At 37.3% G+C, this 72,089-nt stretch overlaps 1 protein-coding gene across 1 annotated transcript; it reads right to left on the bottom strand.

Moving 5' to 3' along the window:
• Positions 1–47,620: 47,620 nt before the first annotated feature.
• On the bottom strand, positions 47,621–49,016 carry Tmem229a (transmembrane protein 229A). The gene has a single exon (XM_020187813.2). The coding sequence runs from the start codon at positions 48,908–48,910 to the stop codon at positions 47,777–47,779; it is 1,134 nt and encodes a 377-aa protein (XP_020043402.2). The 5' UTR covers positions 48,911–49,016; the 3' UTR covers positions 47,621–47,776.
• Between the last annotated feature and the right edge of the window lie 23,073 nt (positions 49,017–72,089).

Genomic DNA, 72,089 nt, shown 5'->3' with positions numbered 1-72,089 from the left:
GAAGATGAAGGTCATTTCACGCTCATTGATTGGCAAAATGAATATTGTATAAATGACTATACTACCAAAAGCACTATATATTTTCAAAGTAATCCCTATCAAAATTCTAAAGACATTCTTCACCATAACAGAAAAGTCAATCCTAAAGCACAAAAGATCTCGAATAACCAAAGCAATCCTGAGCCAAAAGAGCAAAGCTAGAGATATCACAAGACCTGACTTCAAACTATACTACAGAGCTACAGTAATAAAAACAGCATGGTACTGACATAAAAACAGACATGAAGACCAATGGAATAGAATAGAAGAACCTGACATAAATTGATACAACTACAGCCATATGATTTTTGGCAAAGGTGTCCAAAATATGTGTTGGAAAAAAGCCTCTTCAACAAATGGTGTTTTGAAAGCTGAATTTTCACCTGTAGAAGACTGAAACTAGATATTCTAGTCTCTCACCTTGTACTAGCATCAATTCAAAATGGATTAAAGATCCTAATGTAGGATCTGAAACAGTGAAATTAATCCAGAAAAAATACAGAACACACTGGACCACACAGGCGTAGGTAATAACTTTGTGAATGGAACTCCAATAGCTCAGCAATTAAGAGAAAATATTGACAAATGAGACTGCATGAAACTAAAAAGCTTCCACACAGAAAAGGAAACAGTCACCAGACTTGAAACCGCCAAGAGAATGGGCGAAAATCTTTGCTATCTATACATCTGACAGGGGATTAATAGCCAGAATTATACCAGGAGCTCAAAAAACTAAACTCTCCAAGAATCAGAAAACCCACTCAATAAATGGGCAAATGAGCTGAACAAACAATTCTCAAAAAGAAGAAGTAAAAATGGCCAATAAACACATGAAGAAATGTTCAAATCCTTGGCCATAAAACAAATGCAAATCAAAACTACACTGAGATCCAACCTCACGCCAGTCAAAATGGCTATCATCAAAAACACATAAATGCTGGTGAGAATGTGGAGGGAAAAGAAAACTTCTACATTTTTAGTGGGAATGTGAATTAGTACAGCTGCTATGGAAAGCAATATGGAGGTCCCTCAAAAAACTAAAAATAGAACTACAATATGATCCAGCAATACCACACCTAGGCATATATCCGAAGGAATGTGCTCCAGGATATGATAGAGCCACTTGCACACCATGTTTATTGCAGCACTATTTACAAATAGACAAACTTTGGAAGCAGCCCACATTACTCATGACTAATGAATGGATTAGGAAAATGTGGTATAGGTACACAAAGGAGTTTTATTCAGCCAAAAGGAGAATGAAATTATGTTGTTTGCAGTAAGTGGATGCAAATGGAGAACCGTGTTAAGCAAAGTAAGTCAGGCTCAAAAGGTCAAAGGTTGCATGTTTTCCCTCATATGTGGAAGCTAGACCTATAAGTTAGGTATATTATTGAAACATATATGATCACACACACACACTTATATATAGTCAAAGAACAAAATTATACTAGTGAGTCTGTCTGAGGGAGATACATGAAATATGAGAGACAAAATGTTAGAGAATGAAGAATATTGAAACAACTCATCTATATGAATATAATACAATGCACTGTACAGTAAGCTAGTGAATATTAGGAGAGCATGGTGATAGAGAATAAGCAAGTAACCGGAGGATGGGGAGGAAGGAGTTAATTTGATTAATGTGTGCAATATACAGACCTGAAGTACCAAGGCGAAACCTTCTTGGGTTATCAATATACACTTAGCAAAAAAAAGTGAAGGGTAAAAGGGAAAAATGAGTCTTTTCTGGGGGAAAGGTGGGAGGAGGGTGGGCAGTAAGAAAGGGGAAATTGTATTTTGTATCCTATATGAAAATAGAAGAAAACCTGTTGAAATTGTTCTAAGAATTGGGGGAAGAAGGAAGAGGAACAGCGACTGAGGGGGTAAATCCAACTAAGACATATTGTAAGTACATATGTAAATATCACAATTTCTCACCCTGCACAGGTAGTTGAAAAGCTAAAACTGTTAGCATGCTACAACGGCGAGGAAATTCACCAGCACAGTTAATATTTCTTCAAGCATGGCAATGGTCACAGACTTCTACGAGAAGGTCTTTTGTAAGTCTACACATTGCTAACACTTTTATCCAATATGTATTTATTGATTTCCAATATGGACCAGTTACTGCTCTACACAGTGCACACACTCTGTGAAGAAAGAGATAAAGTTGTCTTCTTATGTAGACCTTAATAGAGAGTTAAACAATAAATTATAGTAGCTAAACAAATAAAATGCAATGTAAAAAGGCAGTAAGTGCAATGGACAATGGAAAAATGGAGTAGGAAGAAGGAAGGCAAGCATTTTTGGAGCAGGTCATAATTATAGATAAATGTGGAACTTAGAGTGGATGTGTTTCATTGACAAATGTTGAGTAAAGACTTGAAATGGTGAAGAAATCTTTATTTAAAAACAATTCATTTTCATTTAAACAACACTTTTCAGAATATTAACAGAACATCAGAAATGTCCCTTGCACATAATTTCTTATATTAATTCAAAATCTGTGGTTTAGTAGTTTTTACATTGTGCTGTCTTCATGTAGATGGTGCTTAAATGCGAAATTGAGTTTATCATTGTGAGTTTTTCTGAATACTTTCATAAATTTTTACTAAATGAAGGTAAAAGAAAATGTTGAAGAAATGATGATATATTCTAATTTAGGAAAGCTATTTTTAATCACTTTTCTTTTGCTTTGTCTTAAGACTTTTAATGCAGCTTATCATGGAAAACAGTCTAATGGTAAAAATTGGGTAGCTGGTAACCTATGTAGCTCTTGACAGTATGAACAACCTCATGTACAGTCATCCAAGCCAGTAGTATTGCTGCATGATCTGTGTTTAGCTATGGAACTTGGATTTTGCCTGTACTCTTGAATAAAATTTCATGAGACTCTGTCAATGAAGAAAAAACAACAAACAGGTTTTCCTGATCCACAGAATTTCTTTTTATCCTTCAGTGAAAATAAAGTAGCATGTATTTTATGTTAATAAAACTAATAGAAATAATTTAGTGTTTATTATGTGTTAGTAAGATCTTGGACTGAAAATTTACTGTAAATTATTATTGGAATAAAATCCTTCGAATAGTACTATGAAGTAGCTCTTTATTGATTTTTTTTAAGTATTGAATTTATACTCTTAATATATGTCAGCATGTAATGGTGGGAAGTGCATTGGGAAGCTCATGAAATGAGTGTGTGGCAGAGCAAAGCTTCTCACCTCATTGCAAAGATGAAAAGAGAGGAAGTGGAAGGAGGTTGGGTGCTATTGTCCACTTCAAGGCACAACTCCAGTGACAGGAAGACCTTCCATTAGACACCACCTCTTAAAATGTCTATCATCACCACTTGGCAGAACAAGCCTTTGACACATGGACCTTTTGGAAACATGTGATACATTGCAAGAACTTTTATAAATGTCACATTGTACTCTCAGTACAACAATAATAAAAGAAAAGTGAGTTGAAAAAAGAAAAAAATATATCCAAACTATAGTACTATTATAAGGCATTGGTTTGGTTTCTGATTCCTTGATTTCAAGGACAATGTTGAAAAGGAGGGAAGTTAGAAAAGAATCCAATATTAAATAGCATTAGTCACTGATACTTCCAAGCACTTGCCTGGAGGCCTATGAACAGTATAATAAAAATGTCTGATGTGATTTGGGGGAACACTTCCCTGATAAGTTAGCACTAACTCAGTAGAAAGTCAGGGGCAAGCTTTCCAAGCAGGCTGAGTATCATGTGCACATGTGTGATGACAGGAGTGATAACAGTGTTGTGGGGAGGACCTAAAATAAACTTGCACAGATACATTGGAGAAAACAGTGTGTAGTGTGTACTACATGGACTAGCTTTGTTAAGGAGCTTTGCCTTCAGCACTAAATCTTCTTCAAATTTCAAATAGCATATTAATTGCATGAATTTAAAAAATCATATTTATTTTCTAAGGCAATTTTTTTTGAGACAGAATGTCATTATGTTGCTCAGGCTGGCCTTGAACTCTGGCTCCAATGATTCTCCTACTGGTATCTTGTTTTTGAAAATAATATCAGTTTTAATATTAATTTTTAGTTGAAATCAATTTCTTTAAAAATAAATTTTAGTGATTTTATAATAAATATGATTACAAATGTGCATAGATTTGCAAAACCCGTGAGGGTGATAAGACGTGGTGCAAGTCTGAGAAACATTACAGTAGGACAGTGTTTGGCAAATTATGGAGGCCCAATAGCCTAAATATTTATTATCTGCTCTTTCCAAAAATTTGCTGACCTTTCTACTGGGCTATAACATTAAGGCATTAAAAAAAGTATGTTAGTAATATAATCAAGGCTCTGTAAGGTACAAATACATTTATTGGCCAAACTTGTCCTATAATGGTCCCTTTTTACATTGAGGAGAATTTAGTGCCTCTCCTCAGACTGGGAGGATTCCAGGTCACTGTAGGCTTGAAGCTCTGTGAGAACACTGGGGTTATTATGAGTTTCCTTGTTCAGTGTTTGACAGGATAGAGTCTATCTTCTCAAGTTCTGTTTGATCACGAACACTGTGCCACAACAACAGGGGGAGATGAATTACTGAGGCCCTGAAGCTCCGATAAAGAGTAAACTTTCACTTCAAAAGATCCTGGTGAAGGAGGAATAGTAATAGCTTTCCATTCTGAAGGAGGATGAGACAAGGGGAGACTGGGAACTATCTCCTAATCAGCGTTTGCAAAGCACTGTGGAGATCACCTTATTGAAAGGTTTTTGCCTTGCTCTGGCTTAATTTTCTTCTTTAATTTAAAGAACATATTCTGAGTACATTCTCCATATTAGTTATTCTTGTGAGAGAACAGAGCTCCTGATTACCTGTGTGTATCCTTTGAACAGAGGGCAGTACTTTCTATTATAGCTGTTTTAACATTATCAGTCCTTGCTATGTCAAATGTAGCATCCAGGTGTTTGACACTTTTGATCTCACCTTCATAGCAACAATAACCCCATGAAGTAGTTTGTGTTACTACCTGTACTTTACAAAAGAGGATAGTGGGCACAGAGAGCTTCAGTAACATGCCAAAGGTCGCATAAGATAAAGATTTTAACCAAGGATTTTACTCCATAGCTTGTACTTTAATCACTACTTAAGTTTGCATTTTTTGCAACCTGGATGCCCTGGTGAATGCACACTGTAAAGCCACACTCTTGTGCTTCACGTGTGGAGTCTTCCTTGAGAGAGGTGAACATTCTTGGCATCAGCCACTGAAAAAGAAACAGTGGCTTAGGCAGAAACTCAAGCTAGAAAGACTGGGCATGGACAGGCTACAGAAGGGATTCCTGCCTCACACTTTGCCTTTGTTTCTTCAGGCTAGACTTTTAGCAAGAAAGAAGTTCAGACATTAGTACTTGGATGTGAGCTGCCACAGTCAGCCCCTCTACATGGAAACAAGGCCTGGAGCACAAAGACCATGGTACCTTCTATCCCAAATTACATGGTTCCACATGCTACTTTGTAGATTTAACCTTAGCAGTCTAATTTAAATATCCTGGCTACTTGTGTGAAGGGTATCAAAGGAAATTTTAGAGTTTCTAAAGGGAAACAATATACCCTAACTCTAATGTTAATGTGTTAATGGCACCAAAAAGACTAAAAATCGAAAGGGGAATGATTCAGTAGCACAAAGCTGTAACATACAACACCACTGGGGATGAGGGGGTGCTCACAATTTGCTAGAAAAGCAAATATGAATATATTGAGCATATATGTGTTAGCCACAATACACATGTTTTATAATAGCAGTTTAACAAAAGATGGAAGGATGCTATCGGTTTATACCTGAGTAGGAAGGGAGTGGGTAGCTGGATGAAGTTGAGTGAAAGTAGTTCATATGGGAATATGACGCAAGAGATACTGAGATCGGACTGATTTTGTAATGCAATTTTAGGTGAAACATTGAAAATGTCTAAGTAAAAGAATATGTCTTCCATAAAGAAAAGAACCTTGAAAACTTGTTGAGGTCACACTGGAGAGAAAAAACATTTGTAAAACTCTTGGAGAACAAAGTACAAACTGTTACAAATGCCACAATTGAGAAATGTGGGAGAGTACAGTGCTGGCAAGCACAGTTGCCGACCTTGATGCAGGGAAGTCAGGAAAAATGAGACTAGGTGACCCTTGATTTGGCAACTTGGAGGACATTTGGTGACCTTGACAAGAGAAATTCCCATAAGTGGTAGAAACAAAACACAGAGTGGGTTCAAGAAAGAATGAGCATCAAAGAAATGGAGATGGCAAGTGTAGAATCTTCTCCAGAGTTTTCCTGTAAAGGAGAGCAAAGAAAGGAGGCTATAAATAGGTGTGTGAAATCATGGGAGGTTTTACTTTGTTTTGCCTTATTTATTTTTTAAAGAAATGGGCCATTAAAGTATGTTTACTAGCTGTTATGGTTTGGATAAGTTCCCTAAAAGCCTATTTTTAAAAGGCTTTGTCCCTACCCATGACACTATTAGGAAGTGATGGAGACTTTAGGAGGTGGAACCTAGTGGACAGTATTGTGTCATTACGGGTGTGGCTTCTAAGAGACTTGTGGATGCTGGTCTTTTCCTCTGTCTCCTTTGCGTCACAGCCATGGAGAGCTTATTCTACCACGCCCTCCTGTCATGATAGTCTGACTACAGGCCTGGAAACAGGGACAATTGACCATTGACTGAAAATTCTAAAACTGTGAGCCAAAACCAAACTTTTCTCTGTTTAAGTTGATTATCCCAGGTATTTTGTTACAGTAATGGAAAGCTATCTAAAACACTTGCTGCTGAGAATGATCCAGTAGTAAAATAAAATTTGATGATTCAGGATATAATGGGATTGATACTAGTAAAACCTTCTTGAGTATATTAGTGATTAGATGCAGTGTACATAAATAGGAGTTGATCTTACACTGTAATACAGATGTTTAGTCTTCAGAATAGGAATAAAGTCATACCATATGGATTTGTAAATGTAATGAGGTTATTTGTTGGTAGGAAGATGAAGACATTTTCTGCCCTCATTCCTCTATTTTTTATATGCTCCTGAGTGCTCATATTTTCTCAGTGCATATGTTTGAGAAGGATATGAGAATAGCAGAGATCTGAAAGAAGAGAAGCTATGCACTACTAAAAGAGCTGCTTGACTAGGAAAGACTATTTGTATTGCCTTCTGGCACTGAGATCCAGGTTAGTTTTGAATTCTAAACTTAACATAAGCTCTCTTAGTTCCTTTATATCCATCATTATCTGCTTAACTGAAAGCACAGAGTAGGCAGAGAGTGTATTTATCCAGGTTTGGAACTTTGAAAAGGACATACAACAAAAAGACATGTGGAGATAGTGAGGATACATACCCAAGTGACTATCTATAATGATGGCTCATGCCTTTGAAGTTGAGTGGAGAAGGTGGAAAATGAGAGGCGATGGTTGTGATACTTGAATATATCTAGAACTGGTCACCTAATTTGTGGGACTCAGTGCAAAATGAAAATGTAGGAACACTTGTCAAAAATATATAACAATTTTAAGGTTGTGACAACTGAACATTAAGCAAAGCTCAGGAACCATCTAATTATAGGATTCTGTGCAGTTACACATGTTAAACACCTGTGAAGCTGGTATTGCATAAATGTACACACATATACAAGTCTGCTTTTGGAAACCCATTCTTATTCTCTCAGCCGCCTGATAAAAAGAAATTGTTTGATGGACTTGTAAATTCAGTGATATTGTTTAATTAGATTAGTTATTTAATTAACTGTTAATGATAAAGAAAAATGTAGATGTGGTGGCCAGAGAGAAGGGATTATTAAAATTAAAGTTAGGTGGGACTAGCCAGTCTAGATGTGATCATGCTAATAAATGACCAGGACCACTGTCATTAAAGGGCCCAAGGACAGGGAGGCTAGGGCCTTGGTTGTATTGCTACCTGACTGTTACAATCACCATGATTTATAGCATGGGTAGTGTTGAGGATGGTTGCTGGGAGACCTGGCAAAACACAAAATGGGAAGGGAATGGAGACTGCTCTGGTGGCATAATCATTGAGATTGTTGGCAAAAAGGGAGAAGAAGGAAAAACAGTTGTCTAGAAACATTAGTGAGGGGCCAGGAGCTCATTACCACACTTCTAGGCAAAAAGACATATGGTATGCTTCAAAAAAGCAGCCACCACCTGAGACAGCCATAGAGGAAGCTGTATCCTTGGAGCAGAGCCAAGTGTCAGTTGAGCAAAAATGCATATAGAAGAGTTTGGGAACACTGGGGGAAAGGATTTAGTGATAGATTATGAGTTCTAAAGGGTACAGGAAAGGGCTTTGGAAGGTAAGGAGGGATGGAACTTAAGTCAGATCAACTTTCTGAGTTTAAGAGTCTTCATAGGTGAAAAGTGATGTTGGATTTTTTTATGAGTCACTGCTATGGTTTGGATATGTTTTAAGTGTGTCCCCCCACACAAAGTTTTATGTGTTGGAAACTCAGTCTCCAAGGTGTATAATGGTGTTAGAACTTTTAACAGTGGAGGATTGGACTAATCATAATTTGGATTCATAATTTGATGGCATTATTGGGAAGTGGAAACAAGGAATTTGACCTGGTTAGTAGAAGTGGATCATTTGAAGTATGCTCTAGAAAAATATATATCTCATCCTGGGCATAGTTTCTCTTTCTCTCTTTCTCCCTCTTAGTCTCTCTCTCAGTCTGTCTCTCTCAGGCCCAAAGCAAGGAAGCCTGATGACCATAGACTGAAACCATAAGTGAATCTTTCCTCCTTTAAGTTGTTTTCTTAGGTATTTTCTCGCAAGGATGGGAACTATCTTAACACAGGGGTACCGACCAGAGAAGAGATTGGTAGCAACCTAGTTCGTTCTTGAGAGGGTGGGTTGTTATAAAAGAGCAAGACTGGCCACTCTCTGCTCTTTGGCTTCCTGTTCTCAGTGTGATCTACCCCTCTTTCACAGGCTTGCACCATGATGGCATTTTCCCAGCTGTGACACAGCCACATGGCTCTCAGTGTCACTGAACTGAGGAGTTACTTGATAATGGACTTAGAGTCTCCAAAACCAGGAGCTGGATAGATGTTTATTTACACACTCCCTAGCCTCAGGAATTTTGTTAAAGCAATAGAAAGTAGACTAACACAGTTGTCAAGGAAGAGGGTAACTTGGAGCACCATGGGATTTCTCACCAAAGATCCATTTAGGACTTGAATTGCAGTGGCAGTGCAGGGAGTGCTAAGGTGGGTGACAGGGTAGACTCACCAGGCACACACCGGGTCCTATAAACTCATTTCCAATTTACAGTGCCATGTCTAAGAACAGGAAAAATTCCTGAGTGGCAAGTGTAAATAATGATAGCAGTAACAACACTAGAACTTATATAAGCCATGCTACATGCCAGAAATTTAAAACTTCTTATACATTAACAGATTTAATATTCATTATGACACTATTAATCAAGGAATATTATTATTATTATGCTACAAATGGAGAAATCAAGGCACAAAGACAAGGTGATTTCACAACCTGATGCATTTATTAAGATTATTTGGACTTTAATCTAGTAATTATGGTGGCTTTTTAAAATCAGTACAGGAATTTGAACTCAGGGCTTTACATTTGCTAGGCAGGCATTCTACTGCTTGAGTCATGCCACCAGCCCTTTTTGCTCTGGTTATTTTGGAGATAGGATCTCATTTTTTCCCCAAGTTTGCCTAGATTGTGATCCTCCGGTTTTAAGCTTTCTGGCATTGGTGGGATGACGGGTTCATGCCCCCACATCCAGCTTTTCTCCGTTAAGGTGGGGTCTCCTTAATTTTTTTTGCTCATGCTGGCCTCTAACCATGTCCTCTAGATCTCAGACTCCTGAGATTATAGGCATGAGGCACCAGCACCCAGATAATTATTATGATGGTTTAAATACTGTTCCCCTCCAAATTTACATCTACTTGGAAGTTAAAAATGAGAGTCTATGTGGAGATAGAGTTTTTGCAGATATATTTAATATAAAATGAGGTCATACTGGATTAGGGTGAGCTCTAATTCCAGTGACTGGCTTTGCTAGAGGAAGAGGAGAAAACACACAGAGGCACTTGGTGGGAAGAATTCCATACGAAGACCAAGGCAAAAAATTGGAGTGATGCTCTACTAGCCAGGCAGTACCTGAGGTCATCAGGATTGAAGAGACAGGACACATTCTTCCCTGGAGCCTTTAGATACAGTACAGTCCTGCCGACACATTGGTGTCAGACTTACAGACTCCAGAACTGTGTGAAATACATTTCTATTTTTTGAAACCAGGAAATTTATGGTGTTTTTTCATGGTAGCCCTAGGAAACTAATGCAGTAGTATTATTATTTGAGAGTTCTTTGTAAATCTAATTCAATAAAAAGTGAGTGTAAATTTTATTAGAGGGCATAGTTAAATGTGGTGTCTTTTGTGCCCCAGGGTTCAACAGAATGCATTGTCAGGAGAGAATGGACTTGTGGAACGAGGAACAGATAGTGCAAAGTCAATGAAGTTGAAACACACTTTTGATTTCAAAAAAGAAATCAGCAGATTAAATATTATATATCTTTTCTTTATTAGTGCAGGTCAATAGTTTAAAATGTCTTTTTCAGTTCTCTCTTATTGATCAATACAAGTCAAATGATTTCTCCCTCATTCCTTTTGAATTTAGAAATAACATGATTTTTATTTATATCAAGATGCAGCATTTACACATCAAGACTATTTGTACCTGAACCAAATAATGTCTTTTTAGGGGTGGGCAGCACTGTGTTTTGAACTCATGGACTTACCTTTGCTAGGTTCTACCAATTGAGCTATCCTTCTAGCCCTCTTTGTTTTAGTTATTTTTCAGACAGGGTCTCATGCTTTTGCCTTGGGTCAGCCTCAGACCACAATCCTCCTAGATCTGCCTCCCAAGTAGCTGTGATTATAGGTACAGGCCACTGTGCCTGGCTAGGAAACAATTGTTTATCATTTCTCACATATATGGAGTTCACTGGGGCTGGCTGGTGCAGCTCATGAGAAACAGATCTGATCCTTTCATCTCCAGGACAGCACAAGCCTGTTCTCCTGGGCACAGCAGAACTGCAGGAAAGAAAGCTCAATAGTGCAAAGCTTTCCAGTCTTTATGATCCCATTCTGCCATGTCCCATTGATCAACAGAAGTCACATGGCCAAGCCCAAAGTCGAAGTACAGAAAAGTTCAGTCTACCTATATAGAAGGGGACGAGAAGGGAGTCGATACTCATTAATAGTAATTGAATCTACTACACTGACTAACTAGCAGAGTAATATGAACAGCATGATACTCCATTGAAATATCTATTTCTTTCTTTGATGGTAGTGCAGTTTGAACTCAGAGCTCACTAGGCAGGTGCTCTACTACTTGAACCATGCTTCCAGCTCAGTTATTTTTCCATTAGAGTTTTCTGCTTTTGCGGGGGAAGGGGGTGGCCTTGTACGACCATCCTTCTCCTTCCTCCTCCCCTGTAGCTGAGATTACAGAAATGAACCTTCATGCCTGGATTGCTCTTTAACAAACAGTCTTGTAATTTTTTTCCCCAGCGCCTCAAACTAAGATCCTCCTCTGTCCAACTGCTAAGAGTTGGAATAACAGGTGTGAGCTACTATGCTCAGCCTAAAATGTCTGATCAATAAGAAAGTAACTAAGCTTGAGATTACAAGCATATCTTTAGTTGTAACCATAAGTTCATATAGAAAATATGTAACCACTAAAATTCTATTTCAATACAGACAGTGTTGAATATATAAAAATATTTCCATTTGATTTGTTCTTTTCCTTTGGCTTTCTTTGCAGTGTCTTTTGCACTTTTTGAATTCTGAATATGTATACTCATTTGAAAACTAAAATACAAAAATAAGATGTAACCAACTTATTTGAATCTTAAAATATGTTGCTGTAAGATTATATATTCCATGATTAAAATATATAAACCAATTTTATTCCTAATTAATAGTCTTAGAATTAGATCATATCTATACTTTTCAAATTAATAACAGCACATATTTTTTAAAACATACTAATGTAATAATTCCTTAGGTGTCACTGAGCAATAAATATATTTAAGAAGAAAGCAAGGACAATTTAAAGGATGAAAGACTTGTGAATTTCTGTTTGAAAACTTTAAGCAAATTACTGTAAGATATGCTTGTCTGTGAAAACTTGTAAAACAGTTCAGCGTATAAATCACTCAGTGTACTATGCAAAGTAATCAAAGAAACTCAGGCTAATATAAGAAAGAGTTATTATTATACATTTGCATGTATTATGTTTATATTTATCATTTATTAGGTAATATAATAACTATGTGGCTGTGTTTTTATTTATAATAAGGATGTCTTTTAACTTTGAGATCACAGAATAGAAAGACAAGTCAAAAAAGAAAACATTTGTATGCAACTGTAAATAGTATATTCACATGGTAGGAATATTCTACTATGAAATCCTTCCCTCTGTCTTATTTGCACTTCTATTGCCTATGACTAACTGGATTTTTCACTTTCTGTTTGGAAAATATAGAAGTAGGTCAGGTACCAGGACCTGAGCTTGTCAGAACGTCCATGTAGGTGGGTGAGTTGCAGCCTGGGAGAAGTCTTAGCTCTAGAACCAAGCACATACAAGCTCTCTGGAGCAGAAAAATGGCATTGACTGGAGGATTCCCAGCCATTAAACTTGGGTCTTCACCCAGCAGACTTGTGTCCTTCTAGAAGTGTCCTTAACTTAGCTCTGATGCCAGTGCTTTCCTACAAGCTGCAACTAGGAGTGATGTCTTACCTGCCTTGCTAAAGATACAAATTTTGAATGTGAGCCCTCATCAGCCTAAGGGAGAATAATGAAGGTGGAGCAGTCTCTGTACCTTGCTTAGGGGTGTGCTTGTGCTTTTTCTGACCCAGGTCCTGGAACTTGCCAGCACTAATCTTTAGATTCTGTCATTGCCTCCTGAGGGAAGATTAAAATTGCCCAGATCTGCTTTTGTTTAGATTACTTCTAAAGCCATTTAATTTGTGATTGCCAATAGTTGCTTTGTGCCTCTCCATTAGGCTCTAAATTGGTGTGAAAACATTAGAATCTCTCTGGTAATTAGGATATCCTTCAGGCAGCAGCTCTTTCCTGGGAGTGGGTCAGGGAACACCTCTCCCCCACCCCAGGGAACAATCCAGAACCCCACCAGGGAGCAGGTTTGTGACCTCTGATAGTCTAGGGGTCACTCAGTTTCCATTCATAGATTCCTTAAGGGGCTTTCCAACCCTGAACCACTTCCTTACCCAGCTTTAAATGCCACACACAGATATTTTAAATACACAAAACACTTTATTTTTTAATGTTATTTTTATTATTATTCTTTTATTCACATGTGCATACATTGTTTGGGTCATTTCTCTCCTCTGCCCCTCTCCCCCACCCTCTCCCCCCTTCCCCTCTCAGTTCCAGACAGGTCCTGTTCTGCCTTTATCACTAGTTTTGTTGAAGAAAATTGCTTTCATGTACACATGTTATGACCCATGTTGATTCATCTCTAACTGATCTTTACCCTGGTTACTGATCCCCTTCTCATGATAACTTCTGTTGCTTTAAGGTTTCTGTATTAGCTTCTCTGGAGTGGGGACATCAAACACTTTCACGTTTTGGGTTTTCTACCTATTTTTTTCTATATCACCCAAATGTGCTCTCCCCTTATCATGTCATCTAAATCCAACCACATTGCTGCATTTGCCCTAGATCTAAAGTCCACATATGAGGGACAACATACAATTATTGGTCTTCTGAACTTAGCTAACCTCACTCAGAATGATGTTCTCTAGTTCCATCTATTTACCTGCAAATGATAAGATTTTATTCTTCTTCATGGCCCAGTACAATTCCATTGTGTACAAGTACCACATTTTCTTGATCCATTCATCAATAGTGGGGCATCTTGGTTGTTTCCATAACTTGGCTATTGTGAATAGTGCTGCAATAAACAGGGGTGTGCAGGTGCCTCTGGAGTAATCTGTGTTGTATTTCTTTGGGTATATTCCCAGGAGTGGGATTGCTGGATCATTTGGCAGGGCTATGTTTAGATTTTTAAGAAGTCTCCAAATTTTTTTCCAGAGTGGTTGCACCAGCTTGCATTCCCACCAGCAGTGGATTAGGGTTCCTTTTTCCCTGCATCCTTGCCAACACATGTTGTTGGTGGTGTTTTTGATGATGGCTATTCTAATGGGTGAGATGGAATCTTAGTGTGGTTTTGATTTGCATTTCCTTTATAGCTAGAGATGGTGAGCATTTTTTCATGTGTTTTTTTGTCATTTGAATTTCTTCTTTTGAGAAAGTTCTATTAATTTCAATTGCCCATTTTTTAATTGGTTCATTGATTTTAGGAGAGTTTAGCTTCTTAAGTTCCCTATATATTCTGGTTATCAGTCCCTTGTCTGATGTATAGCTGGCAAATATTTTCTCCCACTGTGTGGGTGGTCTCTTCACTTTAGAGACCATTTCTTTTGTTGTGCATAAGCTTTTTAATTTTATGAAGTCCCATTTGTCCATCCTTTCTCTTAGTTGCTGGGCTGCTGGAGTTGTATGGAGGAAGTCCTTGCCTATACCTATTTCTTCCAGAGTGTTTCCTGCTCCTTCCTTTAGTAACTTCAGAGCTTCAGGTCTGATAAAAAGGTCCTTGATCCATTTTGAGTTGATACTAGTACAGGGTGATAGACATGGATCTAGTTTCAGTTTCTTGCAGATGGATAGCTACTTTTTCCAGCAACATTTGTTGAAGAGGCTGTCTTTTCTCCATCAAATGTTTTTGGCCCCTTTGTAAAAAATGAGGTGGATATAGTTGTGTGGATTTGTATCTGGATCTTCTATTCTGTTCCACTGGTCTTCATGTCTGTTTTTGTGCCAGTCCCATGCTGTTTTTATTGCTATTGCTTTGTAATATCATTTGAGGTCGGGTATTGTGGTATCTCCACATTGCTTTTTTGCTGAGTATTGCCTTGGCTATTTGTGGTCTCTTGTGTTTCCAAATGAACTTTAGAGTAGATTTTTCAATCTCTGTGATGAAAGTCATTGGGATTTTGATGGGAATTGCATTAAACATGTAGATTGCGTTCAGTAGTATAGCCAGTTTTACTATGTTGATTCTACCGAACTTCCTCTATCTCTTTCTTCAGGAATTTGTAATATTCCTTGTAGAGTTCATTTTGTTAAATTTATTCCTAGGTATTTGATTTTTTTTTTGAGGCTATTGTGAATAGAATTGTTTCCATATATTACTTCTCAGTTTGTTTGTTGTTGGTATATAGAAAGCTAATGATTTGTTGATTTTTGTATTCTGCCACCTTACTGTAGCTGTTTATGCTGTCTAAGAGTTTTTGGGTGGAGTTTTTTGGGTCTTTAAGGTATAGAATCATATCATCTGCACATAAGGATATTTTGACAGTTTCTTTACCTATTTGTATTTCTTTTATTTCTTCTTCTTGCCTAATTGCTCTGGCTAGGAATTCCAGTACTATGTTGAATAGGAGTGGGGATAGTGGGCACCCTTGTCTCATTTCTGATTTTAGAGGGAATGGTTTCAGTTTTTCACCATTAAGTATGATGTTGGCTGTAGGTTTGTCATAAATACCCTTTACAATGTTGAGGTACATTCCTTCTATTCCTAGTTTTCTTAGAGATTTTATCATGAAGTGGTGTTGGATCTTGTTGAAGGCTTTTTCTGCATCTATTGAGATGATCAAGTGGTTTTTGTCTTTGCTTCTATTGATGTGCTGTATTACATTTATAGATTTGCGTATGTTGAACCACTCTTCCATCCCTGGGATGAAGCCGACTTGGTCATGGTGTATGATCTTTCTAATGTGTTGTTGGATTCAGTTTGCCATTATTTTATTAAAGATTTTTGCATCGATATTCATTAAGGAAATTGGCCTATAATTCTCCTTTTTGGAGGTGTCTTTGTCTGGTTTTTGGATGAGAGTTATATTGGCTTCATAGAATGAGTTAGGCAGTGTTCCTTTCCTTTCTATTTCATGGAACAGTTTAAGGAGGGTTGGTATCAGTTCTTCTTTAAACGTCTGATAGAATTCAGCAGTGAATCCATCGGGTCCTGGACTTTCTTTTTTGGGAAACTCTTGATTGCTGCTTCAATTTCTTTTTGTGTTATAGATCTATTCAGGTGATTAATATCTTCTTGGTTCAGTTTGGGTGGTTGTAAATTTCTAGAAATCTGTCCATTTCTTCAAGATTTTCAAATTTACTAGAGTATAGGCTCTCAAAGTAGTTTCTGATGATTTCTTGGATTTCCGTGGTGTTTGTTGTTATCTCCCTTTTGCGTTTCTGATTTTACTTATTTGGGTTTTTTTCTCTCCTCATTTTAGTCAGTTTTGCCAGGGGTCTGTCAATCTTGTTTATTTTTTCAAAGAACCAGCTTTTTGTTTCATTGATTCCTTGTATGGTTTTTTTGGTTTCTACTTCATTGATTTCGGACCTTATTTTAATTATTTCTTTCCTTCTGCTTGTTTTGGGATTTGCTTTTTCTTGTTTTTCTAGGCATTTGAGCTGTAGTATTACGCCATTGATTTGAGATCTTTCTGTCCTTTTAATATATGCACTCATGGCTGTAAATTTTCCTCTTAGGACTGCCTTTGCTGTATCCCATAGGTTCTGGTAGGTCATGTTTTCATTGTCATTAACTTCCAGGAAATTTTTAATTTCCTCTTTTATTTCACCAATGACCCATTCGTCATTGAGCAATGTGTTGTTCAGCTTCCAATTGTTTACATATTTTTTATTGCTGTTTTTGTTGTTGATTTCTAGTTTTAATGCATTGTGGTCAGATAGGATGCATGGGATTATTTCTATTTTCTTATATTTGCTGAGGCTTGCTTTGTGCCCCTAAGATACGATCAACTTTGGAGAAGTTTCCGTGGGCTGCTGAGAAGAATGTGAATTGTGCAGAAGTTGGATGAGATATTCTGTAGACATCAGCTAGGTCCATTTGATCTATGGTGTAGTTTAGTTCTAGAATTTCTTTATTTTTTTGTTTGGATGACCTATCTATTGGTGATAGGGAAGTATTAAGGTCTCCTACTATCACTGTGTTGGAGTTTATATATGTTTTCAGGTCCTTCAGAGTATGTTTGATGAAATTGGGTGCATTGACATTGGGTGCATATAGGTTGATAATTGTTATTTCATTTTGGTGTATTTCCCCTTTTATTAGTATGGAATGTCCTTCTTTATCTCATTTGATCAATGTATGTTTGAAGTTTACTTTGTCCGAGATAAGTATGGCTACTCCTGCCTCTTTTTGGGGACAATTGGCTTGGTAAATCTTCTTCCAGCCTTTCACTTTCAGCTGGTGCTTATTTCTGTCAATGAGGTGGGTCTCCTGTAGACAGCAGATTGTTGGATCTTCTTTTTTAATCCAGTTTGCCAATCGGTGTCTTTTGATGGGGGAATTTTGTCCATTAACATTCAGTGTTAGTATTGATAAGTACATGGTGATCCCTCTCTTGTAGTTGTCTTTGTTGATTAACAGTTTGATTATGTGTAGCTGAAACAGTGTTACTCTTTACTTTCTTGCCTTTTCTTGTCCTGTGGTTTGGTATTGCCTGCCCTTCCATGGTTATGCTTGCTTTCACTTTCTGTGTGCAGAATTCTTTTGTAGTGGTGGCTTGGTGGTCATATATTGTTTTAATTTCTCTTATCATGGAAGACTTTTATTGTTCCATCTATTTTGAATGATAGTTTTGCTGGGTAAAGTATCCTAGGATTGCACTTATTTTCATTCAATGCTTGGAAGATCTCACCCCATGCTCTTCTTGCTTTTACTGTTTCTGTTGAGAAGTCTGCTGTGATTTTGATGGGTTTACCTTTGTATGTTACTTGTTTTTTTCTCTCTTACAGCCTTCAATATTCTTTCTCTGGTCTCTGTATTTATTGTTTTAATGATGATATGTCATGGGGTAGCTCTATTTTGGTCAAGTCTGTTTGGTGTTTTGGAGGCTTCCTGTATCTAAATGGGCATAGTTTTCTCTAGATTTGGGAAATTTTCTGTTATTATTTTGTTGAATATATTGCACATTCCTTTTGCTTGAACCTCTTCTCCTTCTTCAATGCCCATGATTGTCAGGTTTGGTCTTTTGATGGACTCAGTGAGTTCTTGCATTTTCTTTTCACAGGTCTTGAGTTGTTTAATAGTTCTTCAGTTTTTCCTTTAATTGCCATTTCATCTTCAAGTTCTGAGATTCTGTCTTCTGTTTGTTCTATTCTGCTGGAATGGCCTTCCATTTTGTTTTGCAGTTCTGTTTCATTCTTTTTTCTGAGGTTTTCCATATCATGGGTTATTTCTTCTTTAATATTGTCAATTGTTGCCCTTAATTCATTTATCTCTCTGCTTATGGTGACCTTTATTTCAGTTTGGTGTTTGTTTAGGGCTCCTATGATTTCATTTATTTGTTTCTGTGATTTCTATATTCTTGAATTTTGTTGTCTTGGAATTTTTTGAGTGCCTCCTGTACCTTTTGGTTGACCATGTCTAGTAGCATCACTATGAAATTATCATTAATTACTTGTAGAATTTCTTCTTTCAGGATGTTCTTGTGGTCTTCATTGGCTTCCTTGGTATACTTTATCTTTGTTTTGTTGGAGTCTGGGTCTGGGTGTCCTTTTTCTTCATTTTGCTCTAAATCTTGTTCTACTTTATTTTTTGGGGAAGAATGGTTTCCATCCCTTTTTCTTCTTCTCATATTTCCACTAGGTACTGTTTTGTCCCTGGACTATGTATAATATGGTATTAGCTGGGTTACAATATTATTAATAACAAAATATTATTAATAATAAATTAATAACAAGAGAAGGATAAAAAAGAGAAAGAGAAGGAAAGAAAAAAGGAAGACAGAAGAGAGAAAAACAGAAAGGAAGACAGAAGAGAGAAAAAAGGAAAGAAAGAAATAAAACATTTTTAAAAAAATGGGAGATATGGTAGGTGATCAAACAGCAAACCAGCTGCCAAACCCTTAAAGAAGGGATTAAAAAAAAATCACCAGTTCTGGGGTAGTACGATTGCAGGCTTAGCTGTTTTTAGTTCTTTGGTGTCCAGTTCTGTCTGTGAGTGTCTCTTAGGCATGCTTGGAGCCCTCTAGTGGCTGCAGAGTGGGAGCCTGGTGGAGTTGTTATCTGGGAAGCCTGTAGAGCTGGGGCCAGCTCCGCACAGGGAGCGGGGTTCCTGGCAGGCTGGTGAGTGTGGCTGTCTTGCACCAGGATGGTGCCTGTCCCAGCAGGGCGGGGCTCCAGTCTTCAACACTCAGCTGGAGCCAGGCAGGGCCTGATGGGCGGGGTGTGGGTCTGATCATCCTATGTGTTGCCTGGGCTCAGCAGGCTCTGAAGGGCAGTGGGCTGTGGTGGTGGTGGTGGGGGGCGGGTATCCTGGCAAGCTGTGGGACCAGTTCTGGGCTGGGGTCTGGTGCAGACTGGTGGCGGGGATCCCAGTGGTCATGGATCTGGTGCTGGGCCAGGAATTAAAGTATGGTGTGGGTCTGGGGGCTGGAGGCCAGCAGCTGAGGGATGGGTATCCCTCCATGTGTGGGTCTGGCACAGCCTGAGGGGCGGAGAGCCCAGCAGAATGGAGCAGCGGCTCTGCAGACATATGGAGCGAGGATTTGGCAGGTCAGCTGTTCTTTTATTAGATCATGGTGTGGAGAAGCCTTCCACGATCTAAGTCTTTAGAGTGCCGTGTTTTTGGCTCTCCCTGGTGTTTTAGCTCAGTCAGGTGTATCTCCAGCTTCTCCGCAGGATCTCTGCGTCAGGAGCTCAGGAGGTCTGTGGCTCTGTCTCCGTCACCATCTTGGGTCTCCCAAACACTTTAAAATAGTAGTTAAACCAACATTTGGTAAAGCAAGTGCTTATTATTGAATACAGAACAGTCATGAGAAGTTTTTACCTGTGCAGTTCTGAAAGTCTTGACACTATTGTGTTTAAAAACAAAAAAAGTAGCCAACAATTTATACAATTATAATAAAAACAAGAGGCTGGGAAATATAGCCTAGTGTAGTGTGCACACTGGGAATGTACAAGCCCCTGGATTCAACCCCCAGCACTCTGACCCCCAAAAGTGAAATAGTAACAGAAAAGGAATGCAGAGATACCCAAAGAAAAGGGTTGAGGATGCAGCAATGTTTTCATCAGTCATGTACTTGAAACCAACTCTCCTTTTGTAAGAAGAAATTTTTATTGTGATAAAAAACACAAACCATGAAATTTTAACCATCTTAACCCTGTTACACTTGTAGTTCAGTAGTGTTAATTATATTTACATTGGTGTGACTCAGATTTCCACAGATTTTTCAACTTGCACACATGAAACTCAGTATTCATTAAACAATAATCCCCCACACACTTTTCTCCCTCCCCTCAGCCTTTGGTAACCACCATTATACTTTGCCTTTCTATGAGCTTGGTACCTCACAAGAGTGGCATAGTTAGTGTTTGTCTTTTGGAGACTGCTTACCTCAGAAACAAAATATCTTGAAGCCACAGTCCTTTTTATGCCTCTTTTGCCACAACCAGTAAGTTTCCAGAGCCTACTTTTCTCCTTAGTATTTCTTTCTTGGATTATCACAGTGACTTTACAGATTCCCTTTCATTTACTCTCTTCCCCTAAAAATCAAAGTAACCTTTCTAAAATCTATATCTACTTACAGATGGTTCACTTTCCTGTTTCAATGAACGCCAAATATTCAGAGAGTAAATCCACGTTTAGCCAAGGTCAGTCTCTTCATAGACTGACCTCTATTACAGTCTAACCATGCAGCCACTCCTACCTTGATTTCCTGTGTCCCAGACTCTGAATGGAATGTTTCCATCTCCACATCAGTTAAATGGCTATCCGCATTCTGGGAAAATTACAGAATTTACTTGTGAAGGATGTAGTTACCTATTTCATTGTGGGAATGGAAATAGTACGCAATATCTCCTCTTATCAGCTAACTTGGAGTTATGGCAAAATCCTGTACTGACTTTTAAGACTTGTGAGTTTGGAATGTTGAGATAAATAAATGTATTATTTGTGTAAATTTTAAAAAAGAAACCTAACCCCAGTAGGTAAAAAAGTACTTTAAAGTATTTATTAAAAAGTGACACCTGGTATTTAAATTAAGTTAGATCTGACCTATGAGAAGAAAGGAGGAAAGCACAGCCTTCTAACACAATAGAGAAATCAAGAAAACATACTGATAAAGACTAACATCATTGCTTAGTGTGGTTTGTGGATAATTTTCATCCCTGGTAAATCTACATTTCCTCTAAATTGACTGCAAATTTTAATGGGAACTGAATTAGAGTCAATTTATACATTTACATACTCAATTTTAAGTTGACCTTCAAACTTTCTATGAAATTTTTATATTACCATTTTATTAGTCAATAAGAAAAGAATTCAAAGATGGCTGAGCACAAAAAGATAAAATTTAAACCTGAGTTTTTCTGGATATCAACAGACGCTGATTCAATGAATAGGTCATTCATTAATCAAAGAGTAACTGATCACCTTGGAGTCCAACTGGTTGGTAACATATCCAGATGAGTGAATTCCACACAAAGGATATAAGAGAGGTCAGGGAAAGTTAAAAGAACACCTAACAGGAAAGAGATGAGAAAGGTCATGGAACTCAGATAAGGGAAGGCACCTTCTGCTGTTTCTGAATTGTGGTAGACTTTCTTCATGCATGCCTTTAATTCCCGGTTCACATATCCATGGAGATGCAAAACCCTCACTGTCACTCTTTCCCCTCAGATTCACAAAACCTTTTACAATGAATTTCAAAGCTGTGGTCTTCTAAGAGCTTTACTTTTCCCTAATACAGAGGATTCCAACAGAGCAGGACTTCTTTAATTTCAAACTTACATAGTCAATTTAAACTTTTTCATTATTTTGGTCTCTACTTTTCTAATTTCCTCTCCATCTTATAGAGACAATGAGAAAAGCAGTGATGTTAAAAGAATATTCAATAGTGCCCTGTGAAGGCCAGACACAAAAGTGTATCTCACTTTGAAAATATTTTAATTTTTATTAAAAGTTTTGTTCTGATAAAGCCACAGCTTGAGGTACCAAACTCTTCTACAAAGCAGGTTATATAAAAAATGGAAAGTTGAGGAACTGTGTTTCTGAAACTTGTATGATATAAACCAATTAAAGAGAAAAAAACTATCATACATATAATTTTTATTATTTAACTGTTGAAATAATGAACAAAACCAGGGAAAGACCTAGTGTTTTTAGCTTTTACCCAAACTCCCCCTCAAAAAAAAATCCTTAAATAAATTTATACATAAATGTCAAGCAAACCATAAAGTAATTCTGTTAACTTAATATGATGGATGGTATTGCTTCCTGAAAATCACTTACAGGTATTGGGTTTAGAACAGGAAACTATAGTCTTTAATATTGTCCTCTATCGATCTGTTTCTCTTCATCTGTTCATGTAAGTGTTGTATTTCTGACTTCATTAACATTAAATATTCTTGAGGTGCGCTATTATTGTAAGTGTTATGTTGGGATAACCAAATCTGAGTTAGTACAAAATTCAGCTTTAGTTATATGTTACTAGATAAGTCTGTAAAACTATCCTTTTGTTACATTGAAGATAAATTTAGCACAAGAGTGTCAATTAATTGTTACTGTGTTTGGGGACTAAATGTTTTTTGAGCTAATAAAGTGAAGCAATTTTGCAATTCAATCTGTAGGATGAGTATGGTATAATTCATCTGGGTTCAATTTCTATGTACATTATGATAACTGAATTTCTCTGTCACTTTTCTTTTGAAAACTACAATGAAAGCTAGTTCATTTGGTACATTTAAGTCAATGGCCTTTCATTTGGTACATCCACAGCAGAAACCACCACAGTAACCAGAACTGTAAATATGGGCAATAATGTTGCAATACAGGACTACAATCTATAGGATTTAGTTATATCATTAAAATATGAAGCCCCCAACAAAAATGTGATCTTAGAAACAAGTGAATCCTCAAAAACATGTATGCATAGTGGGGAGAAAATACTGCTGGGGGGACAGAAGGACTGTTAAAGTTACATTTTTGTGATTCACATTTGTGCATTATAACAATATATGAATGCATTATTTTCCCCATGAGAGGTAAGTCTGCCATAACTTTGCCCTGAAAATACTTGTTCTTATGAAAAAGCAAGGACTTTATTTAATGGTGACAATCTCACTTTTTTTTTGTCCTAGAGGAGAGAAACACAACTATGAAGAAAAGACAACTAAAATCCTTTGGAGAATTATTTAATTGATGAGTTGTAAAAGAGGACATTTAGAACAATGAATCCAAGTGCAGTTGATTGTCATAGAACACTAGTTCCAGAGGGGCCTGACTTAAAGGAAATAAAAAGATGAGAGAAGAAAGGGTGGGTCCATAGTTTCAGGTGATAACCACTGATGGGAAGCAAAAGTCAAAATTAGAGAAATCCACATGGACCTCTAGGAGCTTTCCTAGAATATCAGATTATAAACCACAAGATTAGGCTGTCTTTGGTTCTACTCTAATTTGAAGATAAATCATGGATTGGTGGGAAAATAGTAATAATTTTAGATATTCAGTGAGAAGCTGAATAATTATTATTGTATAAGACAAAGTTTAATAAATTCTTCTTTAATTTCTCCTTCAGTGTGATGAGAGTGGTTTTGAAGATTACAAAGACTGATTGTCTAGACATTGGTGTTAAAGAAATAATCTATAATGCCATTGTCTTAGATTTCTGTTCCTTCTGAAGGCTGAGGAACAGAAAGAAATGAACATAAACCATCATTTAAAAGATGCAATAAGACTTATTGACCACACTTAATATATGCAAGAAGCAAGAGTTCTTTTTTCACTCTTAAATTTTGATACTTTTAAAATAAGTTTTAATCCTTGGGCAAAAGTAGTGCTTCTGTTGTAGAGTTACCAAAAGTAAGAGTATTAAAGTGAATGGAATAAACTGGATGTTAGTTGAACATGTAAGGTGGTATTTCCTCAAGTACATGGTGTGAGAGGGCAAAACAGAAAATGCAAAAAAGGTCAAGAAATCTGTTCTGAAAACAAAAATCAAGAAACAGCACATACTCTTCCAAACTGTTGGAAGCTCCAGATTAGTATTAGCTGATACTAATAAGACTGATATTAATAAGACTGATAAATTGTACACTATAATGGATAATTTTGGTTATGAACTTTACTGGACTGAAAGATGCTATAATTCTGTCTGCATGTTTCCAGAAAAGATTGACTTATGAGTCAGTGAACTGAGAGGGAAAAGAGCATGTTTGAATGTGGGCAGCCTCACCCAACAGGCTGGGGGCCAAAACAGACTGAAAAAGTAGAAGAGGAAAGCTCACACTGCACATGCTTGACCCTTCTTGAGCAGGTGCTTTAATTCATGCTACTGTTGCCATAGACATTACTCCAGATTCTTCAGCCTATGAACACAAATTTGCACCAATATCTCCCCAGGTAGTTGTATGACTGGCCATTTTTAACTATGAAATTTCCAGCTTCTTGAACTAAGCAATTACAGGTTTTCCTGGTTCTCCAGAGAGCATACAGCTATTATGCTACTAGTCAGCATCTGATAATTTAAGTCAATCTACTAGATCTTTCCTTATAAAACATACATATTCTATTGATTCTGTTTTTCTTTATATGTAGTAAAGCAACTTCTTTTTTTCTTTTTTTTATTGTTTTATTATTCATATGTGCACACAACGCCTGGGTCATTTCTCCCCCCTGCCCCACCCCCTCCCTTACCACCCACTCTGCCCCCTTCCTCTCCCCTCCACCCCCTCAATACCCAGCAGAAACTATTCTGCCCTTATCTCTAATTTTGTTGAAGAGAGAGTATAAGCAATAATAGGAAGGAACAAGTGTTTTTGCTAGTTGAGATAAGGATAGCTATACAGGGCAACTTCTTGAATGTTGTTTAATTTAGAGGTCCTCAAACTTATTTTCATAAGGATATGTTTTATTCTCAAGTGTTGATTTGGTGGGGGCAGAAATGAGCAACAGGTTCAGGAAGCTCCAGGGAAACCAAGAGTGGAGGAATTAAACACATCAGTTCCCAATCTAAAAGTTTTAAAAGTTAAAAATAACCTTACATAACCACTTACTTTGTTCCTTACATGCCAAAACACTTCATCTAATAAATTAAACTATCAGAATATTTATAATATCTTTAGTCCTGGATTTTTTTCTGAATTAAGATCTAATTTTACTTCAACTTGATGCAACTAAAATATTTTAAATATATATGAAGGTTCATAAGAAAATCACAGGATTAATTAAAATGAAGACCCTTAGTAGTCTTAAATAAAATAAATTGGCCAGGATTATAAGGCCAAAGTTCTCATGTTTTCTCTCATATGTGGAATACAGACCTAATAGAAACACAAACAATATTATGAAAAACAGGTCACACCAAGGGAAGGTCACATACAAGAGAAGGAGGGTAAAAGAAAGAAGTTAAGTAGGTGAATATGGTTGATTTCCTATACAAGAATAAATTCAGAAATTTCAAACCTGTTGAAATCACAATATGAAGGGGACTAAGGTAGAAAGAAGAAAAAAATAGAAGAGATGAAACAATTTGTGTTATAATGCATATATACATGGAAATGTCACAAGGAAACTCTATGTATAGGTATTTTAAACAAACAAAAATGTCATTTTAAAAATTTTACATAATTGGAGAACAGGAGGGCAGAATAGGTCCTATAAATGCCCAGCATAATAATTTAAAAAAATGCAAACCCCATACTCCAAAAAGAAAAAATCTTTTCAACTTTTAATCAAAAAATATGATTTTATGAGTTCAATTATGTCATGCTCCACCCCCCAAAAGATATTGAAGTACTAACACCCAGTACCCCCAATACAGTCTTGAGAATGTGGTTGTTGCAGGTATAATTGGTTAAGATGAAGTCATACTGGACTAAAGTGGACTCTTAATCTAGTATAACTGGTATGCTTATAAAATGGAAAGTGTGTCTGGATCCATTTCAGCTCATACAGCAAAATACCATGAACTGAGTAGCTCATAAGCAGAAATTTATTTCTTATTGTTCTGGAGGCTAGTAAGTCCTATACTTGATAAAGGTGAATGTGGTTTCTTTTGACTTCTCCTTCGGTCCCCATATAGTCGATGACACAAACAGCTCTCTGGGTGTTTTTTTATAATCCTACTCATGAGCATTCCATTCTCATGATCTAATTACTTCCCAAAGTCTCCCCCTTCCTAAAATAACAGTTTGAGGGTAAGAATTTTGACATATGAATTTCTTTTATAGAGGGAGGACACAAACATTCAGACCATAGCACAGAGAAATGCAGACAGAAGATGGCTATGTGATGATTCAGGCAAAGACTGGAGTAATGTGTATACAAACAATGGAATACCAAACATTGCTAGCAAATGCCAGAAGCTAGAAAAGCAAAGAAGAAATCTTTGCAGGTTTTAGAGGGAGTGTGGCACTGCTGACTCTTTGATTTCAGATTTCCATCCTATGGAATCATGGGACAATAAATATTTATTGTTTAAAGCCATCGAGTTTGTGGCCCTTGTTATATATAGTAGCTATATCCATCAATGGACTAATTCATTGATGAGGTCAGAGCCCTCATGACCCAATCACCTTAAAAAAGCCCCACTTCTGAATACTGTTACTTTGGGGACCAAGACTTTACCACAAAAGCCTTTGTGGGACATTTCAGATCTAAACCATAACAGTGGCTACTCAGGAAAGTTTGTTATTTGAAAGCCAGGTGGTTTTTAGAGGCCATTTCAAATATCTAATTTTAGTCATAGACCTTTTTCATTTTTAGTTTTTGCTGGCCTTCTTAAACTATTTGAACATAGCAGGTTGACCCCTAACAAGTTCCTTATAATTAAAATACACCCATATTGCCCCAAAGATATAATTTGTGTGGTTAAGTTTTAAAATCTGGAATTTATTTATCCTCATGAAATTAATTCCTTCAACAGAAAGTCTTCATTCAGATTATCTTTTAGTGTTTTATAGAAGCTAATGGTGTCTAACACAAAAGATGGTATATAAGAAATACATCCCTTTATAGGGTGTTAACTGTAAAAGGAACACAATGAACATACCATCTTCAAACAGTGGTTTCCTCCAGAACACAATTTCCTGCTGACATAGTATCTAAATTATTTAGTGTATAGAAAGCTTCTAAAGTAATGTAAGATCAACTGGATTTAAAAAATCTTCTGTTTGGCTAAGAAAGTCAAATACTATGTAATCTATCTTATGCCTCTGAAAGCAAAATATCACATTGATTAGCATTTTTGGAATTATTTATAGATCATTTAGTAATATAATTAGGAATTCATGTTTCTGAAGTTGGAATAACTATCCTATAAACTGAATGGAAATATAGTAGTAACTTATTTATAAAATTGATTTTTTTCCTCTTGAATACTGCTGGTGAAATATTTTAAACCTCATTTCAAAGTATATTTCATGAAATTAAGCAGATTGTCTTTGAAACTATAGTTGCCCTCCAAGATCTTGCATTCAGAAAGATTCAGAGAAAAGTCCCCTGATCACGTTTCCAGAGAGCGCTTCTCTAAAGAGAACAAAAAACCAATGACAAATGAATTATGTAATATTATGGCAGTCTGAGATAACTAGTAGCATGAGGTAAGGTAGGGTCCATGTTGACTTGTCATTTTTTAATCCAAGAGCACTACCAGGGTCTGTTACCTATTAGTGCTGAATAAACCTTTACTGAATTAATTATTGAATAAAAATACAAACATTAGTCATTCCTTAGAAATTGAAGGCTCTTACAGTAGAGCTCACTTCAGAAGCTTTCTCTGGTTTCATTAGAATGCATGAAATGGGTAGCATGCAAATTAAATGCAGTGCCAGTCCCAAGTCTTTTTTCCTACCTACTCTACTCCTTTTTGACCCTTCATTTTCCTTCCATTTGTCAATGGAGATGTTTAGAGAATGCAGTTTGTGATGCAGACTGCCTGAGTACAACTTCTGACTCTGTCATTGTGATCTTGGGAAAGATTAGGCATTCTTCTGTGTCCCAGTTATGATGTATATAAAAATGGAGACAACAATGCTGTGATAATTAAATGAACTGGCACACATCACACATAGAAGAAAAATAGTGATCTCTCAATAAAGTTCATAGTTATCAGTTAGTGCTAAACATGCTTTAACCATGGGACTTCATATCCTCTTTTGTACCCTAAAACTGTAGGCTGGCTGGCATTCTTTCCCACCAGAATGTGTATTTGCACAATTCTCCCAATTTGGGATATAACAATTCTTTTTTTCAAATCCACACCCATCTTTAGTTTTGCTATAGGCCAATTTGTGCTTTCCCCACCACATAGTAGAGGTCACTTATTTCATTCATTATACTCTCAGGTTTTACTCCTCATACTAGTTCAGTCTAACATTCTCTCATCTGTTATGGTGTGGATACACAATGTCGCTAAAGGCTCATGCATTAAGGACTTGATTTTTGGCCAATTGACTATTGAGAGGTGATTTGATCACGAAGGCTATAACTTTAGTGGATTAACCCAGTGATGAATTCATAGATGAATGGACTATTGGGATGTAGGGCCTGGTTGGAAGAAGTAGATCACTGGGGAGTATGACTTTCAAGGATATATCTTGTCCCCACAACCTATCTTTTTTTTGGCTTGCTCCTTACTGGCTGTCATGAGGTGAGAAGCCTTCTGCAACACACGCTCCTACTACCATGATATTCTGCCTCACACAGACCAATAGCAATGGAGCAAGCCAATCATGGGCTGAGACCTCTGAAACTGAGCCAAAATGAATATTCCCACCCTTTAATTTGTTTTCCCTAGTACAGTAACAGGAAACTTTTTACACTCTTCCTTTCTGAATACCTTAAACTACACTGATCATTAATTCTGTTTTTATTTTCATTGTAAGCTGAATGTGACTACACATATATTCCTCCTCCTCTCTTCTTGCTGTGTTCTCAAGGTTTGTGTCCCCCCAATGTTCATCGTAACCCCCAATGTGATGGTATTAAGAGGTGGGCCTTTGGGCAGTGATTAGATCATGAAGAAGTTACCCTCATAAATTGGATTAGTGCCCTTATAAAGGAAGCCTGAAGGAGTTCATTTGTCCCTTGCACCATGTGAGGACACAGTGAGAAAATGTTATCTATGAATCATAAAATAAGCTATCATCAAACACCAAATCTTTGGGCACCTTGATGTTACATTTCCCAGCCTCCAGAACTGCTGTTATCTCAAGCTATTCCATTTGTGATATTTTGTTATATTAGTCCAAATGTATTAAGGCACTTCTGTTAATAATGCTTATCTGGTTGCATTTATTTTGTGTCCCTTATTGGCCTCTTTTTTGCACTTGCCATGGGAAGTCCTGAAGACTCTGAATTTGCATTCACTGACATTTGGTTCCAAGAGACCCAAAATGTCACTGTGTTTTTCCCGTTTAAATAGGTTTATAGAAATCAGATGATAAATAGAGATTTAGCTCAGATTTATCTAACAATGGTTCAGTGGGCTCCTGAGCCAATTTTGTGTTTTCCCCCAGTTTCAAAATACACAATTATACTCATTTACCTATACAAAAGTACACATTGACTTAGAAGGTGGCAGAATCCATACATTAGTTCTATGACTTGTAGAGTGAAAGCTATTATGGCTACTATGCCATTGCCTAGGAAAATAGTGTATCAAAAACAATACCATAACTCTTAAAGGATTGCAGAGATTAGTGACACTATCAAGGACCTGAAAGATGCCCTGGTGATGATTGTCACCACATCCCCATTCAATTCTCTTATTTGACTTGTACAAAAGACAAATAGAGCTTAGAGAATGAGTGTATTATATTAAGTTTAGCCAAACAGTGACTCCGGTTGCTACTACTGTACCAGCTGTGGCATCACTGCTTGAGCAAATTAAAATAGCTATGCCGCTAAGCAGATGAATGCCTTTTTCTCCACACTTACTGATAACACTTATCAGAGTAGTTTTTTTCAGCTGGAAAAACTACCAATGTACCCTCTCTGTAATATTTCAGGGGCTCTGCTGCCCTATGTCATAATTTAGTTTGCAGGAATCTTGATTGACTTTCCCTGTCACTAGATGTGGTTCATCACATGGGTGATGTTATTCTGATTGGACCTAGTAAGAAGTAGAAAGTACTCTTGATTTTTGGTAAGCCCATAAGGTGGTATCAACAGATTTTATGTTGCTGTACTAAAGTATCTGATGGTACACTATGAAGAAAAGAGATTTGTATAGTTAACAGCGGCAGCCTCATCAGTTTGAGCTCTGGTGAGGATCCTCCCTGACTATGTGATAACATGATGGAGAAGTGGAAAGGGAAATATACACATGCAGAAAGGACCAAGTGCATGAGATAACCTCATTATATGAAAACCTTCTAGTTAATACTGTCTAAGAGTGGTGGCCCCATGACCTATCTTCTACTGGGTGCCACTTCTTAAGGGATCTATCAACTCAACAATGCCACACTGTTTTTCTAGCAAGTAGAAAATAAATCTGAAAAAAATTCTGAGATCTTCCATTTCAGTAATTTTTCTAGGGGTCCAGTGGTATGAGAAATGTTGAGATTTTACTTTTAAAGTGAGGGATCACTTGTTGCATCTGACACCTCTACAACCAAAATGATGAACCTAGTGTTTCTCTTTGGATTTGTGAGGTAACACATTTCTCATTTTTTTGTTTGGTTGTTCTGGTCCATTTACTAAATAGCGTAAAAAACTGCTAGTTTTGAGTGGGACCCAGAACAGGAGACTGTTCAACAGGTAAAAGTTTGCTATGCAAACTGCTCTGACACTTGAGCCATGGAATGCAGCAGAGGTGCTTGAAGTGTCAAAGAAGATAGGTATGCCATTTGGAGCCTTTGACAGGCCTCTAGGGATGATTTGCAATGCAAGCCCTGAGGGCTTTGGAGCAAAGCTCCTGCCAGCCTCTGCACAACCATTCTTCTCTTAGCACACAACTCTTGATCTGCTAATGGGTCTTAGTAGAGACTGAGTGCTTGATCATGGACCACCAAGTTACGATGTCACTTGAGTTGCCCAGCACAGACTGGGTATTATCTGAGCATCAAGGCATAAAGTTGAGCATGCACAGCAACTCTCCATCATCCAATAGAAGAGGTGTATGTGACTGTTTCTGAGTAGTTCAGAAGCACACAAATAAGTTACATGAAGAAGTGGCTTAAATGTCCATCCTGCCCACTTCGCCTACTGCCTTATTTCTCCCTGAGTGCAGCTGTGGATTCATGGGGAGTTCCTATAATTAGTTGACAGAGGATGAGAAGACTCAGACTTGCTTTATAGATATTCTGCCTGGTGTGCTGGCATTACTTGAAAGAGCCCTACAGCTCCTCACTGGGATGTGCCTGAAGGACAGTGGTAAAGGAAAATCCTCAATCCTCCCAGGGATCAGAACTTTGAGGAGTGAATTTGGTTGCTTACTTTGAGGAGTGCACTTGGTTGTTCACTTTGGTTAGAGGAAAAAAAATATTCAGGTATGTGATTATATACCAGTTCAGGTCTGTTTTCAATCAACCAGCTGAATGGTCAGAGGCATGGAGAGAATATGATAGGAAAATGGGTTACAAAGGTATTTGAGGAAGAAGTATATTATGTGTACGGATAAAACATTCTATGTGTCTAAAAAGTGTGAAGATATTTGTGTTCCACATAAAGACTCACCAATGGGTCACTACAGCAGAGGAAAATTTTAATAATTAAGTTACTAGGTTGATGTCAGCCTCTTTCCTGAGCTACCTGTGTCATTTATCACTGGGCTTATATACAAGTGGCTATGGTAGTAGAGATAGAGGGTACACATGAGCTCAGAAATATGGACTTCTCACCAAGCCTGACCTGGTTATGGTCACTGCTTAGTGCCCAATCTGGCAGCAGCAGAAACTAACACTGAATTCCTGGTACAGCAGCATTCCCTGGTGTGATCACCCAGGAACCTGGTGGCAGGTGGATTACATTGAACTATTTCCATCATGGAAGGTGTATTGTTTGGTTCTTAGTGGGATAAATACTCTAGACAGGGATTTATTTTCTCTGTACTCAATGCTTCTATCACAAGTACCATTTATGGACTTACAGAATGTCTTATCCACTGTCATGATAATCCATGTGGCATTGTTTTTCATCAAGGAATTCACTTCACAGTAAATGAAGTATGACAATGGTCCCACACTCATGCAATTCACTGGGTTTGCCATGTCTCATGCTCATTTGAAACAACTGACTTGATAGAGTGATTGAATGACCTTTTGAAGACTCAGCTATGGCACCACATATGTAGCGATAGCCTTTAAGGGATGGGGCAAGGTTCAGCATCATACCAACGATAAGGCTTTTTCTTCCATAGCCAGAATTCATAGGTATAGGAATTAAGGGGTGGAACTGAGAGTTTTACCATTCACTATTGTTCCTACTGACACACTAGCAAAATGTGATTCTTGTTCCCATGTCCTTATGTTCTGCTAGCTTAACAGTTTTAGTTGTAATGGGAAGAATGCTTCCATCAGGAGACAGAACAATGATTCCATTGAATTAGAGTGAAGATTGCTGCCTAGACACTTTGCACTCATGCTTCTGAATCAACAGGCAAAGAAGGGAGTCACTGTGTTGGTTGAAATGATTAGTCTGACCAGTGAGGGGATGGTGGGATACTTCTTCATGGTGAGGCAAGGAAGAGTGTGTCAGGAACACAAGAGCTCCCTTAGGGAGTCTCTAGTATTCCCATGCCCTGTGGTTAAGGTCAGTGTAAAATCCGATCCAGGAGGGACTACTAATGAAGGAATGCATGCAATCACAGCCAACTGAGGTGTTTGCTGAAAACAAAGAGAATACAATATAGGTAGTGAGGTAAACCTCACCTAATCAGTTGAAGAACAGAAATAAAAAGGTTGATATACTCGATCAGAGGGAGTTCCTTTCATTTGCCTTGAACTAAGACTTTTTTTTCCTCCCATCTTCAGACTCATGTAGAAACATCAGTAATTCGTGGTTTTCAAGCTTACTGGTCTGTGGACTGGAACTATACCATTGGTTATGCTGATTTTGGGCTTTGGATTTGAACTGGAGTTACATCATCAGTTCTTCTGGTCTCCAGCTTGCTGATTACATAACTTGGGCACATAATTCAATTTTTTATAATAAATCCCTCCTCTTCTCTCTTTCTCTCCACATGCACACATGAATAACTTCCCCAGTTTCTTCTTTCTTCCCTTTTCTTTCTTTGGAAGTACTGGGGTTTGAACTTGGGGCTCTCCCACTTGAGCCACATCCCTTGCCCCCTACTTTCTATTGTTTCTGTTTGTCTGGAGAGCCTCGTCAAATACAATCTACATTTAGAGTTTAAATAGTGAGAAATGAATCAGATTCATAAATAAAAGCAAATATTTACCATCTGGGACTCCCAGCAATTTTAAAAATTTAACTACTTTTTAAATTTTACTTACATTTCTAGAGTGTCATTAGCAAAAACAATGATGAAAATTAAGAGGCTCAAACAAGTAGCAAATGCTTAAATCAGTCTTTGGGCAAGACTCAGTAAAACACACGTCAACTACAGCATTCATGTGCACCTCAGTTTCTCTTTTTAAATTCGCATTTCAGAAGTAATGTTTTGAATGATAATTAGGTTCTATAGCTACAAACTGAAAATCCCACAATGTAGTTAAACTCTCTTGGAAAACTCACCAAGTTTTGTGTCTGGAGAAAAAAGTTCCTGAGCAGATAAAGGAAGAATACGAGAAATTTAAAAATTTCTTTTTTTAGGCCCCAGGTGATTCATGCATATATTGCATAAATAAATGTTGTATTGAAATTACATGTCATAATTTGGAGGCATTCCTAATCCCTACTTTCATTATTAAATTATGTCTGACACAAAATGTTAGGTAATTCCCTCAACAAAAATATTTTTTGAGCATCACTTTTTGGCTAGATTCTTCCTTAAGTTTTGAGAAGACAGAGAAAATGATACTATACATATTCCATAAAGAGAGAGAAAAAAACAGGAGAAATGAAAGAGAGGACAACTGAATTCAATGGCACTGTCTGTTCTTCACTGTACTGGAGTCATGTCTCTTTGACTTTCTCTCATTGTCTGTTCCTAGTCGTGGAGTGTGGAAACAACAAAGAACCACATGCATTATCTGCGCATGAATATCCAAGTGCTTGAGGAGGACAGCTGGCTTTGTGGCAGTCCACAGGAAAGTGACATAGGGTGTTGAGAAAAATAAAACTTCAACTGAATTGATGTGACTGAGCTGCAAAAAACAAAAACAACAACAAAAACCATCATGTGATGTTGTTTTCTTTTTGCAGAAATAAAATATCTAGATCAAGGTAGATCATAGTTTTATTTTTGCATACTTATTATGTGTTGCTGAAAGATTTTGTGATATTTAACCTGGAATAAAACAATTTAAGACACACCTGAAAACTTTCTTCAAACTTTGGATTCTCTCTCTGTGGGTGAAAAACTTGGAAATAAAAAACAATAACACTATTATGAAAAAAAACTGATTTCATTGAATGAATATCAACACAATCAAGTGTTCATTCTGATAGTCAACCAAACAGGGTGTGCAGTGTTTCATGAACATAAAAACTTTCTTTGGAATGCAAAGTTTGCATGCTGTAACAACCTATAATGGCTTCTATTATTATAGAATAATATTTCAGCAGAAAAAAAACATATGGGTTCTCTAAGGCTTTTCAATAACATCATTTTCCCTATACTTTTAATTCTGCTATTTTTATTCTGTTGCTCCTATTTCATGTTTCCTGGGGGAAGTCATCATTATAAGCCAGTTCATTGATAACTTTTGTTATATTCTTGCTTTTAATTACTTGGAATCTGAATGCTTATTCTGCATTACCAGAATCTTATTGGTAATTTCCAATTCTGATTATTTTCCTGCAAATGACCTAGTTTCATTCTTTCTTTTCTTTTTCCTAAGTGAAGCAAATATTTTATTTAAATCAGCTGTCAAATCACAACTTATCCATGTGAACAGAGTGAAGCATATGTGACACAGACACAATTCAGTATCTACCAAAATACCATTTGTAAAGAATGGTACTTATTTTGTTCTGGATGTGAATTCATGTGCTACATTTTCTTTATCCATTCATTGATTGTTGTACATTCAGGCTGATTCCATAGCTGGTTTATAAATACAGGCATAGAGATTGAACATTCCTTCATGTATGTATTTGCATTTGTACTTCTTTTGAGAACTCTGTTCAATTTATTTGCCCATGTATTAATTGGATTATTTGTTTTTTCAAAGTTTAATTTTTGAGTCCTTTATGTATTTGTATATTAGCCCTTTGATGAATAGCTGGCAAAGATTTTCTCCTATTCTGTGGGTTCATCCTGGTAATTGTTTCCTTTGCTGTGCAGAAGTTTTTTAACTTAATGCAATTCCATTGGTCAATTTTTGCTCTTATTTCCTGGACAGTTGGAGTACTATGCAGGATGTCATTGTTTATGTTGATATTGAAGTGTTTCCCTATGCTTTGCTGTAGCCCAGGTCTTACATTAAGATCTTTGATCCATTTCGAATTGATTTTTGTACAAGATGAGAGATACGGATGTAGTTTCAGCCTTCAACATGTTTTTTTAAAATTATTTTATTCATAAGTGCATACATTGTTTGGGCCATTTCTTCCCCTGCCCCCCACCCACTCCCTCTCCCACCAACACCCCTTGCTTTCCAGCAGAACCTGTTCTGCCATATTCTCCAATTTTGTTGAAGAGAAGACCTAAGCAATAATAAGACAGTGTTTTTGCTAGTTTGAGATAAGGATAGCTATATGAGAGATTCCTAGCATTGCTTCCAGGCACATGTGTATTACAACCCAAATTGATTCATTTCTACCAGACCTCTTCACTACTTCCCAATCACCTTCCCATAGTGTCTATTCAAGTTTTCCTAACACCAATCGTTGAAGAAGCTGTGTTTTCTTGAAAGGAAGTTTTTACCTTCTCTGTCAAAAATCAGAAGACTGTAGCTCTTTGGGGTTATTTCTGGATCTTCTGTTCTAGTTCATTGGTCTTTATATCTGTTTTTGTGTCAGTACCATGCTGTTTCTGTTACTATGGCTTTGTAGTGTAGTTTGAAGTTAAGTATTGTGATAACTCTAGCATTTTTACTCTTTTTGCCTAGGATTTCTTTGATTATTCAAAGTCTTTTATGCCTCCAATGAATGTTAGGATTGATTTTTCTATGTCTGTGAAAAATGATATTGACATTTTGATGGGGATTACATTGAATCTGTACGTTGCTTTCTGTAGTATAGCCATTTTCACTATACTATTTCTGCTAATCCATGAATACGGTCTTTCCATCTTTTGGTGTCTTCAATTTCTTTTTTTAATGTTTTATAGTTTTATTGTCGAGGTTTTCATCTCCTTAGTTAAGTATATTCCTAATTATTTTATTTTTAAGGCTATCTTGAATGAGATTTTTAAAATTTTCTTTCTTACCTGTTTGTGGTTGGTATATAGAAAAGTATTGGTATTTGTACATTGATTTTGCATCCTGCTACTTTTCCAAAAGTATTTATCAGATCTAAGAGTTTTCTGGTGAAATCTTTGAGTATTTTAAATATAAGATCGTGTCATTTGCAAATAAGGATGATTTGACTTCTTCCTTTCTATTTGTATCCATTTTATCTGTTGTCTTATTGCTCTGGTTAGGAATTTAAGCACTATATTGAATAAGAGTGGAGAGAGTAGACATCCTTGTTTGATTTCTGGCTTTAGGGGAAATGATTTCAGTTTTTCCCCATCTAGTACAATTCGATCACTATAGGTATATTATATATAACCTTTTTTATGTTGACATACATTCCTTCTATTCCTGGTTTCCTTAGAGTTTTTATCATGATGGGATGTTGGATTTTGTCAAGTGATTTTTTTGCATCTATTGAGATAATCACGTGATTTTTGTCCTTTATTCTGTTTATATGCTGATATGTTGAACAATTCTTACATGCATAGAATTAAAACAACTTGATCATGCTGCATGATGTTTCTAATGTGTCGAATATGGCTTGCAAGTATTTTATTATGTTTTTTTGTGTCTATGTTCATCAAAGAAATTGGTTGATATTTTTCTTTTTATGTTATGACTTTATTCAGTTTTGGTATCAGGTAATATTGGCTTCATAGAATGAGTTTGTTTTCCTCCCTCCCTTCCTCTTTCCCTCTCCTTTTCTCTCTTACTTGTTGGTGGTACTTGGGCTTGAACTTAGGGCATTGTACTTGCTAGGCAAGCTTTCTACCACTTGAATCTTGCCTCCAGTCTATTTTTGCTTTAGTTATTTTTCGGATAGGGTATGTTTTTTGTCTGAGTCAACCTCAGTCCATGATTCCCCTACTTATACTCCCTGTGTATTACACATGTAATCATGAACTGAACATGAACATGCCACCATGTTCACTGTGTCTTTTGAGATGGGTGTCTCACTAACATTTTGTCTGGGCTGTCCTTGAACTATGATCCTCCACATCACTGCCTTCTGAGTAGTTGGCATTGCTGACATGAGTCATCCTGCCCAGCTTGGTGTCAGTTCTTCCTTAAAGGACTGATACAATTCAGCAGTGAGTGAGTCCATCTGGTCCTGGGCTCTTTGGGGACTGCTTTAATCTTATTGCTCCTTACAGATCTGTTTAAGTCATTGATATCCTCTTGAGTCAACTCAGGTATCTAGATTTTTCTAGATTTTCTGCGTTTTTTTGGAATATAAATTTTTGAAGTATCCCCTAATGATCCAAATACCAATTTTAATTCATATCCTCTTTTTAATTGGTATTTGCTATCCCCTTTTTCATCTTCAATTTTATCAACTTGGCTTCTCATTCTTTTGGGTAGTTTTGCTAAGCATTTGTCAATCACATTTATCTTTTCGAAGAACTCCCTTTTTGTTTTATTTCAGTCATTCTTCATATTGTTATTTGAGCCTCTATTTCTTTAATTTCTGCCCTGATATTTATTATTTCCTCTTTCCTGCTGATTGGGTTTGGCTTCTTGTTTTTCTAAGAATATGAGGTATGTTATTTGGTTATTTATTTGAGATCACTCTGATTTTTTAAATGTAGCCATTCATAGCTATAAACTGCTCTTAGCACTGCCTTTTCTGTGTTCCAAAAGTTCTGGTGAGTTGTATTTTCATTAGATCACAGGAGTTTTTAACATTTCTTCCTTATTTCTTCAATGTCCCACTAATCATTCAGCAATGTATTATTCAGTCTCTATGTGTTTGACTATATTCTGTAGTTTCATCCTTGGTTGATGTCATTGTGTCTAATACAGGAGGTTATTTCTATTTTCTTATATTTTTTAATACTTGTATTACTTCCTAAAATATGATATATTCTGGACAAAGTTCTATGGGCTTCAGAGAAAATGTGTATTCTGTGTCTGTTGAGTGGAATATTCTGTATATTTCCATGGTCTATGGTGTTGTTTAATTCTGAAGTTTATTTTGCTTGTTTTTGTCTGTGTAACCTATCTATTGGTGAAAGTGGGATGTTTTTGGGGGGGTCTACCTATGGTTTTATGTCCAGTAATACTTGTTTTATAAATTGGTGGACCCAATATTCGGTAGGTCCATATTTACTATTGTTATCTCTTCTTGATAATTTCCTTAATCAACATGAAGTGATCTTATATCTTCTAATTTTTGTTTGAAGTTTGTTTTGTAAGATATGAATGTAGCTACTCCTCCTTGCTTGCAGGCTTCATTTGCTTGGAATTTTTTTCTATGCATTCACCTTAAGCCTTTGTTTGTCAGTAAGGTACATTTCTTGTAGGCAAAAAATGGTTGGGTCTTATTTTTTAATATAATCTGCCAGTTTGTGTCTTTTGATTAGAGAATTTAGACCATTAACATTCAGAGTTTTTATTGAAAAGTATGTAGATTTTTGTAATGTTTAATTCTTTCCTAATCCTTGTTTATCTACTTATCTAATGAGATTTTTATTTTCCTGGTTGCATTTATCTTCCTCTTCAGTGTGTAGGATTCCTTTAATTATATTCTGCACTGCAGGCTTAGTGGTCACGGATCCCTTTTGTTTTTGTTTGTCATAAAATGTGTTTATTTTTCCTTCAATTATGAAGGTCAGCTTTGCTGGATACAGTAATCAAAATTGGCAGTTATTTTCTTTTGGTACTTGAAATACATCATCCCATGCCCTCCTTGTTTTAGAGTTTCTGTTGAGAAATCTGTTTTTTTTTTTTTTTTTTTTTTTTTCTGATGTGTTTGCCTTTGCCTGTAACGTGATGTTTAACTCTTGGAGATTTCAGTATTTTTTCCTTCTTCTGTATATTTAATGCTTTAACTATAATATGCATTAGAAAGCTTCTCTTCTGGTCTTGTCTGTTGGGTATCTTAGAAGCTTCCTGTAGCTACATGACTATATCTTTCCCAAGACTTGGGAAATTTTCTATTATTTTATTGCATATGGTTTCTATACCTTTAGCTTGCACTGCTCCTTCTTCTGTGCCCATGACTAGTAAATTTGGTCATTTAATGGTATCTCAGATGTCTTGTATATTTCATTTGTTCCTCTTTATTTTTGAAAAACCTTTATCTGAATGTTCCAATGAATCTACCTTGTCTTCAAGCTCTGTTATTTTGTTTTCAGTTTAATCCAGTCTACTAGATTAGACTGGAGAAGCTTTCAGCTGAGTTTTTTTGTTTGCTTTGTTGAGTTTTCCATTTCCAAAATTTCAATTTAATTTTTTTCTGAGTTTCTGTATTTTTATTGAATCCCTCTTTCAAATCCTGTATCATCTTCCTATTTTATTCAGCTATGTATTCTCTTGGAATTCAATTAGCTGTTTATTTATATTCTCTTTGAATTCATCCAGATGTTTGTACATGTCTTCTTTAATGTAATTGGTCATTCTTATAATCATTACTTTGAATTTTTTTCTGCAGTCCCACTTTACTATCTTTGCTGTCCATTCCTATGGGGTTGTTGTTTTTTGCCAGAGTCACATTGCCTTATTTTGAATTTTTTTGTGTGTTTCTGCCTTGGGATTTGTGCACCTGAGGTCAAGGTTTTGGTTGGAAGTTTTAGTCACATGCAGTCTTTCAGGTGTCGGGTTCTCAATGTTTAGGCAGAACTATGCAGTGGCAAGGTTGAGGTTTGATTTCTCACCCCTGGAAATGCTCAGGTAGTTCTGTAGCCAGATTTTTGCTCACATGCTCAAGGGCCCAGGCCTGATTCCTAGAACCTCTTAGAGGATGGCCAGCTAGATCTCTTGTCGTTCTTAGTTTATGGGTTGGTGCTAGATGTGGGTTGAAGGTGGGACTAGTCAAAGGTCAGTTGGCTGCTTCTCTGCTACTTTCACCTTAGAAGCTTTCCTTATTTGTGCACTGGAAGCCACTCTGACTTAGTACTCTGTGGGCCAAGCAGGTTCCCACTTGCTCTATAAGCCTGTCAATTTGCTCCCCCAATGGACAGCAAGCACAAGCCTAGTCCCCCAAATGGTTTGAATAGTGGGGAGAGTAAACCAAACATTGAGTTTGCACTCGTGATGGAGAACTGAGGAACTCAAGACACTCTACTGCAAGTCTCAGTGCTTTCAGACCTCATCCAGCAGTTCACTCCACAGGAGGGAGGAGGCTGGGGGAGATTGCACAATCCCTGGGTCTTGTGCTCAGAGCTCTCAGTTCTGTTTGGGAGCAGACATCTACAACCAGAAGACTGCTACTAGAGGTTAACCACTGCTAGCCATGGTCTTGCTGCTGTTTCTGCAATGATCATCTGGCAATGGGATTTGCTATTACTAGAAAGGGAGGAACCACTGACCACTGTGCCATTCATTGCCCACGCTCTCTGCTGCCTAAACTTCCCAGATGACCACATCACCCTGCCTGGGTATAAACCCCTGTGGTCGGCAGGCAGCTCCAAGGGTCAGAGTATCCCACAGCCATGGACTTGGTGCTCTGTACTCACTGTGATCCTCACGCAATAGGACAAGGTTTCACCAACCACTGCACCTTTACTTCCTGAGCGCCCCACTGCTCAAACTTCTCAGCTCGCCCACACCAGATCATCTCCCCCTCCATGATTACCTCTCATGGCTATCTCCTTCCCAAATGCTGTAGCTACGTGTCCCAAGACTCTCTGAATCACAATTTTTTCCCCAAGTTCTCTGAATAATTCTGTCTTAAACCATAGGCCCTGTCTTAAGAGATATAGCTCATCAAGAATGAATGTCTTTCTTATCCAATGCTAGTTTGTCATGCCTGAGGAGTCACTGTCCCACCAAATTCCTGCTCTATGTTTAAAGCTAGATCTGCTGTTCTGTTCTATCATCAAGGACACTTAGCTAACCGTGTGGTGGAGGCTTTGACTTTCCCTCTTTTTGAGGGAGCTAGGGCTGAAGCTGCAAACTGATTCTTAACTTACTTGGTTGTCTTTCTGTTTCTCTATGCTTTTCAGCTATCCCACCTTTCCTTCATGGCTTCCAGTGCTTTTTCTCCCTTTCTCTCTTGCAAACATGGTCTCTTTGTTACCCTGCTTCTTCTCATTCACAAAGAAAACTTCTACTCTGCCATCTTGCTCCATCTCTCCAGGGAAATCTATTACTTGTTTTTTTCTCCCTGACTATTCATTATTTCTAATGAAAGTTTAAGACCAAAATGGTTCTCCTTCAGAAATATACAAGGGCATATTTAATTCAGCTTTTGTTTCTAAAAGTTAATGAGTAATCAGAATAATATGATATAACCAATCTGCATATTGTTCTCAACATTATTCTCTCATTATAATGACTTTTTAAATACTTGAAGTTCTGAATTTGAGATTATGTAAGACTACTTTTTTTAACCATGGATATTAAAAAAATTACTAAAATATCTTTTATATAATATAAATGTCAACTGTAAGTCTATCAACAGTGGGGCTTGTTTTCTCCTTAATACAGTGAATACAATTTTTTGAATGGGCACATCAACCCATGCCATCGTTCATCCTTCTTTGACTAGCTGTCTGTTTCTCTGACACCTTTGGCCTCTTAATTCCTTTCCTGGTGCAGCTGTTTAGGTCAACCAAGGGAATTTATCAGGAAACTCCACCAGGTAGCATTCTGAATGTCAAGTGGTACAGTTAGTCAAAGGCATTTCCTGAATTTAACCAGGTTAAAACTGCAAAGACTCACACAGGGTTCCTACTATTTAATCTTCTACTTCTATACCTGCATCAGTATTTTTATTTTCTGGAATAATTATACTTACTCTCAAAGCTCTCAAAGCCCTGCATCATTTGAAATGTTAAAAAGATTGTGTGGCAAGAGAATGAAAGGCTGATTTTTTTTTTTAAATGAAAGAGTTTCTAAAAAAAAAAAAAAAGAAAAAGAAAAGTTTCATTGTACTAAATAAACAGTTCAAATGGCATATATTAGCTCCTGAAAGTTTGAGAAGCCTTCTTCCTTCACTAATAGAGTGGTTTTTGTCAACTTAACAGCTGACAGCTTTCCCTCTTAGTTTTTTTTCAGAGATGAAAATTCCTGCTGTGAACTGAAGGCTCAATGTTGTTAACCTTCATAGTTTCTTTAAACCCTTAATTGTTCTTAATCATGGAAAATGAATGCATTTTTTTTCTAGTTGGGAAAGCCGGCTACTTTTATTTTCTAGATTTGTTCGAGGTAATAGAAAATTAAACTTTCTTTAGGTCAAAGACCAATCCTACTCTCTCCCCAACTACCTTGGTTTAATTATATGTTTGACAATTTTTAAAAAGAATTTAAAACCCATGGAAAAAAATCTATAAATTTATATTTTCTTTTTATTAAGAGGAAAAAAATTCCTTCAAAAGCTAATTTGAAATTTGGGTTGCTAGTAACTCGAAGTGATTGCCTGTGTAATGGCTTGTTGCCTCAATGTTAAAAATTAGAATGAGGCCAAGTCTAGTGAATAGAAGTCCATACAAGACAATTACTACTTTTGTCCCTTCCTCTGGTTCCATGCCTAAAAGTAAGGAAAAAAAACCTGGCAGCATAACAGAACCACTTTTTACTGCCACCTTTCACTTCAGCATGAAATAAAGTGTGTGTTTGATGAAGGGATGTAAAGGACTTAGCTCAAGTAAGCACTGTTGGAGATACTATATTTAAAATTAACTGAAAAGATGAAGGACTTTAATGTCTTAATATGAGGAAGAACTGATTTTATTAAAATGTTTTCAGAATTACAATACAATTGACTCATTTACTACTCTGTATCGGGAGTATATACCTTCCATTCCAGATATATTGATTTTTTTAAATGAATTTTGGAAGTAGAAGAACAAAAACAGTCTACCAAAAATTATTCTTCACCATCCTTAAAGAGAAACATGTTTATCACTCTGATGAACACTCTTTCAAAGTGATAGAAATTCTTTCGTTTCCTTTCACAAGGTAGGATTATCCAATTAGTTTATTGTTTCTTAAACAAGAAGAGATAGGTCCTGTTTTTAAAGCTGTATGTTTTGTTTGAAACATGAAATGCCAAATATTTATAATGAAATGATCATAGTTAAATATACTGAATTATGGACATGTTTGAAATATTCAAATGGATTATCAATCTTATTACAGAACTTGTATGACATAGGAAATTCTGCTTTCATTATTAACACAAGAAACTTAAAGCATTTAGATTTCTTTAGATTCTTCAGAGAAATCAACAGTCAATTTAAAATTTAAAGTATTTCTAATAAGAAATTTCAGCATTGTATATGTAAAACATGAACAAAAAATTACATTTGTTATTTTTCCCATACTTCTCAGTTATTAAGAACATTTTTAGACATTTAGTAGAACTTAGAATAAATATCATTGTAAAAATTTTACTCTTAATTTTTCTTTGCTTATCTTTCACCATGATACTTGTTTTACTTATTGTATTTAATGTACAGCAATAATTATATAAGAGTTACCCTGCATTTTAATCTGCTTTCTAATATTTTTATACTGAAAATTATCTGACTTTAAAGGAGGTGCACTGATTGAATTTAAAGAAATATCATCTGAGGAATAGAACTGCACTGATTGTCAGTTATACATCTTGCTATTAGCTTTGTTGTTATTTACTGTGGAATAAAAGGCAACATGAAAGAGTCTTTTGCTAATAGTGTCTGGCTTTGACACAGCTACCTTTCATCTGTAACAGTGGAAAGGAAGAGCATTACAGGTTGTGAAGTGAAATCCATAATTACAAAATCACTGCGACCAGTGGACTGAGGCAGGTGGTGTTGCTGTTACTGACAGACCTTGGGGTCTGATGTACTTGGATTCACATCTATGTGCTCAATAGTTTTATGACTTGGGCAGTTACATAATTTATTTGGGCTATATCTATAAAAAAAGGGTTGTTAGAAGATAAAGTGAATGCACACATACATAAATATACATGTATTTAAAACATATACTATATATACATACAAGATACATATCTACTTAAGGTATATATGAATACGTATTCTCTTAATTGTATATTATGTCTATACAATACATGAATCACTTTCAAGCAGTTCTTAGTAGGTGGTAAATGCCACTTAAATATTAACTATCGATATATTGCCTTATCATCTCTATACCTGAAAGTTAAATGATCCCATGGTTCTTTTTTTTCCTTCAAAGGCTGCAATAAAACTTGAATAAACACAAAATGAGAAACTCTAATGCAAGGTGCCAAGTTAATAGATGGGCTAATTATTTCCTGAATACATAACTAGCTTTTTGTAGAACCAGCACAAGGACTGTTGATAGGTTTTTGTTTAGAGATGATAGACTAATATTCTAGAGACAAGACTGATGAGAAACTCATAACCACTGCCTTTCATAGTCTATTACTAAAATAGCAGGATTGAAAATAAGTATAATCTCTGATAAATCAAAACACTAAAATGTTATACCCATAAGGACAGAGATTTCTGCCTGTTGATTCTCTGTGGTATGCACAGAGTCCAGAGATGTGGCTAGCAAAAATGGAGCCTCAACAACTGTTTCTTGAATGAACTGGATGAATGTAAACCTTCACTGTTCCTTTTAATTGGACTAACACTAAAACCAAAACAAAACAGCATGCTTTTTCTAATTCTTGACAGATTTCTGACCCTGAGAATGCTGGTAGGCAGGTAAACAGGGCTGAGAGCAGCATGTAAAGGGCATAAGTGCAATTCTGTACATTTAGCAAGTATCTCAGAAGTCCTGGATTTGGTTATTTTGGTGTGGAATAATACCACACTTAACTCAGATTCATGTGTAATTACAAATATTTTGTCCAGCATCTGCCTAACTTTCGTGTCTATGCTCATACATTTTTCTCCCCAGGATTTTCAGAAATCTTTGACCTGTGACCAAGTGTCATAAGGAAATTTTCTTAGGTGAAATTCTCAGTAAAGATCTAGCTTACTTTTACGTCTTCACTTACTTTTGACTGGCTAAAATAATCTGTTTGACATGATCCATTTCAGATGGAGTTGATTATATGTAACATTATTTATTATGTTAGCTCATGATTTCAGTAAGTGGATTAAATTAATATAACACTCTTAGAACTATGTTTGACCTTATCAAATTTAAGTACATATTCTCTTCTATTACCATAGCAAACATTTTCTGAAAACAGGGAAGTGTCCTTTTTCATAACACAGGCAAGTGGATGATGTGAATAGGGATCTACTCATTATTACACACTTTAAGTTTTCCTAATTATCTTTGTAATGAAAGCCAAGGGAAGGTATTAGTCATCCTTGGCTGAGCCATACTCAATCTACTTAATTTTTATAAATATAATAAAAACAGCAAATATCCTCAAAGCACATTGTGAATTAGATATTTCTTAAAATGGTTTCCATCAACTCATTTAACTTTGATGCTCCTAAACATTAATAACATGTCACTCAAAACTATCTCTGATTTATAAGGTGCATTACCACATCAGGCCTGGTCCAAGAATTCTGGACCCAGAAGGAAAGAGAAATGTTAAAAGTGAACCATGGCAGAAATAGGCTGAAAACATGTATTTGCAATCATAGAAGACAATTAGGCCTAATGGAATTAGACTGAGTGTTCAGGTTCATTTTATTCCAAGGTACTGTTTCCCTATGCTTGAAGCTCCATGTAGAATAATCATTAGGATTAGAATGCTATTGAATGGGTAGTATAATTTCACTTGACCCTGGGACTTGTAGGGTAAACATGTTACATTATTGCACAGTAAGGAAACTTTACAGCCATAGATAAACAAAGAATCTGATCTATGTGAATACACTTGGGTTTAAGGCTAACTGACATTAGCAACTAATTATTTCCAGGATAGTGATCAAATATCTTAACACAGTGTCACCCTGTTTGAATTGCTAAAAAGGATTTTTCATTTCAAAATCTATGCATAGGATACTTTTGCACATTTGTCAGCTTCTTTTCACTTGTGTGCTAGACAGAGGCACTTTAACAGTGAGCTGCATTTCATAAGTACGAGACATGGAGTTTCAGCCGTCATTGGTAAGTATGGCAAGGAATTAAAATGAAATTGGATTAAAAAAGAAAGTCATTAAATCACAAAATTCCACTAAATCTTATAAAAATCATTCTCTAATTTGAAGAATTTTGATATTTAAAAAGAGAAAAATTAATAACTATCTTCCATGTAAATCCAGATAGGTGACTCCTACAGCTTTCCAATGCTAAAGTAGAATGGATTTGTTTTCTGAGCTTGTAAAGGTTTTAAAATACTGATGAGTTAGATTAAGATATTTTTGAGTAGCATTTCAAAGTATTTGATATACAGGTTCCAAGTAGTCAGAAAAAAACTAAATTGATTTAAACGTGTCGGAGGAGTTTAGTAAATTGTACAAAAATTAAGACTTAAATTTTATGCAGCTATGAAGAAGAACAAAATGTTATCATTCGCTGGTAAATCGATGGAATTGGAGAACATCATTCTGAGTGAGGTTAGCCTGGCCCAAAAAGACCAAAAATCGTATGTTCGCCCTCATATGTGGACATTAGATCAAGGGTAAACACAACAATGGGATTGGACTATGAGCACATGTTAAAAGCAAGAGCACACAAGGGAGGGGTGAGGATAGGTAAGACACCTAAAAAAACTAGCTAGCATTTGTTGCCCTCAAGGTAGAGAAAGTAAAGCAGATACCTTAAAAGCAACTGAGGCCAATAGGAAAAAGGGACCAGGAACTAGAGAAAAGGTTAGTTCAAGAAGAATTAACCTAGAAGGTAACACCCACGCACAGGAAATCAATGTGAGCCAATGCCCTGTGTAGCTATCCTTATCTCAACCAGCAAAAACCCTTGTTCCTTCCTATTATTGCTTATACTCTCTCTATAACAAAATTAGAAATAAGGGCAAAAGAGTTTCTGCTGGGTATTGGGGGGGAGGGGGGGGCGGAGTGGGTGGTAAGGGAGGGGGTGGGGGCAGGGGAAGAAATGAACCAAGCCTTGTATGCACATATGAATAATAAAAGAAAAAGGGAAAAAAAAAGACTTAAAACAAAACCACTCCATTTCAAATGTGTAAAAAACTATTCACACGTGCGATTCCGATGACTTTCTCTTTTTTTTTGGTCTTAGTTAGTTGGCACGTAGTGCACCTGCCACAGCACGTTGGAAATTAGGTCCTGGTACACACTGAGAAATATCCAACCAGGTAGATACATCAGGGTGATGAGGCCCATGAAGTTGAGCGGATAGTGAGAATAGTCCCAAGAACAAGCCCCGCACATGCGAAGTCCCAGACCCCAGGCCAGCTCCCACGCATAGATGAAAATCACGTAGATGGGCACCCGCTTCCAGGTGCCCCAACCACGGCTGTAGTGTAAGTGGAAGTAGAGCTTTTCCACCACGAAACTGCAGCTGCCATACATAAAAAAGGACCAGAGCGATGTGTGGCCACTGCTTGCCCCGTCCCCCTGCCCCAGCACATTAAAGAAGAAAGTAAAGAAGATTTCATCCAGAAAGCCATGCATTCCGAAGAAAAGAAAGCGGAGCAGGTCCGGCAGGCCCTGACTAGGAGCTCCTCTGGTGCCCCTGAGGCCGCTGGGCCATCGTCGTCTGCCGCTAGCCGCCGGAGGAGCCCGGACGCCAGTAGGGGCGGGTAGCGCATCCTGCGGCTGCTGCGGCGGCGGCTGCTGGTGCTTCTGGCGCCTGTGTTCCCGGTACCGCAGGCGCAGAAAGCGCTTCAGGAACACTTGGCAGTGGTAAAGTGCCAGCAAGTACTGTAGCGCCAGGTCCAGCACCCCCGGCGCCACCGCGACCCCTGTGCCACCGCCCAGGCTGAGCAGCAGCGCCTGGCCCGCCAGGGTCTGCAGCCCCACGTGGGCCGAGGGGTAGAGGAGGAAATTGAAGATGAAGGCGCTGGGACAGCGCGGCTGCTGCAGGTAGATCTTCTCCAGGGCGAAGTGGGTGAGCGAGTGCAGGAGGCAGCGATAGGGCGAGGAGAAGCCTAGCATCTGGAGGTCCGGTTTGCGGGTGAAGCGCCGCGCGGAGGACACCAGCACATCCAAGGTGATCCCATGCATCCCATAGAAGTAGAGGCGCATCCAGGCGGGCAGCGCGCTGCCCTCGGCCAGCGCTTCAGCGGTGGACAGCGGCTTGGGGCAGCGGGCGGCCGCCTCGCTTCCCAACCCGCCGAGAGTCCCCGGACGCCGCGCCGCGCCGACCCTCCGCGCCCGTCCTTCGTTGTCCACGTCGCTGCCAGCCATGAGCTCGGAAGCTATCCTGGCGCCGCGCCCGCGCCACCGCCGCTGTGTGCGCGGAGCTGTGGGGCAGAGCGGCCGAGCCCCGCGCAGCCTCCTGGCTGCTGCCGGCCCCCCGGGGGCGCGCAGGGCGCTCCGTGCTGGCCGCGGTCCCGCGGAGCGGTAGTTCGTGCCCTCGGCAGACGCGCGGGCCGCCCGGCTTGCGAAGTCCCCAAGCTGTGACCCCGCTGCGCCCTCCTCTCCAGTACCCTCGGCCTGCGCCCGCGCTCACCCTGCGCGGCCTAAAGGGTGCCGCGGCCGGGCGAGGGGAGGCGACGCCCGGGCTGCCAGGAGAAAGGCAGAGGCTGGTACAAGCCCCATCCCTTCCGCTGCTCGGCCCCGCCGCCTCTGCCGCAGGCTCTGGCGGCGTAACGCCAGAGCAGCGACGGCTCTTCCCCTGGCCCTTCCCATACCCTCTCCGCCTATCGACCTCTCCCGCCTTCGCAGCCCCCCCTCGCCCCGCCTCGCCTAAGTTTTCCGCGCCAAGGTTTGCAGGGGTCTACTCCAGAAGGCCCGGCCCCCCTCTCTGTCCCCTGTCACCCGTTCTGCACCCGGCGCCAGCCCGACCGTGCTGGGGGTGCATGCTGCGCCCAGGCGCGGCGTGGAGAAACGCCTAACAGGTGTGAATGAGTGACCGCGGGCGGATGGGCATTCCCGGAATCGCCGCAACCAAGGCCAGGCCTCGGTTGGCGGAGACATTGGAATGGCCGGGTGCCACCAGCCTGAGGCCGAGCCCAAGACCAAACTGCAGTGCGGTATATTTAATATTCTTATTCAAGGCCAGCTGTGTCCCAGTCAAGGAGAGTAAACCTGAGACTGCTTGCCTGCCCCAGGGTAACCTGCCTCTCTGGAACGCTGCCGCGGAGCCTGATCCACTTTTTCAATCGCCTTCCCTAGCGGGTCTGCTTTCCTCGGTTAGTTTACTTAGGAGCAAGGACAGAGAGATATGAAGTCCTCCAGAATTTATAAAACAATTTTGGAGCAGCTGGTTTGCGTTGAGGTCAGAAGAGGAAATGCATTGATCTGGCTACTGTGGGGCGGGCCTCAAGTCCGGAATAGTACTTTTGCTCTCATTGGCACACCCAGTACTGGGTTTTTCTGTTTGTAGAACTAGGTCATCCCGTACACGAAGAGTGAAATAGACTCTCAGATCAGGACTTTTTTTTTTTTTTTCCTTCCTCCATTCCTCTCTTCCTTTTTTTTTTTTTTTGGAGGTGGAGAGGGTGGAGAAGGCTCAGAATGTTGATGTGTTGAGTTCCATCCTTTGCTCCAATTTTGACTCAGGCTTGGAATTGAAGAGAGCTGTAGAGGTAAATTATACTTATTACCTCCCTTTTTCTTCTCCCCCCTCCCGCCCAAATTCATGTCTAGGCAGAAGCTAGATAATAGTCTGTAAGGTGTTCCGATCCTCCCCGGATAAAATACTTTATGGAGATTTTTTTTTTCTTTTTACTTCTTCTGGAGAACAAACAATCTCAAGCAGATCTTCCATTTCTAAGGCAACCTCCTCTCCTCTCGTTCCCCGTATTTCATCCCCTTCTGTTACAATCTGTGATAGCTAAATTGTCTGTGAGTTAGGTAAGAGAAGATTAGAGTCTGGCATAGAAAAAGTGTTATGGTGATAGCCAACACTTGTATGAGAACAAAGTCCTGAATTCTCTTTTGAGAGCCTTGTTAGCATGTTCTTTTGCTGACTTCCTCTCCTAACTGTAAAAAGTCAGTGGGTGGACAGACAGAAATGTCAGGTAGCAGGCTCACTAAATGTGTTCAACTCAGAAACAAGGCTAGTTGTCCAAATGCGTAAGCAATTACAGTGAGGAGAAATACTAATGTGATACAATGCACTCTCTTTAAGAGGTCTAGTTGAAATGATGTGAGAAGAGCCAGGTGTGGTGATGCACATCTGTAATCCTAGTTTAGGAGGCTGTGGCAGTAGGATGGTAAATTCAAGGCCAGCCCTGGTCTACATAGCAAGTTTCTGCGACAGACACTGTCTCAAAAATTTATGTAGTCTATCATACTTGTGATACTTGTGAAAAGCCTCTTTACTTGATATTAATAATAATTATGATTAGCTACTATTACATTTGAAGTTAAATATTTCTTGTCTCATTATTCTATTCAATAAACTCCACCTTGGGTCCAGTTTATCACCTATTAAAAACAAATTCAGTCTTTCTCCATAATTGCTATTCAGACAAGGGAAAGCACTTCAACATACATATGCAATATATTTAGTAGTTCAAACAAACTTGAATTGTTTTGAAATAGTAAATTCAACTTCAAAGATCCATGTCTTCTAAATCTTCTAACTTTATTGAAATAACTTGAAAGGTCTAATTCAATATTCCAGTCTAGAATTTATCATTTATCCAGAGTATAGGAAAATCTTTTTGGATTAAAAAAGTAGAGCTTCTGTTTTTTTTTAAGTTCTCAAATAAACCTTTATTTTTAATTTAAAATTTTTAAATTTTATTGGCATATTATAGTTGTACAGAAGTGCTTACAATATGTCTTAGTTTGATTCACCCTCTCCATCTTACTTCTTTATTCCCCCTCCTGGTCCAATGAGACCAGTTTCAACAGGTCTCATTGTTCCATTTTCATGCATGAATACCTAGTACTTCTTGGTCTAGGGGCATGATTCAAATGGTAGAGCACCTGTCCAGCAAGCCCAAGGCTTCAAACCCCAGTGCTGCAAAACAAAAACCAAAGCGAATAAAAAGAGCTTCTGTGTGTGTGTGTGTGTGTGTGTATTTTAATTTTTGTTTTGAGATAGGGTCACACTACATACCTCAGGCTGGCCTCAACTTGCTGTGTATTCTAGACTTGAACTCTTGATCCTCCTGCCTCAGACTCTTTAATGTTTGGGTTACAGGCATTCTGCACCATTTGTGACTGTGTGTATGTGTGTGTCTCCCCCTCTTCCCCAGAAGTACTGGAACTTGAACCCAGAACTTCCCATTTGCTAGTCAAGTGCTCTATGACTTGAGCCAAGATCCCAGTCTTTAATTTCAGCATTTAAAATTTTTTTAGTTTGTATATCTTATGTGTTTTATGGAGTACATCATTTTAATAAGACATTTTTGTGTGTTTATATATACATGAAGTGTGCTAAAAATTTTAATGAGGGTGTATATAGTAAAATGTTTGGGGCTCACCATTGTCATCAATGTGGCATTCCGTTAAGTGGGTTATGTTACTGAAAATCTCACTTTTCTGGGCTCTTTTCAGAAACTTTCCCATTTTTCTTAGAAGTGATGCAAAATATTAATGAGCAGATATAAAGCCAAAGCAGATTTCTCTTCATGTTTCTTTTACATTTTTGTTGTAGCTGCAGTTACAGCACTGCAGAATGTGAAATATTAGCTAAAAAGAAAAAAAATAAATGAGTACAAGAAAAATGGTCATTGTATAACCTTTCGTTTTTTTCACTCATTAAAAAAAATCAGTTCTGAACAGTTAGCCCAGGGTGTGTGCAATTTTTTTTGAAGTACTGGAGTTTGAATTCAGTACTCAAGCTTGCTAGGCAGGTATTCTACTACTTGAGCAATGTCTACATCAAGCCCAATGAATTATTCGACTTCGGACTGTTATAACAAAATACTGGTGTGAGGATAATTTGTAAAGAAAGGAAGCCTTATTTAACTCACAGGTCTGGAGGTCCAAGAGCATGGTGCTGACTTCCGCTCAACTCTGTGAGAGTCTCGTGGTGGATGGCATCTCTGTGGCAGGAGCGTTTACAGAAGAGATTACGTGCAAGACAGGAAGCCAAAGACTGAATGCCTCCTTTCACTAGGCTCTTACAGTTCCACCACCACTTAATAGTCCTACACTGTGGATCACGCTCCAACACAGGTAACTTTGGGGGACAAACCACAGCCAAACCATAGTTTGAAACTTGTGTTTCTGCTTCCTCTTCACATTACTCTTTTGGCTTTAAACACCTCATTGCTACATTTCCAAAACAGTTCTTCTTGCTTTAAAACTGCAGAATGGCTTTACTGATCCATGATGATTTTATAATTAAAATCCTCACATTAAAGTTTCAATGAATGTAAAATGCCAATATTTTTGTATTGGTCTTTGCTGTTGTAAGCAACCAAGGTTGTCAGGATGTATCTGTAAACCCAGTAAGGTTTTAGGATTTGGTAGACATGAGGATGAGGGGAATGTGAAGGAAGAGACAGGAAACTACAATGAAATAGCATTGATTTGAGAGACTTAGGTTTAGGAATGGTCATTCCGTGAACGCTTGGAAGCGCTATTCTGTGTAAGATACAGGTTTCTTTGACCTCAGGGGCTGAAAAAGCTGTCTGGGTAATCAGGTTTGTAGAGATGTAAGGGTTTATGTGGACCTTACTGGACCAGCCAGCTTGGTCAGTTTGATCTGGAAGAGATTGAAAATTAGTAGAAGGATCAGGTCCTTCAGAGATTGTAATAGTCTTTAGTGAATTGTCTAATGGATGTAGGTTTAAGATTGTACAGTCTCAAGCATTACATGCTTGAAACTTTTCATTGCATGTTGGAAGTTCTAAAGGAAAGTGCATAGAGAACACAACATTAATAAGAAAGCTTAAGGGAAATTCAATAAGGTAAGGCATGTTGAATCAAGTTTTCCTACAGCTACCTCTATGCTTATTTTAGGTTTGGCCTACAGTTTTCTTCATATGTAATAAACTGTAACGTAATTTGATGTATAAACATACTATAAATGACTCTTGTAAGTATGCATCTCAGCCAATCACAGGTATGTAAGTCCTACTCTCCAATGGCCTCCCAACTCCATTTTGAATCCCCTCCCCCATGCTAGGTAAGTGTGATATCATTGAGTCATATTCCAGCCCTATAACATCATTTTAAAAAGCTCTTTCAGTGTTGCTTTCATCGTAATTTTCCTTTTATTTTCATATTTTCCTCTATCCTGGGCTCTACACCTGGGTTTAAGTCAAAGACCAGCCATGGCATCATGTAGGTGCCAAGGTTCAGGACGACTGCAGAGGGCTTCAGGGAGGGTGACTGTGTCAGCTATATTAGTGGCCTTGAAACAAAGTTGGTTTTTACTTTGGTTTTCCTTTTTCATATGTCTAGCTTCACTTTTCATAGCCAATTCAAGTGTAATTGTCAAAATTGACCAACATAAATAAATAAAAATGACAGGGATTTATAAACAAACTCTTCATTGTTTTAAAAATCGTTTTGGTACTTGAAACCTTAAAGTGAAGTAATAGATAATTGAATAACCGGGTCCTTTCTAAATAAGTTAAAATAGTTAAACATGAATCGCTAATCATAAGTTTAAAGTTTATGTATGTTAGCATCTTGTTTTTGGATGGTCCTAGTCCATTATTTATGAAAAAATTTTATACTTTGAAGAAATATTTATCTGGAAATTCTGTTACTCTACAGAGTGCTGACATACAGTTTCTAAGAACTAAAATTATAGCTAATATATGGCAATTAAATTAGAAAAAGAATCACTGTGTAAATGAGGAAAGTAAGGAATGTTTTATAAGGGAGGATATGGGAAATGAGGATGTATTTTTGTTAAGGGGAAAAAGAAAGTGGTTTTGACCTAATGTAGGTTGACTGGTTGTTTCATTGCATGAAAGAAGTATAGGGCAAATATGGAATGTTGTGAATGGTTTTTAGAGAATGCATCCTATGGTTAGAAGGAAATTAATTCCTTTTTTATAAAAAATCGACTATTGATTTTAGAAGTAAACTGATGCCGCATAGTCTATGTTGGAATGGTAACATTTTCTTGAAGCATTTATCTGGTTTTGGTAGAAAATTGTAAATTTTGTTTTTTGTTTTGTATTATATTTTTGTATGTTTGTATTATTGATTTTTGCTTTTGGGTAGTTGGCTGATGAAGCAAAATTCTGTATTTTATTAAGTGACTCTTATCTGTACTTCATGCTTTTTTTTTATTTAAGAAAACCAATGCTATTGCCTGGTGAAATCTGTGACCAAATAAGCCCATTAATGATGGTGACAGAGAAATATATACTGCACGTTTTAGTCAACTCTCAAAATTGAAAGAAAACAAACTTAAACAAAAATTGGGAGGTTTACCAAAAGGTAAGAATTAGTAAACTGGTTTAAATTTGGCCTAGAGCTATCACTGTATATATTTTAAATTTGCTCTCAAAGTGTTTCTGTACTAATGAACTATAGCCAAATGTGATGTGTAAATATACTGTAATCTACTTTTTTATGAATAGCTGACTCTTAGCCAATCACAGGGTATAACTGTTGAAATCACGTTCAACTAAAACAGACATGAGCTGTAACAATCATGCTGTCTCTGTACTGTCTTTCCATTTTCTGTATGTTGCTTCCTTTTCTCTGGCTATAAATACAACCTGTCCATGTGGTAGCACAGCATTTGGAACCATTTTTGGTCTGGACTGCTTCCCAATTCTAGAATTGCAGTGAAAACCAATTAAGATCTGTGAAAACTAGATTTGTTGTAATTTTGTCTTTTAACAGTTCTGGTGGCCATAAGGGACTGAAGCAGCCTGCTGTGACTCTCAAGACCCTTGGAGGAATTCAGAAAAGGTGTCACTGATCCCTTTGAAGTTCCTGGTCTTCTGAGCCCCAGAAGTTTCTAAGTTCTTCTGGGGTTAGGCTGAGCTCTTTTTTCATTGAAACTCCCAGTATTACTGGCTTTCAAATGTATTGGTATTGGGAAAGAACACCTGACTTGGGATGTGAGCATTACTTTGTGCTGTGTGAGGGTACTTGACCATGGTCTTGCAGTGAATGACAAGTCAGTGGCAAAGCTGCCCTATTAAAAGAAACTGACAGTGATTGCAGTAAGTGATTGTTTCTGTAGGAAGGGGCTGAACTCCAGCTTTCTGAATTCATAGGTATATGGGTTTCTCCTCTCCTTTTTCTTGAATTCTTAGGTAAGAGAGGCTTGAAGTATCACAGGACAGACAGAAACCAGCAGTAAATGGTAATTTATTGCATTGAAGATCATTAGGTAACTTGGTTAGGGGCACCTGAGTCAAAGCCACAACTTGTGGACATGGTTGGAAAATTTAAAAGCCTTTAGGGTATTCATTGCCAGAAAACAGCCAAACTCCAGTGGTGTTTCCCTTTAGACTCAAGAAACAGACCCCAGACATAATAAAAATGAGATTCTTTATTTCTAAAGATCTGAGAACTCCCTCCTCTAGCCACACTGCCTTTCTGGGGCCTAAGTGTTAGGCCCCTAAAGCTGTAAACACATAAAAACCTGATGAAATTTTGCTAAAAATTATTTAAAATTACAACTCCCATTATTTGGAAGCTTCTGAAAAGATTTCGAAAGTATTTTATTATTTCTTCTAAAAGACTTTTTGCCAAAGATGAATAGAAAGCTTAAGCTGATACAAAAATGAAATCTGCCAACCTTTATACTTAATTACTGTCCTATTGCAGAAAGTGGTTGGGTAAAGCATTTATAAAAGTTAAGGCCTTCTGGTCAAGGAGGCATAAAAAGTGCTTTGTCTGCTCTGTTCTTTATGAAACTTTATCCTGAAGCCAGAAGTCTTGTTGATGAAATAAGCAAAGTTTAAAAGATCACTTTTCAACTAAACTGTCTCTAAAGTACAACTTCCTGGCATTTTACCTGGCTATTTTGAAATTCATAAAAATGTGTCTACAAAAGGAATCTTTATTTGTAAAGATGTCTAGGTCTCTACACCAAGCAAGAGGGAAGACTATGTGTTATCTATTGTTCGGGGTGTTATGGTTTTGTTGAAATAGACTATCCCTATGAAGATGACACTGGCCTGGAACTCTCCTTTCTCCTACCTCAGGGAATACAGGCATGCACTACCATGCCTGACTATGTCTTACCAGTATTTAAGGTGCTCTATGGGGCCATCTTGTCTTAACTGGGCCTTTACCTATGCTTTTTTATGTTTCCGCAAATAAGTAGGTATAGATGTGCCCTTGTGGTGGGATGGAATATTCTGAAGTATTTTTGGTTTGGACTGCTGCTAGACTCTAGAATACTAGTTAAAGCCAATTAAAATCTGCAATACTAGATTTGTTGTAATTGTATCTTTTAACAGACATGAATGTAATGTTAGAACAGTATAAGACGGCATACAAATTAGCTGTGTATATAAAATTGTTTTGTTAAACCTAAATTCTTGGAACCAATGCCTCTGTAATAAAAGGGTTTATTGAGCTATTATGGATGTCAGCCAGAAAAGCACAGGGTCCTGGGACAAATTCCTACTAGCAATGATATGTCTGCCTGACCTATAAGCTAAGAGCATTTTTATAATGAAAGTTTGGAGAGGGGAAGCACAAATTACTTATACTGAACCTATGTTGGTTATATAGAAGTAGGGCAAGATAGCACTAAGTGGGGAAGGTTTGGGGACAGGATGGCAGTCCATAAGGAGAAATATTTTTGGTTTTGCATTGGTTGTGGTTAGTGGTCCAGAACATTTACACATAACAGGAAGCAGTGGGCTTGGGGGTCAGTCACTATGGGTTTTAAGTCAGAGTTTTAACATATATTCATAAATGTAGAATGACTTTTCCAGCCTGTAGCTTTTAATTAGCTAATTAACTTCCCTTATCTCTTCCTCCCTCCACCTCTAGCCTTTGTAAGTAAATTTAGAACATCTCGGAATTTTATTTTTATCAGGATCAGATTATTCATGGACACACAGACATCTTTTATATACTATAATCATCACACTAAGGGGAAGACATATAAGAGGGCTTATAATTGTTTAATATTGGCTCCCTAAAAACACCACAAAATAACCTATTGATAGGCAAAGCTGTGTTTGTGACCAAATACAATGAGTTCACCTCTTGGCGAATGCAAAGACCAATAAGCACAACAAGGAGCTTAAGGAGTGGAGAGAGGATTATTCCTTTTTAGCAGTTAGGAGAGCACTGGAGTTAATTTGCAAAGTACAAGGGATTTTATTGGGGAACCTATACACACTTAGACAGGAGAGCACATGTAGGGCGGGCATACTCCGGAGCGTGTTCAGTTTAAGGTCATAAGCCACATATTTAAAAGGAAAGGTGGTGGCGCATTCCTGAGCATTCATGGTTGAGGGTCATAAGTCATGTTCAAAAAGGAAGAATTTAGTACTGTAATGAGTAAAGCTTACTCCAGAAGGATGAGTAAGAGTGACTTGGTGGCCTTGACTGGTTTTTTGTTTGTTTTTTGGCAGGTTTTTTCAAAGATTCCTAATTTCCTTTAGATAAAATGCTCACCAGGCCTAAAACATCATATTTTTGTGGCTGATTCTCTGTGCCCTAATACTGTCTTGTTTCTTTTATCAAGCACATACTGCATTCTAGATATTCTGCTGTTAACTGAAGATACAAAGCTGAACATGGATCTTGTCCTCACTGAGATTGTAGTTTAGGCTGAAGGGTTAATTTTTAATCATTACAAGCATGATGATAAGTTTTAGATAGGAAGAAAGATTATACATACATATATATGTATATTATATATATATAGTTCAGTAGGCGTGGGGCTCAGGAGGAATTTGATTTGATGCCAACATGCAAGGATTGCCAGATTCCTCCCTCACAAGCAAGAACCCAACAATTAACTTTTTAAATGTAGAGCAGGACAGAGAACTTGCTGGCTTGTCATTTTAACCTGGTCCCTTTTCTCTCAGTCACATTCTACTGCAGAGGTGGGTTAAGAAGTCAGTAGGGATGAGTGGAATTTGTTTATTGCTTCAGGTGAAACTGAGCTGACATCTTTAAACTGAATTAACACCTTTCCTCTTGCACTGTGGAGTAATATGAAGTTACTTTAGTCTGCTCTGGAATTTGACGTATGGTAAAACATTCAATTAGTTACCAAGAATATACATTTTATAGTGTAACATGTAGTTATTGAACTTACATTTTTTTCAGTCATTTTTTTGGTCCTCGATCTTGGGATGATAGGACCATTTTTAGAATTCACACTTGTCAAGTAAAACCAAAAAATGTGATGTGCCAAAATTCACACATACTGCTTGTGGTGGGGTTGTTTCTCATTTAGAATCCAAAAGCTCCTTCCTCCAGACCACCTTGCCTATCTTAGAAAATGTCTTCTGCTAAATGAAGGGTTCCACCCTTAACTGCATATAGGCTCACTGATAATGACTGTCTTAGCCTGTTCAGCATACCATAACAAAATACCATAAGCTAGATGGCTTATAAACAACAGAAATTTATTTCTTAGAGTTCTGGAGGGCTTAAGGACCAAAATCAAGGTGCTGAAAGATTCCGTGTCCCATGAGCAGCATCTGTCTCCAGGTTTAGGAGTCTTCTGGCTCTCACCTCACATGGTGGGAGGAGTGAGAGATTTCTCTGGTTTCTGTTTTGTAAGAGCACTAATTCCAATCATGAAAGTACCACATCGTGACCCAATTACTTCACAAAGGTTCCACTTCCTAATACTATCACCTTCAGGATTAGGTTTTCAGCATATGAATTTTGTGAGGATATAAACAGTCAGTCCATAGTTAAGGCTCGGAAGAGAGGAGATATTTTCACTGAAATTTCTGAAGGTAGGTTAGGAAAGGCTGAGTCAGTCTTGCTGGTCCATGGCCTGGACTTCTTAGGCCCTCAGATGAAGGTTCATCTCTAAGCTGTGGACTCACTGTATTCATAGCCTCCTTTGACTGAGCTGCTGGCTCTGTTGCTGGCTACCTGGTGACAAGGTTGTTTTCTTCTTTTAACTGTAGTAATTAAGCTTGATTTATGGGATCCTGTTTCTTCAGAGATGGGTCATGTTGATGATTACGACTGTCACAACTCTTATGTTAAATAATATATATTGATCATATCTGTGTTTTAAATTAATTGTGTTTAATTCATAGTAGTAAAAATGAACATATATTTAATATAATATACTTCCTTCATTTGGTAATTATTGAACCCTTTTGTACAATGTTTTGTGTTATTCCCAGGACATAGAAAAGTGACTATAATAATGTCTATATCTTCTTTAAAATTAAAATATAGATTATTGCAAAAGATATAGATGCTTATCAAAGATATTTGAAATAAATAAAAGAGGAAAACATGCACATATCACCCATGATAACACAACTCAAAGACAATCACTGTTAATATTTAGTATGTGCTTTTCTATAGTATTATAGTATTATCAAAAAGGAGATTATGTTGTACATTCCTTTTGTCACTTACTGATGATTGAGGAACATCTATTCATTTGATAATCTGCTATCATATCATCAGTAATGATTACAAAGGATACTTTCATACAGATATTCTACAATTTGCTTAGCCAGTCTTCAAAGAACTTTGGTGTTGCCAGTTGCTGGTGGATCACACCTGTGATCCTAGCTACTCAGGAGGCAGAGATCAGGAGGATTGCAGTTTAAAGCCAGCCTAGGAAAATATTTTGGGAGATCCTATCTTGAAAAACCCATTCACAAAAAACTGGGTTGGTGGTGTGGCTCAAAGTGAAGGTCCTGAGTTCAAGCTGCAGTACCAAACAAAACAAAACAAAAAAACTCCTTAGCATTATGAACTTCTAAGTGACAAACATTCCTTAACAGTCTGCTTTGTGGAGTCATATTTATTCACCTAGAAACCATTCCTTGAACTTCAATTAGAAGAAGAGTTATGCCCCTTTTAAGTCTGTGCCTATTATAGAAGCTGTGTTGGAAACTGAATACTTTTGCAGGATAAATATTTTCCTTTAGTGAAACCAGGGAATCTTGACTGGGGGGAAATGAGTTTTATAGTACAATCCTGGTGTTGACAATATATGTTTGGGGTGTGTAATTCTTTGGGTTACACTGAATGAACAAGGATAAAGATAAGCTTGGAAAAAAATGAATATAGTTAAATAAAATAAAATGTACTCTTTCGAATGACATACTGTAACTCCCATCTGCATGTGTATAAAATCCCCTTGCTTATCTCTCCCTCTAAAGCAGATGCTTACTTTTCTTCTTCCCTTACTCCTCCTTTCCTTTCACTTTGTGCATACAAATAAACATCTTGTACCAGATATGCCACAACTAAAGCATGGTATTTATACTTCAGTAGCTCACAGTCTAGGAAGGAGATAAATAAGTAAATAAGACAAAAATAACTAAGACCAAACAAAAACAAAGGAGATCCAAGATGGCAGTCAGGGTAGGGAATCAGAATTCCTGAGCTCTGTGACTCCAGAAACCACCTTGAGACATAGGAGCTACAATTGGGTAATTATGATTGCTTCTAGGCAAAATAACCTGCCAACACATTATGTGCACATAAAATTCAAGGATTAACCCTTAAAATAGCTTTTAATTGCACCTAACAGCCAGGACAATTGCATGGCACAGCCAGCAAGGTGTGTCCAGCTATAGAAAAAAAAGCCCCCTGGCCATTTATTTTCTTTCTTTCTTTTTTCTCTCAACAAATAGAGGATAGAGCATCAATCAGAATCAAGTTCTGCAATATACTTGTCCCCCTAACCCATGGAAAGCCTCCCTACACTGCTATACACCATGCTGAGAGAAGTGGTACACCACTTCTTCCTGCCAACTGACTCCAAAGCTGCTTGCATTTATCTTTCATGATAAAAGCTCTAAGAAAATGAGGAGTAGAAGGAATGTACCTCAAAATTATAAAGGCTATCTATGACAAACCTATAGCCAACATCAAGTTAATGGGGAAAAACTGAAACCATTTACTCTCAAGTCAGGAATGAGAAAAGGGTGCCCACTCTCCCCACTCCTAATCAATAGTCCTGGAATTCCTAGCCAGAGCAATAAGGCAAGAAGAAGAAATAAAAGGAATACAAATAGGTAAAGAAATAGTCAAACTATCCCTAAGATGACATGATCTTATCACCTTAAAGACCCAAAGAACTCCACCCCAGAATACCTAGACATTATAAACAGCTTCGGCAATGTAGTAGGATACAAAATCAACTTACGAAATTAGTAATCTCTCCATACACCAACAATGAACAAATTCAGAAAGAATATAGGAAAACAACTCCATTTAAATAGCCTCAAAAAAAATCAGATACCTAGGAATAAACTTAACAAAGGGTGCAAATGGCCTCTACAAGGAGAACTACAAAACACTGAAGAAAGAGATCAAAGAATACAGAAAGTGGAAAGATCTCTCATGCACATTGATTGGCAGAATTAACATAGTAAAAATGGCTATACAACCAAAAACAATCTACACATTCAATGCAATACTCATCAAAAATTCCAATGACATTCATTACAGAGATGAAAAAAATCTATCCTAAAGTTCATTTGGAAACACAAGAGATTGTGAATAACCAAGGCAATACTGAATAAAAAAAGCAATGCTAGCGATATCACAATATGTGACTTCAAACTACAGAGCCATAGCAATAAAGACAGCATGGTACTGGCACAAAAACAGATATGAAGAACAATGGAACAGAATAGAGGACCCAGATATGAATCCACACAGCTATGCCCACCTTATTTTTGACAAAGGCACCAAAAACATACAATGGAGAATAGACAGCCTCTTCAAAAATGTTGCTGGGAGAAGTGATTATGTGCCTGCAGAAAACGGAAACTAGATCTATGCCTATCACCCTGTATTAGTATTAACTCAAAGTGGATTAAGGACCTTAATTTCAGACCCAAAATCTTGAAGTTAGTACAGGAAAGAGCAGGGAATATTCTGAAAGCAATAGATATAGGCAAGGACTTCCTCAGTAGAACTGAAATGGCCCAGTAACTAAAAGAAAGAATTGACAAATGGGACTACATGAAATTAAAAAGCTCTGTATGACAAAAGAAATGGTCTCTAAATCAAAGAAACCACCACAGAATGGGAGAAAATCTTTGCTAGCTATACATCAGACAAGGGATCAATAACCAGAATTACAAAGAGCTCAAAAATCTAAACTCCCCCAAAATCAATGAAACAATAAAGAAACGGGCAACTGACTTAACCAGAACGTTTTCAAAGGAAGAAGTCCAAATGGCCAAAAAACATTTAAAAAAATGCTTACCATCCTTTGCTATAAAGGAAATGCAAATCAAATCCACACTAAGATTCCACCTCACACCTGTTAGAATTGCTATCATCAAGAACACCAACAACAAATGTTGGTGAGGATGTGGGGAAAAAGGAACTTTCATACACTGCTGGTGGGAATGTAAGCTTGTACAACCATTTTGTAAAACAATATGGAGGCTTTTTAAAAAATTAAACATAGAACTGCCATATGATCCACGAATACTACTTCTAGGTATATACCCAAAGGAATGCAACTCAGGTTACTCCAAAGACACTTGCTCTCCCATGTTTATTGCAACTCTATTCACAATAGTCAAGCAATGGAAACAGCCAAGATGCTCCACTATCGACAAGTAGATTAAGAAAATGTGGTATTTTTTAAAAAATTTTTTATTCAGCCACAAAGAATGAAATGTTGTCATTCGCAAGTAAATGGATGGAACTGGAGAACATCATCTTAAGCAAAATTAGTCAGATTCAGAAGGCCAAAAAATCACGTCTTCCCTCATATGTGGATTATAGACCTGAATCAAATGCAGCGATATTGTTGGACATGGTTCACACACTAAGGGGAGAACATGCATGGGATGAATAGGGAAAAGAGAAAGAAACCTAAAACTTGAATATACTTGATGTACTCACTGTATAGGAGCAAATATAGCAATCTTAAACCGGTCCCAAGAAGTAGTGAAGAGGTCTAGTAGAGATGAACTAATATGGGCTATAATACACATGTGCATGGTAGCAATGCTAGGAATTTCTCTGTATTGCTATTTTTATCTCAAACTAGCAAAAATGCTATGTCTTTATTATTATGTTTTCTTTTAAATAAAATTAGAGAACAAGAGGGAAGAACAGGTTCTGCCCAGAAGTAATGTTGGGAGAAAAGGGGAAGGTGTCCCAAATAATGTATAGCCATGTAAGTAAATGTAAAAATAATAAAATAAAATAAACCAAAACAAACAAACAAAAACAAACAGAACAACAACAAAAACCCACTGTGAGTATTTACACAGGAGGACCCTGAATACAGTCGGGAGAAGTTATTTTGTTAGGGTCTTCTGATCTTGTTATAGTAACCTTGACTTGTTCATATCTCTGCCATATTTAGTGGCTTTTATGTCATGCCTGTTTTTACTTCCCAATATCTCTTTTAAAACATTTTTATAAACTATTATCTCCTTTTTTTTTCTAGTACTTTGTCCACATTCAGACCTTTATTGCCTCAGCCAGGACTATTCCACTAACACCTTATCTGATGTATCCAGCACAGGTTTCTTGACACTCCCAATGTGTTTTAGATACTGCTATCTGTGTGACCTTCTTAAACCACTGCATTGAAGATTTCATTACATTGGTTAAAAATCTTCACAAAATGTTTATGATTTAAAGCACAAAACCTAAGGGTTTAGTCAAAACCAAATAGTGACTTATTCTTCCAACTTTATTTTTGCTTCCATAACTTCTGGACCTTGCCTGTTTGGGCAAATCCTATCCATTCTCCAGAATCTGTTCATATTGATAAACACTTCATAAAACTGGGCCTGACTACCCTTGGTGAAGTATTCTAGTTGTTGATGTGTTGTCTTTAGCAGTTCCCTTTGTGCTATACTACTTTTATTACCACCTTGAATTTTTAAAACATGTCTCACTTTTATTGTAGTCATATTGGAAACAAATTTGTGCCACAAGTGCTATTGATATTTCTTGTAGTTCAAAGCACAGAAACTTGCATAAAGCAGACATCATTAACCTTCTGTGGAATTTGATGTTGATTCCAAATGAGCAGCTGCTTGGACAATTCTGAAAATGCTTTGATTGTATTATATATGAATACAGTCTACTAATGTTGACATGAAGTGGGTCATATGTATCTTTCATGTTCTTCCACACTTTATTTTAATAACCTGTACTTAAAACATCCAACTAGCTCTTCTTCCATTTCTTCATCATTTCCTCTTACTAAAGAGTTGTACTGAATTTCTCAGTAGCAGTCTGCATAAATTCTTCTGTCATATAATCCACTTTCTTAGGAATATTTCTGAAGAAAAATACTGTGATGAAGGGAAGAAAAGGAAAGAGAAATATGTAGAGCATATATAAACATATCTGGCTCCTCTCACCATTCCTCATGCTCACATATAAGCCAAACAGAACTATCACAGCATTGTTTCCCAATAAGTTCAGACTTCATCCCAGAATCATATTCAACAGAGATCAAAGCTGACACCATCAGTCAAAAAGAGTTGGCAAGATGAATGAATCCTAGTTAGCATTACTTTAGAATATATATGGGACATTTATCTCTCTTTGGGTAAATTAGATGTATGGAAATTTGCACTTATACTTACTCTTATGATTGGGATAATTTTTATTTTATTAACTTTATTATTTACAAACTTTATTAATAATAAATAAATAATAAACACTTTATTTTATAAAGGCTCTCTCCCTTGTAAGCAAATCCTCACAGTAGAGTTTGTGACATTGCAAGCTTTCTTGGTACAATAAATGTATTGTTTGAGCAACACACAGCTACTTTTGAATATTGTGTCTCACAAAAAAATCAGTTCTTATGTGTTGAAGATTAAACATTATTCAAAGAAGCCAGAAAAACCAATTAGCAAATAAACATGTTAGAATTTGTACAGCATTCTTAAATTTCCAGCCTTCAGCATCAATTCCAACAAAAGTTTCAGCATATCAGTACATGTTTCATAGCAAGAATCTAGGCTCAGTCAATACTGTGATGTATAGACACAATGTTTTTGCATTTATATAGTACTTCATAGTTTACAAAGTGTTCATATTCATTGTCTCATTGGTTACAAACTTATCTTGATATCTGTCTCCCATCTACCTATTTTCCTTCCAAGACAATATTATTAACATAGTATTAGTTTCTTGGCGTACATCTAGAGATATTCTATATGATAATTCTTATATAACATCCTATACAAGTGAACAGAAACCCTTTCTAAAATTTTCATGCATACTTTATTCCGCATCTTATTTTTTAACTTATTGATTTTGTTAGACTAATTCCAGATGTATACATAAAGATCTTCAGCATTTTAAAATAGCTTAGTAGTTTTGCATGATTTGAGTGAATCAATATTCATCTATAGAGGTCCCTACTATTGGACACTTATGTGGTTTCAAATCTTTAGTCATGGTAAAAATACTACAATATAGAAGCCTTCAACATAAGTCATTTCAGTCATGTGGAAGCACGTAACGAGGATAAATTTCAAGAAATGACACTGTTAGGTGAAGTTGTGTATATATTTGTAATTTTAATAGATATTCCCATATTGTTCTCCTAAGGAACTACAACAATTTGCATTTTTACCAGAGATTCTGAAATGACCTATTTTCACATGTCTTTGCCAATGACATTTTAATTTTCTGATATTTGCCAATGTGATATGGTGAAAAATAGTATCTCATTGTAGCTTTTGTTTTCAGTTATTTTATTATGAGTGGGGCAGACCCATTGTGTCATATAGATGACTGTTTTTCCTTCTTTGTGAAGTATCTGTTCATACTCCTTTCCATTGGGTTGATGGTCATTTTTAAAAATTAATTAGCAGCAGTTCCTATTTATTAGAGAACTTTGTTCTTTGAATGAGGCTGAAGACTTTTGAGTCTAAATTTTATGCTCCTGCCACCATCTCAAAAAACGATACATGATTTCTAATGATGGTGTCTCTAGAACTTGCAAATCTTTTGCATTATTTATTTATTGGCATATTGTGGTGACTCTCTTTTGTTCCTTTCCCCATTGATATTTCTTTCCTGTAATTAGCTCACTGTGGTGATGAATTTCAATTTCCTCCTAAGTTTTCTTATTTTTTAACATTTCAAAAGTCCACCAAGAATTACCCTATCTACCAGAGTACTACTGCCTAAGATGCATTTCCTTTTCCTGGAATATTTTACCAGAATATCTAGAAATAAATGAACTCCTAAACTGCCTTTAGGATTTCTACAACAGCATGAATTTCTTGAATCTAAGTGTTTTGGACACCCAGACTTTTCTGGGTATTTTTGATAGCAAGTTTTATTCCTTGAGTTTATTCTTTTTCATACTTAATCCATTGCAATTGTCTTGCTCTGAATTTATCTGTCTAGGATGGTGCATTCCTTCCTGACTACTGGTCTTCTGGGCCTGTCTCAGAAAGAAAACTACTCTCACCTTCATTCCCGTGCCCTCCTCGCCCACAAATGAATTTTGTTGGATTACAGCAAGCCAAACACAAATTCTGAAAACATATAGAACAGATTATAATTAACAAACCCTTTGTTTTCAAGTTATTCATGCAGCTAATAACACAAAACTCTGTTCTTTGAAGGGGGCGCTGTTTCTTGTGCTCCCTCGCTTGCTGGAGTGGGGTTTTTCTCTCTTCCTCCTCAGTTATTACTGTACCTAACTGGGCTCAACTGGGGGCGACTGGAGAGTCAGAAAAGACACAGGATAGAAAGACATAAAGTTGGGGTCAGGTGTGTTGGGTGTTCGGGTGGAGATGCCCAACCCTAATTGCTTCTTTTCTCTATCTTGATTCTTTAAGGCCTTATTCCTTGCAGTTCTTTAAAACCTTGCTTCTAAAGCCTTCTTTAAAACCTTGCTTAAAACCTCTTTCCTTAGGCTCGCACTGTCCCATGTTTGCTTTTAGCTTAATTGCTCTTAGTCTTTTGCACAAAGGCTTGCAGTGTCTCATCTCTCTTTAGCTCTCTTAGAGCCTCGGTGCTCAAACTTGCAAACAGCTGCACCTACAACCTGTATATGCATAACTCTTAAGGTCTGGGTCCTTAGACTTGCACTGTGCACTGTCCCATGTTCTGTTTGGCTTTTCTTTAGCTTTAGCTTTCCTAAGACCTATGTATGAGAAGTTCTTTCTCAGGTTTGCTTTCTGAAGCCTATGTTAAAGTTCTCAGTGCAGACTTTCTATCAACTCCTCTTTAGCATTTTCCCTTCAACAGTTCTTTTCCCCTCAGAAGTTCTTCCCTTTAGCATTTTCCCTCCGACAATTCTTCCCTTCAACAATTCTTCCCTTCAATAATTCTTTTCCCTTCCAAAAGCTTCCCACACCAAAAGGCCCAAAATAAAAGTTTCTTCCCAATGTTCAAAGGCAAAAAGCCCCCCAAAGCAAAAAGCCAAAAGCCAAGCAAAAAGTCCAAAGCCCAAAGTAAAGCCCCAAAAGGCAAGAGCCCCTTTTCCTCCTTCAGGGGTCTTTTACAGCAGCAAACAGGGTGGAGCCATGGTGAGGGGCGTGACATTGTAACAGGAGAAACCTGCGTTCCTACCTTTCCCTGTTTCCTGGTTGGGGGCACAGCCTATCCCAGCCTACAGTTAACTGCATCTTGCCTTGCTGTGTCCAGTTCTCATAGGCTTTAATCCACTCCCCACAGTTCTTGAAAAACAGAAAGAACTTCTCAACTCCACAAATATTTAAATCTACTGAAAGATAGTGGGTGGGCTACTGCAAGAATCCTGGCCTTGTTCAAAGGAAATGCTGTGAAAAATTCATTCTCAAGCCATATCTACTGCTAAATTTGCAACCATGAACAGTACTTAGGTAAAAGATTGAGAGGAATTTAAAATGTTCAAAGATTGCAGCAGAAATGATTCAAGGATCGGGAAATGAATACTCCAAAGGAATAGGGATCCAGGATTACATTTAGCCTGCAAAAGAGAAGTTGCCAAAATGCTTAATAATGCATTTCACAGTCATAGAATAAACATGGAAAGATGGTACCTACATGGATGTTGTCAGGAAGTAAGGGAAAAGGTGCACATAAGTCAGTAGGAAGAATTCAGTCTAGAAAGAAGAGAACACGTCACCTAAATATGTTACACATTGAAAAAAGAAATTGTGCTCTTTTCTTTATATATATTACACTTTCATAAATTATTAAAGAAAAGCCTGGTTTTCATATATGTGGGATTGCTTCAGAATAATCAGAAAACTAGATGGTTTCCTGAAGTTTAGTGAAACTGAGTGTAGTCTCTGATGTCTGATTGCTTTGACTAAAAGATCAAGTATTACTGATTGGACGAGTTTGGACAAACTTCTCTCTTGGCTTCTAGCCTCATTTTTCACTTTTCTAAAATGCGATAATGAAAATATTAGCATCCCATCCAGTGCTTTCATCTGGAGGTTCTGCAGGCACTACCAACCTGACATTTCTAAAAATGAAGTCACTTTATCACTATTTCCTCTCTTCCACTGTTTACCCACTTGAGATACTTCTACCCAGGCCTTTGTGTTCTCAGTCTTTCATGATGGCTTCGGTTCCCATTTACCTTGGAGTTTTTTGCTATGACCCATTTGCTTTTCTTACTACAGCTAATCAATTTCAAAGACCTATTCATTCATTTTGCAAATATACCTGAAATATGGTCTTTTCTTTCTTCTCTTAAGATCCCCTGCCTTAACTTCACAGCATCTTAGAATGGTTCACGAGGCCCTTCATAGTCTGGCTTGAGTTTATTTTTCAGCTCCTTCTATCTTCTGCTGAAGCTACTACCTTTTTAAAAGATAAGAAGCAATCTCTTTAAAGCTTTAATTCTATAATTTGTCTGATAAACCTAAGAAGGGAAAAAACAGCGAATTAGACATTGAAATGTTATAATGAAATTCTCTTTTTAGCTAGCTGGTATTTATTCAAAGTTCTAGTATTCTTTATCTCTTTCTCTTTGCCTATTTTATTCTTTTTCTCTCATTTCATATCTCTCACTATTTTGTCAGAAATATGAAAAATGAAATGAAGATATAAATGTCTGCAGAAATTTTGTTAATTCTTTCCTGGGCAGGTATTATAGTGCTCTTGATATATCTTTTAAAGATTTAGAAAGATATAGTCAATCTCATATGCAGCTGTCACTACCCTGAGAAGCAAATACATATATACTTATTGCTTTAAGCAAATTTTGAAAAAAAAAAAAAAGACCTTTATTTAATAAAAGATTCATTGGTAACAAAGATGATGATGAAAAATCTAGGTAAGCCACCAGTGTCATATATTGCTAAATCACAACCTCATTTCTAAGTGGGACACCTCTACATGAGTTTTAACTAGTGGAAAAGTTGCCAAGAGCATTCAAACAATGAACGTTCATTTCACTTGGGTCATTTAGTCTTCCTTGCAAGGCTGACAGAACCACAATAAAGTGCGAACATTTCAGTTATCTGCTTCTGTACCAACTTGGCTCTTGTACTCTGTTAAACATTTGCAAATGACTCATATGTGAATTAATCTCTTATAATAAAAACGAATTTGCTTTGTAAGCAGCTGAACTCTAGCTATTTAGTTGTCATTGTAAATTGTGTCTCCTTTCTTTCTGATCTGTTAAATAGCCAGACTTTTGTTTTTTGGGGTTTTTTAAAAATTTATTTTGGTGCTGGGGATTGAACCATGGGCCTTGTGCTCTACCCCTGAGGTACTCTCACAGACCCTAGACTCTTTCTCTGCAGCTAAGAAAAATGCATCTGTAGACAAAAATAGATTTTAAGTTCAGTTATAAATTAAATTTGGTTAATTTTTGAAGACTCATGTTAGTTCCTCTTTTTACTTATTTCAACTTTAAAGAATAGTTAAAGTAACTCTATTACATAATGATAGAATTGAATTGATTGATTTCAGTTTACAGCTAGTCTATATTTCCTATCTCTTGATTTTATGTATCACATGAGACATAAGCAAATGAGTGAACATTTTGTTGGCTAAAATATTATGCTAAAAGAAAAAAATTAGTTTTCTAATCCATTATCTTATAAGCCACTGAGAGATTCATATTATTTTTGCTTAAGGAATTTATCACTTACATACATATTTATCAAATTTTAGTATGCAATTCAAGATATTAAGGTAAGATATATTTATTGAAAATATTATAAATCATTCAGATGACTGGCCCACCCTCTTTTTGTAGCCTTTCATGTATTTTAGAATATTCTTCTGCAAATTTATCAGGAAAGGAACTCTTCCTATTATAATCAGATGTCAGTGGAACAAACACATTTTGTTATTAGTTATCTCTGGGACACTGTTGTTAAGATGGAAAAACTAGCTAGCATTTGTTGCCCTTAATGCAGAGAAACTAAAGCAGATACCTTAAAGCAACTGAGGCCAATAGGAAAAGGGGACCAGGAACTAGAGAAAAGGTTAGATCAAAAAGAATTAACCTAGAAGGTAACACCCACGCACAGGAAATCAATGTGAGTCAATGCCCTGTATAGCTATCCTTATCTCAACCAGCAAAACCCCTTGTTCCTTCCTATTATTGCTTATACTCTCTCTACAACAAAATTAGAGATAAGGGCAAAATAGTTTCTGCTGGGTATTGAGGGGGGGGGAGCGGGAGGGGGTGGAGTGGGTGGTAAGGGAGAGGGTCGGGGCAGGGGGGAGAAATGAACCAAGCCTTGTATGCACATATGAACAATAAAAGAAAAATGAAAAAAAAAAAAGACGGAATGCATAATATCTAAATGATATACCTCTTTGTGCTTTCATATAAAGAAGGAAAGGGGAAATCTATATGGAAGTTCAGTTATTTTTAAGTGCATTTTTTAAGGTATTTTGGAGACCATTAGAGATATTTGAATATGAATAGCATATTAGAAGATATTATTTAGTAAATATATTTTCTTAGGTTTGATGAAAGCAATGTGATTACATAGGGGAACATTCTTAATTTTGGAGATGAATGCTTAAGTATTTAGGTAGGAAGGAAGGGAGAGAGAAAGAGAACCAAGTGAAGAAAAGTCACAAATATGGCAAATGTTAATTGAAGAAGGTAGTTAAGAGTGAGTGCTTATTATATTTTTTAAACATTTTCTGTAGATTTGAAAATACTCAAAATAAGATGTTGGTAAATTTTTGATGTTTGACAGTAATTTCATTTTATATATATAAAAAAAGATACATTATTCAATTAATTATATCTTAGCACCTGGATATTTAGAAAGACAAAATACTATTTTAATTTTAGTCAGGGTATTGGTTTTCAGACAGGGTTTCCTTGTATAGCTCAGGTTGGCCTGGAACTTGCTATGTAACTCAGGCTGGCTCCAAACTCTCAATCCTCCTGCCTCTCAGCCTCCTACCAAGTGCTGGAGGCTGGCTAAAA

Source organism: Castor canadensis, chromosome 2 (assembly GCF_047511655.1).
Source record: "Castor canadensis chromosome 2, mCasCan1.hap1v2, whole genome shotgun sequence".
NCBI classification, from domain to species: Eukaryota; Metazoa; Chordata; class Mammalia; order Rodentia; family Castoridae; genus Castor; species Castor canadensis.
This window is presented reverse-complemented; position numbering and strand designations above follow the sequence as displayed.

What these genes read in the sequence shown, in the direction of transcription:
- Tmem229a (XM_020187813.2), bottom strand. Translation starts at nt 48,910, where the DNA reads ATGGCTGGCAGCGACGTGGACAACGAAGGACGGGCGCGGAGGGTCGGC.